This window comes from Platalea leucorodia (assembly GCF_965183815.1).
Source record: "Platalea leucorodia genome assembly, chromosome: 2".
NCBI lineage: Eukaryota > Metazoa > Chordata > Aves > Pelecaniformes > Threskiornithidae > Platalea > Platalea leucorodia.
This window is the reverse complement of record NC_138824.1, coordinates 31,991,440-32,061,350: the sequence shown is the minus strand read 5'-3', so window position 1 is coordinate 32,061,350 and position 69,911 is coordinate 31,991,440. Positions and strand designations below refer to the sequence as shown.

At 45.9% G+C, this 69,911-nt stretch overlaps 1 protein-coding gene across 1 annotated transcript; it reads right to left on the bottom strand.

Annotated features, from left to right (window-relative positions):
- Positions 1-12,811: 12,811 nt before the first annotated feature.
- On the bottom strand, positions 12,812-60,734 carry SIAH3 (siah E3 ubiquitin protein ligase family member 3; the record flags this gene model as incomplete). Its single annotated transcript, XM_082304521.1, has 2 exons — positions 12,812-13,405; positions 60,600-60,734. The coding sequence occupies 2 exons, from the start codon at positions 60,732-60,734 to the stop codon at positions 12,812-12,814; spliced, it is 729 nt and encodes a 242-aa protein (XP_082160647.1).
- Positions 60,735-69,911: the final 9,177 nt, after the last annotated feature.

The following is a 69,911-nucleotide window of genomic DNA, read 5'->3' as shown; positions in this document are numbered from 1 at the left end:
ACAGGCAGGCAGTTGGCTGTCTCTGACAGGAAAAAAAGATATGTTTCATAAACACTTCTAGCTTCCTGCTCTGATTTTCAGCCTGGTTTCCTTCCGAGATGTGGTTTATGCAGCCCTGCGCCATGCGGTGTCTTCATCATGCCTGAACAATTGGGCTATTTTGCCTGGGTGCACCAGAGCTGGGGGCGGCTCGGCCTCACCACCAGCAGCTGTAGCCAAGGCTGAATTTCGATTCTGCTGTGCCCATGCTGCTCACAGATGCAAGAAAACCCCTCCCTCTGCCCCATTTCTCTCCCAGGGTGGTGAGATGTCTCATGCCCAGGGAAAGTCCACGTGTCAGTTGCATGGGCAGCCGAGGAACCAGGTGTCCCACGAAAGCGAGTGTCCCGTGCTAACCTGGAGCTGCCAGGTGGGTTTCAGGAGGAGAGGTGACCAAGCTGAGGACAGGGAGCTCCCAGAAGTGCCTGCAGCGGAGGACAGGCAACATCACATGAGCGCTCCCAGGGGACAGTGTAGAGCCTGGGAAAGGGCCGTGGGGCTGCAGAAGCATCCCAGGCTTGCAGAAAGGTCCAGCTGGAGCCCACATTTCATCTCTTACACAAGCCATGTGTCTAAGCTTTTGGGCTGGAATTAAAAAAGTGTGGATGCTTCAGCCCCCAGCACCGACAAACTGGGGGAAATCAAAGTATTTCTGTGTAAGAAATATCCGGATCCCCCGTCTTGGCCTGTGTGGAAATCCACCTGAAATGTTATGAAAGCCCTCTCTGACCCACTTTGTTTGCTGATCACGTGCGAGCAGCCTCGGGAAAAATAAAGCAGCTCTTGCTTCTAGTCGTTTTCCCCTTTGTCCATTAACATTTCATTTTCCTAAGATTAAGGAGAAAAAATTGAAGACCCAAACAGCCTCATGTTTCTGAACACTTTGCAGCAGCAGAAAGAAACAAAATGAAACAACCCCTTAAATTATTGCATTTTCAAAAAGAATCATCATCTCGTTGTACAGACGGTGTGCACCAGGCCCTCATTAGCATCCTGGGTTATTTTTAGCCCCTGTTCTTGCTGCACATGAAATTTGGCTGTATTAAAGGAAGTACCACACTGCCTTCCCAAACATCATTTCAGTCCTCAAAAAGCACTCTGACTCTCCCTCCCTTGGGACTGAAGGCACAACTGCCTTCTCTGCAAACTAGCCACTGCTCTGCAACCACCAGGGTGTTCATTCACGGGGAAGTGGAGGAAAATCGTCTGCCAGATCTCCCTCTTCCATCATCAGCTCTTTTTTTTTTTTGTCTGCCACGAAGAAACTTGTTAATCCTGAAAGAGGTAGAGTCCTCTTCTTTAGACCTTGTTGAAACAGAGTCTAGGATTGTGCTGGCAGGCCAGAGAAAGTGAGGACAACGGAAATTAAATTCTCCATTTGCTGCTGAACTGGAGACTGATGCTAACCCACAGCCCAGGATGCTTCTTTGGTAACCTTTTGTTATTGCCAGCTGGTAAATGAATGAAATCCTCAGGGAATTTTTGTATACGGCAGGAGTGCAAGGACAAGGCACCCTTCGCTTCTAGCCTGCAGTATTTGGGCTAGCTTTCACTCTGGTTTTCCTGGAGATTTGAGTCCCCAACAAAGAGCGGAGGTTGATGTGAGCAATGCAATGACTTTATTCCTTTCCTCCCAAAGTAGGTGTTTAAACAGCTGAAATGGGTTACATCCTCAAAGTGCCCTACCTACACCCTCTACAAGGATAATTATGGGTCACCTGTGCAGACCCAGGCACTTATCTTCCAGATGTCTAAAATCAGAGGGGACAACATTCATGCTTCATGTCTAAGGGGAGAAGTTGGTTCTTATAGTCCCTTCAAGTCCACTTTCATTTGCACATATGGCAGGGAATTTCAGGTGCCTCCACTCTGGATCAGATATAGTTTTCTTCCACTGTTTTGCTGAATTATTTAACATGAGCATGATGTCCCTCGCAGCTAGGTTCCAGAGGAATGAGTGGTAATGAGGCAGTAATTTGTATGAGAGACAACAGGTCAGCTGAAGGTACCCTGCTCTGAGAAGAGGGTGGAGGTTGCTCCAATAAATCATGAATATTCATCTTGCACATCTGGTCAGTTTTGATCACTCGGGTCTTTTCAAGGCAATTTCTATCAAGCTTCATGAGTGTCTGAAACAGGTTTTGGCAATAAGAAGGCAAAGAAAAAGATTGATGTTAAAAGGAATTGACAGGCAATGGGGTTAGAGATCCTGCCCAATTCTGATCTTGCAAATCACCAACCTGAAATTAAAGAATTAATCTGTGAAGGTCCTTGACAACTAATGGGGTAGTGCTAAAGTCTATTCCCTGTTAATTGTCCAGAAGAAAAAAACCAAACAAACTAAAACCAGCCCCTAAAGCCTGCAAGCAGTGAAGAGCAGCCTCGTGTAGTTTCCATTCAGTCAAATGACACAAAGATTAGAAAATACCAAGAACCCCTGTCTTTGTTTCCCCACATGACCAGCTTTGGGCTAGACACAAGACCAAAACTCTGATTCCCACGTGGGTTTTCAAGCTCCCACCACCAGACACAGGTGGTGCTGAATCCAGCTCACAAGAGCAACTGGGGACAGCCCAAGCCAGGAATACTGGGACCTGTGTTTTGCCTTTGGTGATGGTGACACTTTTCTTTTCAAAATGGTTGTGACTGTAGAAGATTAAAGGTAGGCAATAACGAATTGTAAGGCAAGTTTTGCAGGCAGTGCACTTTGGCAATTGTTCTTTTTTTCCTAATATTTCATTTCTACCCTCTCATGATGCACTACACTTCATAAAAGTAGCCCTCCAACACAAACAGGTGATACAAGCTGAGAATGCCAGTTAGGATTTAATGGCATTTTTCATGGCAGACATTGTTAAATGTTTTACAGATACCAACAGGCGGGTTTATTGCTGCTCTTTCGTGTAATACGTCATGATAAGGATTTCTAGAAAATTATATACATTGGTTCAGATCAAGAAATTCTCTCTGAGGCTTCATTGCATGTTAAAGCAGAGCACTTCATACAATGTAATACAGTAAGTTGATGTCAAATATTTGGGGGGGACAGTGGAATACAAGCACTAACAAATACAAGTATATGACAAAAACCATACGGAAGAAAACACTGCTTAGGATTTGTACAATAAATTTCTTACCTATTCCTATGCCACTTGCTTTACTTAAATTCCAATCTGGCATACCTCACTTGGGTTCAGGCAGGTTATCCATGCTTATCTTTGAGTCTGTGCTTAGTCCTTCCTTGTCCATTGAAATGCTTAAGTATATGCATAGATCTCCTGACTGAAGTCCTAGGAAAAAATTGCTATGCATTGGTCCTTAAATGAAGCAGCTGCTTTAGGAGCTTTGCCATCGTAAGGCTCTCAAGTGGCACGGCCATGTACTGCTCATCCAAAAAGGAACAGTTTCAGTTTCTCAAAGGATTAATTTTCTAGAGGCATTAGCAGAGTGATACAGGTTGAATTTTAAAAGAAAAAATGGGCTTTTGAAGATACTGTCATTGATGCTCACAGATGGACACACCTCAGCATCTCGAAGGTTAAGCTAAGCATTTGGATTAAGTGGCCTGAGCTGTGATTAAATCATGGAGTAGTCACATTCCAGAAACCCCTCTTTTTCTCCATAGTCCTCTGCTGAGCTTCAGGGATGCCCACCTTGCCAGCCCAGCTCCAAGCACTCCTTATTGCACTTCTTGATGCATCTTTCTAGCTAACTGAAACTGGAAGCTTGTCTCACAGTCTCTTGCTGTTTTTCTGCCTGCTGTGCGCTTTGCAATGCCTTGCACTAGTTTGCCTTAGGGTTAAATGTGTCTGTCCTGGGAAATGACACTGTGTTATGACATGTGGCATCTAACATAAGGCTGAAGAGATAGGCAGGATCCCCTAACCCTTTGGGAATATGAAGACTTGTGCAATTATGTTGACAACATAGAGATGGTTTGGGTTCACTTTTTCAGCTGGAAAGTTTTCTTTTTAGAAGAATTAAAGTGAGGGCCTTTAAGCACTGCAAGGGGATGGGATTGCTGCCTATGGAGGAATAAGGATAGTTTTGCAGGGTGTTTGGGCTGGAGGCAAGGCTGCTTGCCAGGGAAGGAGACTGCTCTGGGGTGGCGTGATGAGGGGACAGCCAGCTCTTCTGCCTTGAGGGGTGATGACCCCATACCCCATGACAGTGTTTGAGCTGGAGCTGCAGCCTGAAGGCTGTGGTCCAAGGGACTGAGGACCATTCTCAGGATCATGCGTCACCATGACCATAATCAAAATCTCCCCCAGACAAAGTGATTTGAATGCGAACATCACCACTGAATGAGAAGAGAGCAGTAAGACATAGGCATTTTAGTGACAATGAAAATGCTTCCGAGCATCATCACTGCTATTTTTGCCTTTCCCTAAAGGACCTGAGACCAAACTTTTGTGTAGCTGAGGAGTCAGGAGGACCTCTCCTGATCACAGCCTCTCATGGGAGCTAGCCAAAAGCAGCCTGCAACTACGCAGCCCTTTTCCAACACATTGCTGCTTGACAACAAATAAGTCCCGAAGCCAGCTCAGTTAGTGCTTCTCTGATCAGAGATGACTGCTATTGAGTCTTTTAACATGCAGTTATACTTTGAAAGGTCACTCTGTGAAAATGGTGCCATGAGGCTCCATGTTTATTGACTCTCTTCCCTGGGCGATTTGCTCAGTTTACATGTAACGAATAAATGCTGTTCTTGGCTGCTGCCCAGCCCAACGGGTCTGAAAGTCAAGCCGTGTCAGCTTTCTACCAAGGCATTATCACCAAAACTAAAGGTCGCTCCAGAAAAATCTCTTGACCTGTAGCCTAGGAACGTCTTTTTCCTGTCACATTTGCCTTTGGGCCCTTTGCCGCAATCCTCCTTATCAGCATCCCCATTTCTTCTTGTTTTCAGCTGCTCATGAACTCCACCACTCGTTGTATCTGAGTGAGATTTTGGTGCCATTTTGTCCCACTCTCGATTTTCACCTGCAGCGTAGCTCCTAACTTAGCTGTGATGGTTCAGACCTGTCTCTAGAACTGGCTGTTGTGTCTGCTTAAGGCAATCAGGAGAGGAAAATGGGGTTTGCCATGTTAGGCAGTATACCAGCCTTGTAGATGGCTGCAATCTGTAGGGTTAATTTAGCTCCAGAACAGGCAGCTGACCCACCATGGGCTGAGCAAGTGACCTAACCTGGTAAAGTGGTGGGACTATTATGGCAGGATGGCTTCTGATGTTTGTGCTGGCTCACCTGTAGTCGGATCATGGACCTCACAGCAATGCAGTGTGAACATAACTGCTTTACGTATCTAGGGCTGGAAAGGATTATTCTGATCTTGTGGCTGAATGGTGCAGATGAGGTTTCTGCAGTTAGCCTGCACCTGGGGAACATCATCAAGTCTGGAGAAGAGCTGCACTGTGCCTACACAGAAAAGCAGTCATGTCGGTCACTGAGGAACTGAGAGCCCAAAGCGTGGCCCATTTGACCTGATATCCATTGAGTCTGAATGGGAAGTGCAACCATCTCTGCACAGGGAAACTTCATGGGTCATGGTAGGGCTTTCGCTTAGGTTGCAACTTGAGTGAAGACGAGTGCGTTTTGCAGAAAGAAATCCTCTGTTTCTCTCTGGATGGGAGGATCTCTGAAGTTAAGGCTTATATTCAAAGACTTCTCAGCATTTGGGTCTGTGCTGATTGGAGTTTCTCTCTATGCACAGCAATGGGCCCTCTGGAATGGACACCCCCGTGGTGTTTCTATGCTGGCCTCAGTGGCCTGGACACCCCCATGGCTGGTGACTCAGCTCTGGTTCCTCCAGGTTTCCAGCTGAGAGAAGAAGAGCAATCAGGAGGCACGGGTGAGATGCGATCCAGCACAGACAGTATTACTAAGTGCTTGTGCTCAGTACACTAAGGACATATCTCATGCAGAAGTGTTTTTTCAACATGACTTCTCAGGGTATACATAACCACCAGTCAACACATGTCGGTCCTGCATAACAGGCTATAGGGCGGGTGAGTTTGCCATAACGCGCTGCCTGGCTGTCAACATCAGCCAGCACAGACATACGTTGCTGGAGGGCCCAGGTTTAATCTCCACCAGTTTTCAACATGGGAGTTATCACACGCAATTGCTGTACAACAGCAACAACAATTTACAGGCTGTCAGGAATGCCATCAGTCCTCCTCAGACCTGGGGCTGTCCCTGTCTTTTGCCAATCCAGCAGAGGAGCTGCGTGGAGGCTTACCCAGAGGAGGCTGGATAAATCTCCTTGGCAGCTCTCACACTCGTCACACTGTTCAGTGGATATTTATACTCTTTTTTTGCAGTCCCAGTTAAATATTTCTTTGCAAAAACTCTGGAAGTGACAGAGCAGGGCCTGTGACGTGCCGAAGTTCAACCCTCTCTGCCTACTGAAATCCTTTTCCAAGGACACGTGTCACAAGAAACCTCTGCCCAGAGGCGACAGCAATATATTTCTGCTTCACTCAGGACTCTCTTAGCTAATTTTTTTTATTTCAGCATTTCTTTGAGTAATCAGGGTAGCCCTGAGACTGTCACTCTTCTGGATATCTTCTTTCACATCTCAATAAGGCAAAAGCACAGACATCACCCAAAGCTCATTTTGAGTAATGGTTCCTTTCAGTATCAGCTGCTACTTTTAAAGATGTTATCAGCCCTGAAATGACTCACTGCATTATTATTTTATGTTAGTATATTATACTATTATTCATTTATATTAGAGACCTTTCTGTGGATCAGGACCCTACTGTGGAAGGTGCGGTAGCACCTAGACATGTTTTGTAGCCTACTATCATCATCAGAAGCCAGAGAGGAACCTGTATCCTGAAACAGGAGCCATTTCATGGAGATATGAATGAGTCTAATGTTTCCGTACAAGATCCTGTTTTAATTCTCAAAACTAAGGGAGGGACTCACATTGATTTTGGTTGCTGTTGGACTAAGCATCTCTAGGACTGGCATCCAGTTCTGTGGTCCAGCCATTTGCCACAGTTTATTAGGAGAGACCCAAACTGATCCCTGTAGGTGTATCTAGTGCTCGTGTTGTGAAAGGCAGAGGGAAAGATGTAGGGCTTCCCTGCATCCCACTCAGGCACACACACCGATGAGCCTAGCAGAGCCTCAGTGGAGCCTCGTTGTCTTGTGCCTTAAAACCATCTTGGCCTAAAAGTCAATATTACTAGATTTTTAGAGAACAGTCTTAAAGTCATCAAAGGCTTCAAGCCAGCTGCCTGACAGCTATTATCCTCAATAGTTGAAGCAGGGATTGTAACACGAAGAAAGTGCCTACATAGGTTGTGCTTGCGACTCTGGATTCACCCTGAACAGGTAGGAGATGTGGTGCTCTCCCCCACAGTCTGCTGGCCAGGCAGTCTCGTCTGAAAAGAAAGATCCTTTCCAGATTTGTTTCGTACATGACAGTGTTTGCTTTACTTTTTAAAATGGTCTCCCTTAGTAGAGAAAGGAAGAATATCTGAGTTTCTCTTGAACTCAAGTCAATAGGATCTGACTGGCAGAGAAGTGACTCTTGCTATGCAGACATCCAGTCTGTGGCAATAAGGAAAGTGCTTTTAAGATCAACTGAAAACTCTGCCCCAAATCTCACGTTTGCATTTGAATAAGTTTATTTCTTTGTCTAAAAGCCCTGATTTTTCAGCCTGCACTACATGGATGTTGAAGCAGTTCATCACTGTTGCCATGAAAGTTCAAAGTCATTTATCTTCAATAAGGTTACTTGATGCAATTTCTAACAGCACGAACCCCTCGAACCTGGGGCTTTCTACAAGATTAAGTGATGTATTCAGATAGGCAATGTCTCAGGAGTATTTTCAGTACCTGGAAGATATAAAGCTCATTCTAGTTGAAGGACAGCAGGCTTTGCAATTGGTGTTTCCCATCTACCTCCCACTAAGGTTTGTTAGGCTCTTTTTTGGAGCCTGGCATCCCTTTGTGAAAGTACTGTGAGAACAACCATCTTTGCAGTGAATGGTAGCCCTCATCCTTCTCTTGAAGATGATCACTGCCTGCTAATCCTTCACACACATGTTTTGGAAGGGCAGAGCCCAAAGGGGGATAAAAAAGCTATGCATTAGTCTATTGCCTTTGTGGAGAGAGAAAGAACGAGTGATCATAGTCCTGACCAAGGGTATGAGGTATACGTTTAATTTGATGTTCTGCCAAAGATTTTTGGGTGGTTTTCAGCAAATACTCTCCTACCTTGGTGAGAATCATACAAGTGAAAGACAGCAAAACTGTCAGGTGCCAGGGCTTGGAGGAACCACTAGCAGCTGCAGGTAGCTGGGTACCCCCCAAAACCAGAGAAGCTGTGGGGCAGGAGAGGGGCTGGGTGTCTGCACTCACTATGCAGCGTCAGGGCCATCCGCATGCAGACCCAAGTTTCTTTTCTTTCAAGTTTCCCTTGGGTAATATTTTTGTCTGGAGGTTGAGCTCTGCCCTCAGTTGTATGTGTACACCTCTGGAGCCTGCAGGCACTGCCCTGTGCTACCCTGCTGTGAAACCCCCTCGTTTTCTGCAGGGTCATCTCTGCAGAAATTGAATCATCTTTTTCTGTGAATAGTTTTAGTGATGATACATACGGCAGAGTACAATCTTTGTTTTCCTCCCTTCACCCAGACAGTGTGAGCATGCAGAGTTAATTGGATTAAAAAAAAAAGGGATTAAAACCATGCTTGTGTCTGAACAGTTCACAAGCTGCAGCTCCTCCATGTGAGAAGGTGTTTCTGATCCAGCTGAGCAGGAGTGCATCTCTGTGTCTGTTCTGACGAACCCTTCTCTGATCAAGGTGTTTTTCAGGTGTGGTATGAGCTAGAAAAGCAGACCAATCACCTATACTACAGTACTGTCAATCAGGCTTCATTCCTCTGGTGCCCAAAAGAGAGAGCCATGCAGCGGTGCCTGGCAATTTATTGTAAACCATTCATTTTGTTATAACCCTTTCATTGTCCAGAATTTACCATCCCTCCTTTCTTCAGTAGCTTACTGGCCTGTATTCATAAAGGATGGTATGAAATGTAGTATCCAGTATCAGAGTCCAGTGGGAAGAAAACTACTGCCCTACTTCTCAGCAAGCCCTCTGGCTGGCACTGGCACAGCACGATCCTTTGTCATCTTCAAGATGATGAGATTCGGGATGCTTCAGCTGATTTATAAGGAGTCATAGATATATGATGTGAGCTTAATTCATAATGGGATTGAGCTGAAAGCACTAATGCTGTTTTACTGCAGATCTGACATTAACATTCACACTGTGTCTGATGGATAGTGCAGAAGAACCAAAGTAGGTTTTCTAGTGGGTCTGGTAGCAATCCATCTGGCTCAGCCTGATGAAATTATTGTTGCAATTTACTAATCTAGGCACAAGAAAATCCATCCAGGAACACAGACATGTAAAAACTTTAAAAAAAAAAGAATACTATTTTGTCTATGTAAAAAAAAAAAACAAACCAAAACAAAAAACAAAATAAAGAGGGAACACTGCTCTCAGGTAGGTAGGAAAAGAGAATTTTGCAACACTTGCACAGCAATTTTGCAAGACCTCATTTTCTCCTGCATCAAAATAAGGATACTTCCCTACTTCACAGAGTAAGTTCTTCACATTTTTGAAGGAGTTTGGAGTGACTGGATATAATACACTATAAAGAAGCAAAATATTAGAGTACAATGAAGCCTCAAATTCAGTCCAAATTTGTTAAGCCAAGCTACAACTGCCTTTCAGCCATGAGTAGAGAGCTGTAAAAAGTGCTATATTATGGGCACTGAAAGACTGCATGTAAACTAAATTTCATTGTTGATCCTGCTTGCCAGCATTTTAGGATTTATGTCCCATCATGCGGAATATTTGCTTCACCTTTGCTTTATGGCAGTGAAGGGTTGCTTATAGGCTTTGAATTATGATGGAATTAGAATGCCTTCCATGGTAGAAAGTCCTTAAATATACCCTTAAACATTTGAGTTTTATGTTGAGATGCTTATGAAGGCTGGATTTAGGTACCCACATCTCCTTTCTCCCCAAAATATGTCCTCCTTTTCTGTACTGGGAGTCTTACTGGGCAGACTTTCATCAGTACTCCAATGTAACTGGATTTCTGAAATCTCTGCCAGAGCTGGGGCTTTGCAGCTGTGGAGAGAGCTGAGTGAGGAGGTTTCTTGGTTGGTTGCAAAGAGCAGTGAGAAAGATTTGAGCAATGGCACCCAAGAGGCAGAGCGGGAGGAAGCAAGCAGCGCCATGGGCTCTGCAAGCCTGAGAGGGAAGCCCAGGTTGAGAGCTTGGGAGTGGGCTGAGAAGGGTGGCCACCAGATGAAGACTGGGAAGGAAATGGAAAGGATGAACTTTTGGTGTGGTGATGAGAAAGCTCTGGGAGAAGGACATGCGGGATGTGAGGAGGTCTGTGTCAGGGAGGTCAGATTTCCACTGTGCCTCCTGCCCCATCAAAACCAGAAAACCAGGACGCTGGCGAGGGATGGAGACGCCCATCCTAGAGAACTGCTTCTGTCACACTCATCCTGCCAGAAATACACTGGTCTTTTGGCGAGGGGCATGCCCAAACCTACCAACAGCACATTCTTTATTTCAGTAGATATTTCAAGAACAAAAGGTGCCAACTAGGAAGAAGTAAATAGTCTGAAACTAGTGAATAACCAAGGAATATCCCTCCCCCCAGAACTGGTTGTGATCAGACAACAAAAGCAGCATCACATTAGGTCTCCACCACAGTGTACAAAGAGCTCAGGAAGTTTAAGCTAGAGGAACTGTTTATATTGGGATTTTATTGCTTTTGCTTTGTTTTAATTCAGCAGCAGAATATTTGCTGGAGGAGCTAGAGAAGCCAGTTAGAGTCTACAAAAATGCCAATGATTTATTTATTGCCATCATTTAGGGAAAGGGCAGCAGTTGCTGGTTCTGAATATTTAACATCACAGGAAAAAGGCAAGCCACTCTGAAGCTTGTGTGTTCCAGTGAAGCGCTGCAAACCATCATGCCCCCCGGCCCCCCAAATTCAGAGGTGGGAGAGCCATGAAGGTATACCCCAGTATACTCTTACAGGGACTGAGACTTCTTTAGACCTCAGCTTGCGTGGCCATGAGCAGCCTGTTGAAGGGATCCTGGCCCCTCTCTGAGCAGTGACCTGCTATGAAATCCCAGGTAAGGAGACGAGGTGCATCTGCAACCTGCGTAGCATTCATCTCAGGAAAACTGCAATTCGTTTTACTTCACGCGTCGTTTATAATAATTCCCAGGAGAGCAGCAAGTGGGAGAGATTAGCATCAGAGCTTTTCCCTACCCAAAGCTAGCTACAGCGAGATGCCTTTTGAAATGCTGAAGGACTATCCTTAGCTCACTTCCCCCCTTTCCTTGGTTTACCAAGGGACTCAAGCAAACAGCCTCAGTCTCTCCAGCTGCTCACTGACACAACCCACCAGATGTTTCTCAAAAAAGCATTCAGGAGCATCCAGGCCACAGCCACACATGGGCAGAAGGGAAACAGGAAAAGACAATTTCCCATGCTTCTCGTGTGTCACACTCACTGTAGAGCCCCCTCCTTCAACGCATCATCTGCTGCGGTGGGATTTCGCTGCTGTTGTTGGCTATGGAGGAAACATGCCTGACTGCAGATGGGACTGAGTGTCAGGAGATGGCCAGCACCTGCCTCTGACTCTCCCCAAGGAGCCATCCAAGGGAGAAGCTCTTAGAGAAACCCATTTCTTCTTGTGACCATCAGCATCTGTGAAACACCCTCAGCAGAATGAAAGGGACCATCACCACCCCACCCAAGTGCATGGAAGAAAAAAAAAGGTTATTTTTAAAGGAGAGCGTTTGAAATCTCATAGCCAATTTGCAAACAGATATTCTGGCTGCATTGTTTTAAATCAATATTTAGCAGCACATGTTGGGTCTAAATAGCACAGAATTCAATAGCAAGATCAGTATACAACTTAGGACCTTCCTGATACTTTATTTTCTGAAAATCGCTTTTTGAATGCTTAAGGAAATAGCAGCTAAAAAGGTGAATGCCCCGATGACTAGCTATGGTTATATCCATCCTGGAGCCAGACCATCTAGCAAGCCTCTCACTGCCCATCATGATACAAGAGTGAGATTTAATCATGCTCACAGTGACCATCCACTAGTTGTCAGCCCTGATTTCATGCAGGATGGGGCTCCCCAGGCCCCGGCTCAGCAGAGGTGGTGAATTTTTCTTCTGAAGCTTTCATTGTCTGGGTGGTGAAGGCTGCTTCCTCAGAAGCTGAAGGGAGCTCTGAAACTGCAAGCTCCCCAGGGCTTGGTTGTGAGTGTAAGAGTTAAATCACTATTGCTAGTATGGAAACCTGGGTCCTCTTGTCCCTTAGTGGAATATTTTACCTTTTACCAGGCACAGGGGCCTCCTTAATAGCCGGCAACTCGGCAGACGATGAAGAAAACACATCTGCATAGCATGCTCATACCAAAGGTTTCTGTGAGTCGCCCCAGGGTGCACTTTCCAGGAGAAAGTGTTGTTTCCAGTGTTGCTGGAGGGTGACAATAAATTGATTAGCCTTTTTAAAATTTCTCATAAAATTGTATTAACAAAACAGTAAATACATTACACAGAGACCGTAACCACAGGATGTTTACATAATGCCCACTGTGGATGAGTACTAAATACCATAAAAGACCTGAGACCCCCCCGAAAAGTCCACAAGTTCTGGCTCTCACAAGGCAGCTAGAGCACCATTGTTTCTCCTCTTCTTCCTCTTCCTCCTCACATTTCAGCTTCGGCGTTGTGAACTTTGCTGGTGGTTATTGCAATTCCTATTGCTAGGCTTCCGTTGTCGGAAAAGAGCTGAGCCAGGGAAGTGTTCAGCACAAGACAATCCCCGTCAGAAATGACAGAGTCAACACACTCCAGTACCGACCTGGGGGTCGCCTCCCACTTAAGGCGCCTCTGGTTCCTGTTGAGCTCGAGCCGGTAGGTGAAGTTGTCGGCTTGTGTTGGCGTGCCAATGAGCATCATTGTAGCAAAGAACTGGGGGTGGCCTTCATACTTCTCCTGCTTCCTGAGGACCAGCAAAAACTGGTGGCCAAGGCAAGAGTGCATGATGATCCAGTCCGTGGGTGCGGGCAGGTGCATGTCCGTGGCCAGGAAGACAATCTCTGCTCCCTGAAGGATGTTGATGCGGTGGGTCTGCCTCAGGTGGGACACCACCACCTCCAGGTGCCCTTCCCATGGGCAGGAGAAGAGCGGGCACGTGCAGGGAACCAGCTGGGGGTCGTGTACTGCTTCGTGGTGATGGCAGGGAGGAAGGACACCTTGCTCCGTGGACGTCTGCGCAGCTGCACAGCGGGTCGGTGCATACTACAAGAAGAGAGAAATTACATGTGATAACAGGTGGACCAGGAACCGGTGCAGATACACGAGATGCAGACCCCGCAGACACCAGCCACCTAATACCTCACCTAAAATAGCACTGGTGGGAACACCAGGAATGCAGCACTGTTGAAACCAGCCTGAGATCAGGGGCAATCCAGGCCAGGATCTGCACAGGAAAAGGTGCTGGCAGTTGCCTTGTTCTCCAGGAGAAGAGAGAAATCATTTGAGCCACGATAAGTCACTTCAAATGAAAGTGATGTATGTGTTTAAAGAGCGATTTCATTAGTTTGGGGGGAAAATCTGATTAAAAAAAAAAAGCCCAACAAAGCAAGGACAGCATGGGGCATTTTATATAGTTAAGGCTCTTGCAGCTCAGAACAAGGAAATGAAATATGTATGGCTTTATTATTCTTTAATGAAACACACTGGCAAATACAGGCATTTCTCCTGAAAAAATATGCTTTATAACACCCATAATTTGTGAAATAAAAGTCAGTTTTTATTGTATACTATGCCTTCATTTTTTTTTTTTGTCAATGTATTTGTGTTTAATTGATGCCCTTACCTCCATAAATCTTAAATGGTTCTCAAAGGTGGATGGATGACAAATTAAGGGCATTTTTATACTAAAGGAAATTTGGATTAAGGTAGGGCAGCTAGCTGAAAAGGCAGCAGCTCTTGCAGAATAATTCCATGTGAGGACTAGGAAGCAAACCGCTCTGCCTCTGTCAAGCAGATGTTGTTGAAGAGAAATGAGTAAGTCTTATTCAACCAAAACTGTATCCACATGTAATGCTATTCAGGAAGAGTAATGGATCTCCGCAATAACTCTATGCGTAGACAAACCCTAAGGCACAGGCACGCCAGTCATGATTCATCCTACCCAATTTTAAGCATTTACTTCGGCCACCTGAGACGGAAACCTAGTTACCTTGGACTGCCTCTGCAGAGGGAGGCAGCCCTTCCCAGTGGCAGGTTCAGATCTGGGCTGGAGTAATTCACCTCCTAAAGGTGGCACCGGCTGCCGCCAGAGTGACTAAGGCTGAGATCCAATCTGTCTAGTTGTACCTAAATTTTAGATGCTTAAACATAGGAGGACAATATCTCCCTCTGAACTCCTTTGGAGATGCTTATAAGGAGTGTAAGAATTAAGAGTACATATATATATATATATGTACATTTTATTTTAACATATGTTTTAGGAAGATTCATGTAATTCCCTGGATACTGCCCCACATCTGCTCATTTTAACATGTGTAGCCAAAATTACAGAAACAAGAGTATGGTTCTAAGATCTAACAGTTTTTCTCCTCCATGCCACATCCACCTCATAGCGGATTTGGGCTTTATTCAGCTATTTTTGAGCAGAGGTCTTTTTTAACCGGGGACAAGCATAGTCCCATCTAATAGGTGCCAGATATGTTGCAAATGGTGCATTATCTCCTCTCTCTATGGATACTGTGATGCCTTTCATCATTACAGCCTTGACGTGAGAGTAAGCGTTCTTACTGCATAAAGTCTTTCTCCACAGAACTTGCACTTTTGCTTTCGAGGATGTTTTGGAAGGCAATCTCTTGGGTCAACTGTCCCAAATCTCAGATGACCAGGGCTCCCTTGCCAACCAGGATGACAAAGTCCTGGATGTCTGTTCAGGATTCCTATTTTGTCAGTAGCTGCCAAGGGATGCGATGGGCAGAGTAGGGTTGTGATGGCTGCTGTTGTGTTCTTCCCAAGACACTGGGTATCAAAGGGAGATGTTTCTTCTTCCTCTGACATTTGATATGAAGAATAATTGACTATTTAAGCCCTATTATTGAACCTTGCAGCTTTTTCCTGGGAGAATTATTACTTCAATAGTACTGTTCTGCTTTTTCCTTCCTCATTTTTTATTTGTTTTGCTGTATAAAATTCAAGAATATAAACTTTCCAAGAAGATAATGAATTGAGGTCAGATAAATGACTATCATTGTCTGGGAAATAAAACAGGTCATTATAAACTAATCGGAGTTTGTGGCTTTAGCTGCCTGCTTATCATGGTGGGGTTGCTGGAGAGGACTGGTTCACACTTAATTCTACATTAATTTTTGCATTCCATTAGGATGAAAGTTATGGTTAATTTAAACTCTTTTGGTGAAGGAGGCTAGTGCAATGGCAGATCGTAAAAGCCTTTTAAAAAATCCCTGAAATGCTAATTGCCTCATAAAATGAATTCTAATCTCCCAATCTAATACAGTGGGTGTGAGCAATTACTTTCTCTCACCAAACTGTTAATGCAACATTAGTGATTATACTAATTAAAACTAATGAACTCATTCTCACATGCTGATAAACCTCTCAACCACTCGACAAGTTCCAGCCTTCTATCAGTTTTATTTAACTCCTCTTTAGGAAGATGAATCTTAAATTAACCTCTTGAATAACATTCAAAATTAGGTTTTGAAATGTGAAGCTTTATAGACTGTGTATAATTCCTCTCCAAAGATTACCAGAGTCAGAGAAACCATTTCCACTGAGGATGTAATTGAATTTAGAAATGCATTCTCCTAATTTGATAAGCATGGAGAGCAATGGTAGCTCATCCATCTAAACTGTATCCAAGGTAAGAAAATAAAAGAAAAGAAAATATCTCCAAAAATCGCTTTATGACAAGCATGTTGCTATGGCTCAGGAACGGGAAAAAGAAACTACAACAAGAAGTTTATTTGATGTATCTTTCTTCTTTCCTTCATTTGTGATTTTTTTTGTCTGTGTGTTCAAATAATTGAGAATGCCCTTTCACACCTCATATTTTTGAAACATTTCCATGAATCACTTCAGCAAAGGATTTTTGGTCTGACTTTGTGCAGTTCAGGTTTATTGAAAATTCTGAAAATCCAGCACAAACCACATGATCTATTTTTATTCTGTGACTAGGTGAGAATCATCTTCAAAATCTGGTTTCTGAATTATTCAACATTCTTTTTTCTAAATTCTAAATTTTGTAATATTCTGAAAGAAACATTTAAAAATTCCCTGTCTCTGTGGAAAAAAGTCTCGCAGAAAACTATTATTTTACTTTTACTTTTGAGGTATGAGTGTAATTATTGGGGTGTCTGTGCCCTTGTTGGTCTTTCATATGACTGTGAACAGAATCTCTAAAATTGAAATGCAAAATGGGCATAAAATGGTCACCTTGAGTGCATTTAAATGCTTGAATAAATATTTATGAACATTTTTTCCCATGTTTAATCTGCTCCAGTATTTACTTTCCATCATTTATGGCCCGATTACCTAATAAAATTAGATTTATTATATTGTTGTGCCAGTCCAGTATTATTCTCAATTATCTTTTAGCCTGTTGGCCAATTTCAGCCAAATTTAACTGTGTGATAGAAGTCTTAAAAGCTTTAATTTTCAACCGGTTTTGTGAGAAGAGGCAGCAAGGTAGAGAAGCATGACCCTTTTTTGTCTCCAGGGAGGAACAGCTTGCCACGTGGGCAATAATACATTGTCAGATAGGAGAGAACCTAAACAACTGCAGTTTGATCCCAAATGTATTATAGGCACCAGACAACCCACATGAGACAATGTCTTTATGAACAGGAGAAAAGGCTTTAGCCAGAGTGCATTAGATGTGAGATAATCCCACCACGAGACACCAAACCGCAGGAAACCAGGCTCTGCTGCTCACAGAAAAATTTCTTTTTAATGATGCAGCTTATTACAGTGTAATTCTCTTTAAGAACAAGTCATTTGGCAAAGAGCAATTTATAAACACAGAGTACTTTTCTTATGAAAAAAAAATGTTATATTCGGACCCAGGACACAGGGCTTCTGGGTCCTGCCCCAGACTTTCTACAGACTTTCTGCTAAAAATGCAACAAATGGCTCTAGGTGTGACTCATCTGTTCTAACTTTGACGTCTGAGGAGTAGGTGGCTAACTCTGAAGAACATCTGCTCCTTTTACAGCCCATGCAGAGCCCCAGAGTGCAATTTGCTTCATCTCAGGAGATGCCGAAGGAACATCCTCCAGGACACCGCTCTCTACATGCAGCCGGGGCCAAACCCATCCTCAGGGCAGATCCACAGAGGTTTTACAGGTTTCTAGTTGAGGAGCAGAAGGGCACCCCTATTTCAGTCAGGAGAGAGTTATACCACTACGGGCTTCTGCTGCACTGGAAACAACATAGTCCGTGGGGAGAGAAATGGATGCCTGTTCACATGAGGGTGTAAATCCGTGGCTCCCTACCACCATTACACCTCCAGTCACCAGTGACTTGACAGAAAATCCAGGGGAAGGTCGAAGGGTAGATCCAAGAGGTGGAGATCTCCAAGATCTCCAAGAGGTGGAGAAGACACAAGCATATCTCTGAGTCTGCAGCTGCAAAGCTGAGGCACCCACCCAGGACAGTGGGCTTTGGTATTGCTCCTCATGTTCTGGGGGGTCTTTTGTATTTTAACTAGCAAAGGCTTTAGGTCAACTATGGTGAAAATAGTGGAAACAGGGGCAATAACCCACACTGCAACTCTGCTCACTGAGCTCCAGGTCCTGTGGGGTGCAGACACCAACTACATGGCGATCCCTCAAGCCCTACTTCTCTGCTGCACGTTGGCACAGCTTCAAACAGGAGAGCAAGGGTGGCTGCTGCCCTGAGCAATCAAATGCCTTGCAATTAAAGTCCTGACTTGCAAATGGGGAACTTGCATGCTGCAAACCCCTCCGGGTGAAGGAGGGTTGAATCCAGTCCTCCCACCCCATGAGAGAGGACCCAGACCCTGATGATCTGGAGTAAAAGAAGGGTGAGCAGCACTGCTGCATAGTAGAATAAACCCTGCTCAGGTCTTCAGAGTGAAGGTTAAATGTCACCTTTCTGCACTTTCCAGTGTTACCCGGTTTTATACTGGGAGCCTGGATGCCTCATTCATACTTTTACTTACAGTAATGCACATAATGTGCAAAAAAATCAGTCTTTTACATGCCCATGAACAGTGCAGTGTGCTCTGAGGAGAACATCCCAAGGAGTGAGGACAAGGACTTGTTTGCTGCCCAGTCAATAAGGGTTTCTGACAGCAAAGCAGATGCTGTGAATAATCACCCTTTTCCAGACACTTTGGATCTATGCAACTGCATTTTATCCAGTGATCACACACAACTTTGTAAACGCTCATTAATTCGCCCATGGGTTGGGCTATTTGCTTGGGGGAGTCAATGTCATAGTCTGACAGCTGTGACAGTAGCGCTTCTGAGCAGGGTCACACGGAAAATGGCAGAGATGAAAATAAAGCCATTGGACATGCCAGCCAGCCTTAACTAGCAGAGAGTGCTCCTTCTTTACCCTGGCCCAGCTTTAGCACACCCTGAGACACTGCAACCTAATCCTCCTCCCGAGAGGGAACCTGTATCTCCTCTTTCGGTGGATCCAAACTCTTTCCTCCTCAGCCACAGCTTTCTCGGATGGATTACAGGAGACTTGGTAGGAGCCGTGCATGTTCACGGCAGCTGTGACCTTTGGTGGGAGCCTGGGGTTGAGAGGGGCTGTGCTCACACCCCCTGTTACAAACCCACCACCTGTGCTAATGCTGCCTCCTGCTACGGCTGACCCCATTCTGAGATCCAGTTTCCTATCATGTGTTACTCTGTAAAACTTGCGTTGTTTGGGATAACACTTGATTCAGGCTGGCTTTAAAATATATAGTAAATTATATATGCACTCATGCAAACACACACATATTTATATATAGACTCATAACACTTGCAGGTCTATTTAAAATGTTTCTGAGTGGGAAAAAAATGTAGTGGGGAAAACCACATCATTTTGTCCATCTTAAACCATTCTGGTACCTTTTTTATTTTAAAAAGTTCTCTGTGGGTGAGACTTGGGGAATGGAAGCCCATGCATTTTGACTATGAGCTTATTTTTGCTATCCTTGTGAAAATAGTCCCAAATTTGAGACTGCATATTTTTTTAAAAACTATCTCTAGGAGTTCATTTTATCATGTATTTTTTCTTCTATTTTTTCTTTATTGCTGTGGCTGTGGCTGTTTGTCTGTGCGTCGCAGGCGTCTGTCAGCTGATACCTATGATGCCGAACTAAGGTACAACGGCAGTATTATTTCCCAGTTTAGGGTCAAGGAATTTAGGCACAGAGAGATTAGTGATCTAAGTGTATTGACCATATTTTGTTGCCCAGCTTATATCACACAACACCTGATTTTTTTATAGTAGAATTGCCTCATAGAGCACTTGATATTTTCAAAATCCAGCCTCCATTAACCTCAGATGCAGCTACAAGTGATCATACTATCCGCAAATCAGGTCTAAGGCTTTAGGTTGAGTAACTCGGGAGCAGAGATCATCTGACTAGAAGCTATCCATGAACACCTTGCTGTAAGTGACTCGCCAGCAGGACTTTCCAGGCAGAGGCATGAATGGAGTCAAGCTCTCCAGGGCAATGTGGTCTTCCTCCCAGCTACAGGACCTCCTTGCATCTCCATCACCCTACGTGTGACAAGGAACAACAAGGGATGCAGTCACCCTGTAGGTAGGTGAGCAACCTGGAAACATGCCATGAGAACTTGGTGGATTTTTGGCTTTGACCTAAAGATTTCTGCAGGCAAGGAGGGACCCAGGCCTGCATCTTTGGGATGTTTTGAGTGAGAGCTCCGTGGTGACTTTCAAGGTTTCTGTTGAAACAAATCTCCTTCTTCTTTGCCAGTGAAATGTGCCTTTTATTCAGTTTTCTTACTGTCTTCCTCCTCTTCCCTGGCTTCTCAGGGTCTGATTGCTTCTTCTCATCTGTATGGAAACTGCCTCCAATAATTTTCTAATTCTCAGCTTCTTTCTGCCTCATAAAAGCTTTGCCACCCACTAACACCCACCTCCACGTTACTTACACCCACCACACAGGGACAGATGCTCAAAAGAACTATAAAGGTGACATGAAGAAACTAGTGAGTCTTTTAATCCTGGTCTTCATTTAATTTCTCTTCTGCTATTTTTTAGTATGCTAATGAGATTTTATAAATCTCTCAGATGAAAGAAAAGAGAAGGAAGGAAAAAACCCCCCTCAACCTATTTTGTCAAAAGCTGTACTTCCATATCTGAAATTAAGAAGTCCAAGCCAGGGCTTATGTTGGGGATTTATTTAAAATTTTAATTACACAAAATCCTATTCATTATGAATGCATCAGTTGAATTTCTTAAGTACTGAATATTAGGTGCAGCTTTGGCAGTGGAAGGATTTGTTTTCCCTACTATCAAACGGCAGCGAGAGGACAACTTCAAGCTCATTTTGCTAATCTCACTTTGCAACATAATCAGGCATGACTTGGTGACACAGCGCAGGGGATGTGTTAATGGCTGTCCTCATGCTAATTACACACCTCTGAATGTGCAGAGAAAATGCCGCTTTAATACATGTCCGCACTGTAGCACCGTACCTCTCTGTATCAGAGGATCCTGAATTTTAGATGAAGCAACATATTTTTAGAGGTTTTTTGGAAAAAAGAAATTTGTTTTTGTAGTAGATGTAGCAAAAATATGTTACAGCATTTTAAATGTATCCCAGATGGAAAGAAAGACATTATTCTCAAATTAAAACTCCTTGCTTGCTTTTCCAAAATCAGCGTTTTCAACATAAACTGTCATGCAGTCTTGAAGTGTAAGCAAAAAATATCAAGAAACTTGACATTCTTCAATATACTGAAAACAATGTAATTATAATGAAATAGAAACAGGATCCATACTAAAGCATTTCAGTCTCATAGATGTTTTCTGGGAGAAATCTAGGCATAGACACTGGCAGGGTGGAGCAAGGTCATGCTCTCCAGCTCTACTGCTTTAAAACCAAATTTGATGAACCACTCCCAGCCCATGTGTGAGGACATCGAAACTTCCCATGTTTCAGGCTGAAGGGAGATGCACCACCTCGCTGACCCTCAGCCAAAGCTGCAAATGTGTCATGGACAGCCAGGCAAATGATCCCGCTTTAGCTGCTATGTTTGCTGAATCTTACTCTGTGGCTAAGCTGAGATCACTTTCTGTGCTTTCTTTGAGGAATAAAATGCATTGACTAGATACAAGCAAAACCATGCACACAGGCAACTCTTGTGGAGCATCTGGCACAGTTATTTGCTAGCCAAAATAAATGAAAAACAGGGAGGTGAAATGGATGAAATGGAAGCACCTGGACCTGCAGAGGTCTGGCGGGTTGGCAAGTTGATCACCTGCTCTGGGGTAATCTTCCTGTGCCTGCTCCAAGGGCTTAAGCAAGGATGAATCTTAGCTTTAAGATTTGTAACAACAGAAAAAAGGCATCCTGGCTTTGAGTGAAGACAGTATGAGACCATGACTGTGGGAATGCATAGGACCAGACACGCTCGTAGTGTCCGGAGCATCCTTGCTCAGTGCAGGTTTATCCTCCACCCATGCTCACTACTCTCATCCATGTTGCCTTTCTGCTCTCTGTTCCTTGGGTTTGGAACCCCCTGACAGAAATATTGGCTTCCTGGAAATTTTGAAGGGCTTTTAAAACTAAGGGGAACAATAGAAGACAATGAACAGCTCCTGTTTCTCAAGGAGAAGCCCAAAAGGATGCTCTTGCCAGTACCATTTAAGCCCTTTGCAGAGGCACTGAAGCAAGGAGATGAATTGAGGCTGTTTTGATTGTGCAGGAGCCGGTGTCCCTACTGTCACCGTGGAGGGAGCAGAAACAGACTCTGCCTCCACCACGGGGAGCTTCCCTGAAGTGCAGACAGCTACTGGGGACAAATCCAGACCCCAGATCCTGAGTTACAGCTACCATCAGCAACAGGGAGGGAAAGGGTGGGCAGCTGCAGGTCAGAAACTTGGGCTTCCCCCTATGCTGGTAGTTTAGAGATAATCTGATCATTTCCCTCTCCATTTCAGTTCTGGGGGACCCTGAACCTCCTCCTGGCAGACTGCCCAGCCTTGCAGAGGGGCTGTAGCCACTATGCATATAGAAGAAGCCAGGCTGGACAGTGGGACGTGCCCCCAGGACCTGATTTGCTACTTGAATTCCCTTTGCTGCATTTTAGGACTGCACAAAATGCAGTGACAACAAACCATAGTACAGAGTATTTGATGTTGCATTGCAACTGCTGAGGCACTGGGGCATGGAGAAGTTTACCTTCTTCTCCTTGGAGTAGAAGAAGATTTTATACCTTGTTTAAGCAAGGGTGATGCCTCTAAACACCACCCTCTTTGGCCACACAGGGAAAGTATTGGAAGCCAAGGCACACGCTGTCAGCTCTTGCTCCAGAAGGGCAGTGTGTAACCACTGTTTATCACCAAATAAACATGAGGCAATGCTGGTTGTGGCTCTGGGTGATGTAGTGAATGGCCTGAATATGTAAAACGAGATAATCCAAAATGTATAATTATCTGAAGATTCACTTCATCCTTTACTCACTTTGTATTTTGTATAAAGCCTGTTAACAAAGTGCAAAACCATTATAGGCTTTAATTAAAAGCAAAGTGACAAAGTAGTTCCAGGCTGCATCTGTTCTGTCTGATAGGGGAGGCAGAGTTCACAGAAGCCCTATATCTGACCTGTTGATTTTATGTTTTACATTCACACTGAGGAAGAAATTAATATGGAAAAGAAAAAAAAAAAAAGCAGAAATTACTGCCCATTGTGCTCATAAACTTTCCAGTTCAGACTGGCTCTAATAACTCATCATCCAATATTCATTTACAAGTTACTACAGTAACAGCATGTCTCCAAGAGGAGCAGATTTGCCAGTGTCATCTGAGATAATTAGACCAAATCCACCTCGAGACAATCAAAATGCTTCCCTTCCAGCAGGCAACCTCCAGCTATCACAATTACATGACATTTAAATTTACTAACTGCTCTTTCAGGAACACACACCGGGAGTGCCAAAGGATGGCACAAACATTACTGCTCTGCTGGAAGGAGAGAAGGGATGAGGTGGTGATCGATGAGCAAGACCGTAACCTCTCTTGGTAGGACCCGTGTTTCCAATCCCATCCACACACACCTCCTGGACAAGGATTTGCTCTATGGTCTATGCCACATTGCTCTTGCAACTGGCATGGGAAAGTGAGCAATTAAGCCTAGGCCAGGCAGGTCACAGCTGAGTTCAGATCCTGGGCTGGGGCTGTGTAGGTGGAGCAGGGAGGGAGCACAGGGCACCTAATGCTGCTGACACTGGCTCCCTGTCCTGTCTCACAGTCTGTGCCCGTACCTACACCTCTGTAACAATCACTGAGCAATGATTCATCCATAAGATACCTCTCATTTTTGGTTAGGACTTTCTCCTGAGAACTGTGTCTGGGGGAATGCAAGAGTGGCTTAAAATCATGTCTACCTCCCTCCTGCTGAGGCACTGCTGGTACCGGTGAGTGACGGGCATCTCAAACCCATCCACAATGGCCTGGTGTGGTGGAGGTCATGCTCAGGTTTCAGGAGCATTAGGAAGAGAAGAGGGGAAAACAAATTGTGCCGGGCTCAGAATAACTCTCCTTTCCCCTACACATCCCTGTCCCTTCTCCACTGGTTACCTAGCCCTGAGCTTTCAGCTTGCCCTTGCTCTGGGTACCTGCAACATGAGTGCGGCGTTGAATGAAAAAAGTCTCTCACTTACAAGACAACACAAAATTCATCACTCTTCCACTGTCAGCTGAAAGTGTGGCTTGAGTTTGTACAGTCGGTCTTAAGAAAGGAAAAAAAATCACAAAACAATCCAGAAAACCAATGCGAGCCATTAGCTTTGGGCATGAAAAACAAACTGCAAGTCTGGGGAAATTTCTTTTAGTTTGTATAATGTATGCTCCTGCTTCATTGATATATTCTTTGCAGTAAGGAAAGGGACATTTCTATGGGAACATTTGGCTTGTGTCAAATGATTTTGTGCAAATCATAGCCTGTTCCTTCTTCCTCCCCCTCAAATGCTCAAAGAATAGTTCTTCTAGAAGTTTTCTTCACATGGGGAGGATGCAGGTGGAAAGAAAGAACAGAAAGGGAGGTTCAGCTTAACCAGAGAAGACAATGTTCCACCTACAGCAAGAAAATTATCTGTTAATAGAGTGAAAATTTAAAGGGTTTTGTTGGAAAAAAAAAAAACAAAACCAACAAGAAACCTTCTAAGTTAACATTCATGGTTATGGAAAGGTACTGTATTGATGACCCCCCAAGTTTGCAGTGCTCTGCCTGCAGAAGGAGCAGAGCACAGAGAACAAAAGTGTTCATTTTTTCCCCAGCCTGCCCTGTCAAAATGCCTCAGATCTGAAAAAAAGAAGAGGAGAGGTCAAGTCACTCTCTACGCTGCCCCTCCTGCAGCATTGCCCTTTTGGGGAGGGAATCCCCTGGTACCCCTTAGCCTGCCAGCACCTCTGCTCTGACCTCATGTGCTACCACCAAGAGGGATCATAGAATCACAGAATGGTTGGGTTGGAAGGGACTTTTAAAGGTCATCTAGTCCAACCCCCTGTCATGGGCAGGGACATTGTCACTAGATCAGGTTGCTCAAAGCCCCATCCAACCTGACCTTGAATATGTCCAACGGTGAGGCATCCATAAGTTCTCTGGGCAACCTGTGTCATTGTTTCATCATCCTCATTGTAAAAAATTTCTTCCTTGTGTCCAATCTAAACCTACCCTCTTTCAGTTTAAAACCATTGCCCCTTTTCCTGTCACTACAGGCCCTGGTAAAAAATCTGTCTCCATCTTTCTTCTAATCCCCGTTTATATATTGAAAGGCCACAATAAGATCTCCCCAGAGCCTTCTCTTCTCCAGGCTGAATAACCCCACCTCTCTCAGCCTTTACTCATAGGAGAGGTGTTCCATCCCTCTGACCATTTTCGTGGCCCTCCTCTGGACCCGCTCCAACAGGTCTGTGTCTGTTTTGTGCTGAGGGTTCCAGAGCTGGACCCAGGTGGGGTCTCACCAGAATGGAGTAGAGGAGGAGTATCACCTCCCTCAACCTGCTGGCCACACTTCTTTTGATGCAGCCCAGGATATGGTTGGCTTTCTGGGCTGTGAATGCACATTACCAGCTCAGGTCCAATTTTTCATCCACCAGGATCCCCAAGTCCTTCTTTGTAGGGCTGCTCTCAACCCATTCATCCCCCAGTCTGTACTGATACTGGGGATTGCCCTGACCCAGGTGCAGGACCTTGCACTTCACCTTGTTGAACTTCATGAGGTTCACATTGACCCACTTCTCAAGCCTACCAAGGTCCTTCTGGGTGGCCTCCCTTCCCTCTAGCAAATCAACTGCACTGCTCATCTTGGTGTCATCAGTAAACGTGCTGAGGGTGCACTCGATTCCACTATCATCTATGTCACTGATGAAGATATTAAATAGTTTTAGTCCCAGTACGGACCATTGGGGGACACCACTGGTTACCCGTTTCCATTTGGATATTGAGCCATTGACTGTAGCTCTTTGGATGTTGCCATCTAGTCAATTCCTTATCCGTCAAACCCATCTCTCTCCAATTTAGGGGTAAGAATGTTGTTGGGCTATCAAAGGCCTTACAGAAGTCCACGTAGATGAAATCTGTAGCTCTTCCCTTGTCCTCTGATGCAATCACTCCATTGTAGGAGGCCACTGAATTAGTTAGGCATGATTTGTCCTTGGTGAAGCCATGTTGGCTGTCTCTAATCAGATCCCTGACTTCCATATGTTTCAATATCTTCCAGGAGGATCTGCTCCATGATCTTACCAGGCACTTGAGGCTGACTCGTCAGATGTCACCAGGGGATGACAATGTTGTTCATGGTTTCCCCATGAACAATCCAGAGGCTAGAGACCCATCACCCAGCACAGCCACAGCTCCTGGAGTCTAGTTATTTTTAAAGTCGGGGAGGCTCTTGCTGGAAATCCATTAGCATAGGCTGTGCAGCTCTGGCCGCAGCATCACAGGGTCTTTCTATTGGGTCCGGTCCCTCTGTCTCTCCATTCTAAAATTTCCTATTTCAGTGCAAGTATAGCATTGGAGAAGAGGGGCAGAGGTGCCACATTTCTTATTCAAAGCCATTCTTGCACTTTAATGTCCCCACTCACACCTTCACTTGTCTTGTGGGAAGGTTTTATGTTTTAACTTCAGCCAGGTCCTCCCCATGCAGACAGCTTAAGACTTATTCTTATAAACTTGTCTGGCTGTACAATACTCCATACCTTGCACATCATAAAAGTGAATAATTGTACAACTATTCTGATACACTTATGGGTTTTGAAGATTTGAGAATGGCGTCGGTTTCTTTTTTTTTTTTTATTTTCAGCTTTCTATAGTGAGCTTTTCACAGAGTTTTCTGTGTGACATGTTATTGAACAAGATGACAGACCACTCATTTCATCACATCAAAGATGTTTCAGCCTTTCTTTCCCAGGACAAACCTCTCTCCTTCTGAAAGGGCTGCCAGGACTGGAGGGAGGAAGTGCAGTGGCTCAAGGGTGGGATACCGAAAGAAGGTCTGCTCCCCATCTCTCATGCTGCAGTATTGCCTACGTCCTCCCTGGGTCAGTGTGCATGTGTGCAAGAGAGGGCACAGCTGCACTGTCGAGGGCTCAAGCCACTGAGGTCTTGGCTGCAGTCCCGGGTCCCTGTCAGGTTGTGACCTTGGGGTGAACAACATGGCTTTGCTGCAAGGAACTGCATGCCCCTGTGACAACCTGAGTCAGTTGGGATGCACGTTACGTCCACTTCTGGTTTTGTATAGGGCTCGGGGAGCTCTGGGCAGACCTCTGGGACCAGGCTTAACAAGCAAGAATGGCTGTGTGGTGTTTTGTGCAGCCTGTCAGGCCAAAGGCATGAATCCCATGTGTAGTTACTGCAAGAGAGACACCCACACTCCCAGGAGGAGCCACTCAAGTGTTTCTGAGACTTCACAGGCAGCTACTTGCTCAGTGAAGGCTGTTAGGCACCTTCATTCTCCTATCAACATAGCTTCCATCTGTCTTTAAAACCCTTCATTTCCCTCCTTTCCACCCTATGAGCATGCAGTGATGGCTCACCCTGCAATTTCCAGATCCACAGAGAGTCCATGATAAGTTGGAATAACATCTTTTAGACCCATGGGGCTTGCAAAGCCTTCAAGGAGAAGGGTATCATTACTTAGCAGAAGAAACACCTGTGACAAACAACCAGATAAATTTTGGGTGGGATTTGTCTCACCTAAATGTGTATGTCTAAAAGATAGACATGTTCAAATTTGGGCTACTCACCTGAAGCTCCCTTAATAATGGAAGTAAGATGTACCTCCACAGCGCAATTCATCATCCCTATCTTGAACATCCCCATCTTCAGGGAAAGATGAAATTACTGTGCAGCACCTACAGAAAATGTTCACTTCTCTTCCGTGGCTAGAAGTGGAGCTGGGGTCACTGGCCCAGAATTGGACATTAGATTTGAAAAGTTTCACCACATTCAGTGCAGCAGAAGAGTCATGACTTGGAGTAGCAAAGGGTGTCAGGAGACAGCCACTGTGAGTGTTTAATGGGTGATTATGAGCTGCCTATTTGCCTAATGCAGAAAATCCCTTGAGCTGACACATTTTCTTCCCAGCTAAGGGCTGGTTATCGTAATTTTCAGGCCTCTAGATTTAACAGTGAAATAAAACTAATTTACAGCTCTTGCCATTAGGAGGACAAATTTTCATCTCCGTCCTTCAGGTGAGAGGCACTATAACAAATGAATGATTACTGACCCATGATACCTATTAGAGATTGCAGTTGGGTCATCTCATTTGTTGTTTTAACACAAGAAATTAAGAGCCCTAGCAGGACTGTCACAAAAATTGAATTGATAATGAGATGAACACTGCCTTTACCAGAGGCTCTTTCTAGAATTACATGCGGGAAAAGCTCAGTGATGAAAGGACCTTGGGCCGTGGGCCTGAATCGTGGAGCCCAGCAGGGCTTTCAGCTTGCACTGGCTTCCTCCCATTGCTACCTGGAAGTGCAATCTAGCTGCCGCACATCGGACTTCATACAGACAAAGGAGCAGTTAGCCACGTACGTGCTTCACCCTTTTGCCTCCATCGCTGCCCGCAGCTAAATTGCCCACCAAAGAGGTTTTGAATCAAAGGGGGGGTCAGTGGACAGGACAGTTTGCTTCCAACTGCAGTTGCTCTGGCAGACTTGCGTGCACTTAGCCTGATGCTGCTTGCAGACCAGTCCCTGCTGCCAGGTAACAAAGCTGGTCTCCTTCAAAAGCATCCTCAGTGCTGGGAAACAAAGAGCTTTCAAGTTTTAGGGGAAATACTGAACAATGTCATGGATAACCTGACTCTGAGCTGTGTGAAGGCAAAATTAGACCCTAGCATTTCTGCAGAGTCTCGAGCTCAAGATATACATACTTGGCTTTTGCTCAGACCCTCCTGCCCCTAGAGCAAGGGGGCTGTACATCATGCACGTGTGGCTCAGCACCACAGTGTCTGTCCCAGTCTGAGACTGTGCTCCAGCTGCACCCTGGACCCTCGGATCTGCCAACTGGCTCTGATCTAGCAGTGTTGCTCCTCCCTGCAACCTACACTGACACACCAGCTATTTCCCATTGCTCGATGCAGTGCCCTGGCATTGTCTCATGTCTTGAAGGAAAGAAAATTGTGAGAATTGATTGTCACTTAACTAGCTAGTCATTAGTTGACTAGTTTTTCCTTTTTCCAGTCTAACACAAGATGGAACACTGACCCATTGCCCTTAGTCCATAGAGGTCTATTTAGTGCATCCATGGGCAGAGAAAGTACTCAGAGCAGTATCCTACCCTTACTTTGTAGAGCTGGGTTATATCTTCCCTCTCCACATCAGGGTTTCAGCTTAGCACTGGATTGAAGTAAATCAGAGCTATAACTCTTTCTTCTACAGCAGAGCAGCAGAGCTGACTGTCATGTTTTCATGGGCTCAGGGAAGCACAAACAGGAGACTCTGCAAGGTTGTGGTGTGAAGCTATATGGCAAGACCCGCTTCAGATTTAGACCATAACACAGAAGTTAAATGATCAATGAAGGACTTAATATCTTCACTGCTTTCCTCCATCCATAGCCACCTAGGCCAGTGCACTCCAGCACAACACAGGGCTGTATGAACACAGCTCCTCCACCACTGCAAACCAGAACAGACCTGGTACTCACCAGCTCAGAATGCAGATGATTAACCTCATCCATGCTTGGAGTCCTGTCAGCACTGGTGAAAGCAGCTAACTTCAGGGCAGGCAATGGAGAACTTTTTTCCACAGAAAGTGCTGATGCAGTTACAGTGGGAAACCTCCCACTCCCTTTCCATTGCTGCAGTCCCAACTCATTCATAAAATGCTCTTTCCCCAGAGCTGCTTTGTCTCTCTGGTGGACTTTAGGTTGCGAGGTCAGTGTTGTAAAGTCAGACCTGCAAGTCACATCTCCATTTTGCTTCCCACGTGAGCTTTCTCCTCATTTATTCCTGCTGCCTGCTTTACATGAAGATCTGCTTTAGCTTTTGGGCTTGCTCCAGCACCGTTCGCTAAAATTATATCAAGTATTGATTGGTAACAATTATATTACACAGGCAATGCTATTGAGGATACATTAAGTAAATGGAGGAGCAGGCCCATGCTGCTTTCTTCCTTTTACTCTGTTGCTGTTTATCAGAATGGCAAGCAGCAGCAGCAGGGATGTACAGGATCTGAATCAGCCACAGCTTAAACTGGTAAGAGATCATCCAAATTAATAGGTTATGGAGAAGATTTGGTGGGCCTGGTACTGCCTGTAGTTACACAGTAGTTACATGGATGATCTTGTGAAATGAGAATGGTTCAAGGAAAAAAACTTTGTGATTCAAGAACCTCAACATTGTAGTGGTCTGCCATAGTGCTCCTTGTTTCATTTTCACTTATTATCACTCAATATTTTATTTCTTTCTGTACTTAGAAAGGTGCCAAGCACTGGTGACAGTGGTGGCTGGCTAGTATTTTTCAAGCCATGCAACCCAGGCAGTGAAGTAGAAGGGAGAGTAAGAGAACAGGAAAGGGGAAACACAGTCACAACTCCAGCTGATAGACATCAAGGTGACACTGGCAGAAGATGAGAGGAAAGCGAATATTTCAGGATGAGAAACTGAGGTAAAAAAAGAGTTTTAAGCAGCAAATTTACACTAACATATGGAGCAAGGTAAACTACAACTCTTTCTTAACAGGCATATGTGAAAATGAGCATCAGTAACACCAGTATCAACTTAAACTGGCTTGCAAATGCCCTTTTGCTGGAGTTTCTTACTACTGGCCTTACACAGGTGACTGTAGTTGAAGGAATGCAGGATGAAAAATTAGAGAAACCTGTATATGAAATAACATTATTAAGTTATTTTAAGTTATTAAGTTATAAGATTAAGTTAAACCATCTGAAGCTGTAGAGCGGCAGAGTTATAGCTAAACTTCCTTCCCAGTTCAGTCTGTCATTGTCCTGATTCTGGCATCACTTAGCTATTTCTCTGTCCACTGCCTGTAAAGGGAGTTGAGGGTGAACAAGCTGAGCTCAGATGCAGACATCTGTTTTTCAGCTCCTACACTCAGCTGAGACAAATCCCCCCCTGCTCCTGCCTTGGCTCCTGAGCTTCCTGGTCACCCTCAGCCCTTTGATTCTGTCTCTTCCTGATCCATCTTCCTGGCCCTGCACTGGCTTGTCCCCATGTTGTCTCAAACATGGCCCTCTTGTTGGCCTCATGTCCTTCTTCAGATGAGTAATTTTATGAATTTAGGCTCTACTAATAACATCTCTGCTCTTCCCTGAACTCTGCACTAATTGAGCCATGAGACAGGATTACCAACATCCCACTCTAACCCTAGACTGCTTTCAGGATCTCAGGTAGCCAGCTGGAATACCTCCATGCCTTTTCTTTTCCATGTGAAGACGTACCCTGGTACTGACCGTCTAGCTGAAAAACTCTGTAATGCCTGGTCCCTCGTGTGAAGGACTCCATGTGGCAGAGCAAGCATCCCTGTTTTCACTATGGCTTGCAGCCTTTAAAGGACAATGATGCACAGGTCTTATACGCAAGGCCTAAACTGTCAAATAAAGGAGGTCTAGGGACAGATGTCTGGTCCCAAGCTCAGGTGGCACAACCCAGCTTAGAAACAGACCTTCACTGAAGGGAGACAGGGCAGCCTGAACCCATGCCAAGGAAAAAGTGGTGCAGGTGGTCAAGGCCCAGACCTCAAACCCAGACCTCATCTCTAATTTATCAGCCTTTATACAGGTCAATAAAACAGGCCAGGAGCCGTTCCCTGGCCCTGAAGACAAGTGGCACAGCTTGTGTCCATGTGGTTCAACTCGCCTCTCACACAGGGTGGCCTCTGCGTTGTGCCTGGTGGGAACAGTCCCTGGTCCCTCCAAGCCCATCAAGGAGAGAGCTTGCTGGCACAGAGCAAATCCAGGGAGAGTGCTGGCCGTCACACAGCATGGATGATTGCACGTTGGTGCTGTGGCCTTGGCCTGCTGCGGCTTGGTGGATACAGCCATACCCAAATTTCCTACACCCAGAGGTGGCTCAGCTCACGCACACAGGAGGCAGAAATTCACATTAGGGGAGTTCATGTGCTGCTTCCCAAGCCCTTGAAGGTTAATGGTTGCACAGAGACTGTCAGCCTTCAGGGACATATTTTGGCACCTTTCCTAAGCACTCGGTCATGTGGAAGGGAAAATAATAAGCGTTTTCGCATGGAAGGCTTTTTCTTTTGGCATCTTATGTCAAGATGTAGCTACATGTCAGGTACGTGTTTGTTTTCATAAGGCACTATGTAAAAAACATCTCTTCCTTCAAGCACACATTGTGTCAGTAGCTCTTTTGGACCAATTTCACCTCCTCAGCCGTACTGCATCTCTTCTGTGGCTAGAAGAGGGCATTCAGGCTTTACCTTCCCTGTCAGCTGAAGAGTCACACCACTCTGCAAACTGCCCTTGAAATCAATGTGGTTGGTCTATTAGAAATACTTAGCACATAAATTGTAGGACATGGAGGCAGTGCATGTTACAAGGCATGATAAGTGTGCAGTGAACCTGCTGTACAAGCTCATTTCAAAATCTAGCACAGATTCCTTGCTCTCCCACCTGCTTGGTTCAGAGCTTTAAGGGAGGGTGTGCTTGGGAGGGTATGCAGCTAACCCCATCCAAACTCCAGTCAGCCAGAAATGGGGCTGAGCTTTCTCACACATATTGTTTAATGCTGATATGCCCACACTGCATGTTTGATGGTAAAATGAGTTTTCCCACATAATTTGTGCACTTTCACCTGAATCTGAGGATGTTACTGGGTGAGCAGTGGTTAAAGAACAATAAAACAGGAACAGAAGTGGCATACCCACATTTCAGTAGGTGCCTCCGCAGGGCTTGATCATGTACACACTGATAAATAATTATAGATGGTCACCTTATCTTGGAATAGTGAGACAGCAAGGGAAAGAATGGGAACTATCTATCTGTGCAAGTTTTCAAGCGCACGGGCATTTGAAAGCCAAGGAGACCATGGTAAGGATCCATCCAGAAGGTGTTTTTGTTTCCAAACCCACCAAGGAGAACTATATCTATGCATGTAACTATTAAAGGCATATCTTCCGTGTTCGCAAACCCGAGCCTATAAAAAGACAAGCTCGTTTACCAGGGGAAGTCTTTCCCTGTGAAAAACCTAAAGGCTCTTTAGATGTGCCAAATTGATTTCTTTGTCTTCAAGCACGAATATCAATTAAGCTGAGGTTATGTCCTAGCTTAAAAGCAGGCTGAGATTTATGTGAACAATCAGTTTCAGTTACAGGGAATTAATCTTAAGTGTATAGTACAGGCATGGGAGTGCATTACTTTCCTTTTATGTCATTTGTTTCCTGATACTGGCACTCTGGAGCAAGGGTATCTCAAGTAAATTTGGCTTCTCATTATACATCCAAATCCCATCAGCACAGCTACAGACACTTGGCAAAGGGTCACATTCAGTTGAACATGCTCAGCTGTGTACAGGTGACATCATGTTTCAGTGGAGGCATCTCAAGGTTTTGTAGACATTGCTGGTAGAGACGCCATGGCTCCAGGGAGAAGAGCAGATGCTGAGCAGCCAGAACAGGTCTCACTTGCGCTGGAGCGGTGCATTTCTCACTTGGCTGCTTTACTGTACTACCACCCTCATTATTTCTGCTATTATTATTTCTCTAGCACTGAGCATAACAGGTACCTTGAAAAAGGACCGTACAGAAAGGGTGAATGGCTATAAACCCAGATTCTTAGCTGAACAAAGCCAGCACAGCTCCACTGCAGCCATTGCACCTCTGCTACGAAGCTGCACTGCTAGGAGCAGGGAGACACGGGGACAGCAGAGGCTTTCACAGTTTGCGTGCTGACGTGAGGCAAGATAAATTTAGGATGCAGTCCTAGTTTTTGTGGATTGTGTTTTGCAGGAGACAGTCAGTAGCTAAAAGAAACCAGGCTGCAGTTCACTGTTTCCACAAGAGATGTGGGTATGGAATCATATTTCTTCTAGCCCAAGACGCTTGTGGTTTTGACTGCATGATGACCTCGCTTCAACAGAAACAGTGGAGGGTGATCCTTGCCCTAATCCCTTCCACCATTAGGGCACTCCTGTGGGAAGTAGGAGATGCTGTTCCCACTCCACGGGAGAGACTTCTCACTTCTAGGCTGCCCTGCAAGCAGTGAATGAAATGTAGACTGAAAGCTGCTGCCAGGGAGTTGTGTCTTCTCCCGCCCTCCATGCTGTCACTCTGTGCTGGGTACACTCACAAATTAAATACAGGATCTAGTCCGTTGGGGAGCATGGGACTGCCTGATTTTGCACCCAGAGAGGTGCAAGTGGGAGGTGCTGAGCTCCAATATGGTGTCCTAAGATGTCAGCCCTTTGGGGGCGAGGAGGCACACTAGGAACACTGACACATTTTCAGTGTCAGCTTTGGTGTACAGGGGCTCTTACAGTGCCTAAGTGATCAGGTGAGTCTTTTGGAGTTAGAGACCAAACAGTATCTAATTGTATTTTAGGAGCTGGATCTTGCCTTGGGTCCCCAAGAGGTCATGTTCATGGACAGGTAAAGAAAATATCACAGTTTTCCCCTACACTGGCTAAGGCACTGTCCATCATGAGAACTTATCCATGCCCTATATACTGGGAGACCACTGAAAACCTTGGGTATCTCAGTCTATTCACTGCAGAAGAGTTTCTGTGCTCTGTGACACCACATTCAAGCTTGCACCAAACATGTCTCATACAGCTAGCTGAGAAAAGGGGGACACCTTGAATGAAGATATTGGGAAAATGCATTCAAAAGGAGGGGCCAGGTACTGGAGGCCTCTGCTCTGCCAATGGGGGCTGAGTCTGGTGGTGGATGTGGCTGCAGAAGAGGGTGGGAAGAATGCAACTAGGCTCAACCAGATCAGGGGTTCAGTCTTAAATGCTTGCATGGGGGTTCCCTAGAGGTGGGGCACACAATATCGGTGGCATGCAAGCCTGGCCTGGTGTCAGGACCTATCAGTCCTATTCATCCTCACCAGCACTGCTGATCTTGGTGCCTGGCAAAAAATCGCTTGTAGATCTGCACATCCATAAATCGCTTATGCCCTGACACACTTGCAACCTCCTCTCTTCCTAGAAATGTAGTTCTCTGTGATCCAGGAATCGAGTGCCTGGCTCTGTTTCAGCCCAGCTACATAGCCTTGGCTCAGACCGCTGAGGAAGAGCTGGGAGAAAATCTGTAGAGCAGTGACTCATGAGATGAGAAAGGTAAAAAGGCAAACAGAGGTGGGATTGCTGAGATGGGGATAGGGAACAACTCAAAGATTCAAGAAGAAAAACACCAGCATGGGAAGATATAAAATCCTAGATGGCAACACAGAGAATTGGAAACGGCAAACTCAGCAGCACTGAGGACCTGTCGCAAGTGCAGTGGAAACCAACCCTTCCCCACCTAACGGCTGACTGCCGGGCCAGCAGGGACTCTTCAGGTGTCTTATCAGGGACACTGAGCATACTGGTGCTTGGCCTGGTAGCGCATTAAATCCCAGCTATCTCTTGTCTGTGTCAACCACTAAATAACTGTGTTATAATTCAAAGCTGTGTATATCCTTATAGAATCTCTTTGTGCATAGCAAAAGGTGCCTGAACAAAGTGACCTAGAAAAGAAGGGTTACAGTTTCCTATCTCCAGCATAGAAAGCCAGCACGACCAATAGAAGAAAATCCAGTTTCTTTGTTCTTGTTCTCCCTTTTAATCTTCGTTGTCCCTCTGGCTAATGAAAACGAAACACTTTCATTGTGATTTGTTAGTGTTGGGGGTTACCACAAAGGCATAGGGGTAAAAAACACAGCCAGAGTTGTATTTCTGTTTGTACACAAGTGGAAAGTGATGTAAGTAGTATGTTATGGTGTTGACTCTTTTTAAGGCCAAAAATTCAGATTTTAGTAGGAGTCATAGAACAAAATACCTTTGAAGATGTGGACCATTTAGGTAGTGGAAGGTGACAGTCTGCTAGGCTAGAGTATCTACAATCTCAAACAGAGAAATCTGATTAAAGTTTTATGCTCTGTGTTTCAAAGTTTTGAGATCACTGGAAGGTTTCAAAAACAGCTCAAAGAAAAAGTGTGATTCATCTTACCTAACCTCACAGGTTCACAGGCATCTGCATATGATCTGGTCAACACAGGCTCTCCTAACAGTCAAAGTAAATAGCATAGTCCTCTGGGCTCACCTCCTGATCTGCTTTTGCATCGACCTTAGGCATGCCTATTTCCCTCCACTGGGTAAAATAGGACCCTCCATTTAGTCAGGCATCTTCTGTATTTGGCAGCAGAAAGGAGCACTGTGCATGAAGGGAGGAGTCACTGAGGGTGTGAAGTGAAATCAAAATAAGGAGCACTGGATCGGGCTGGGGTGGAGTTAACTGTCTTCACAGCAGCCCATATGGTGCTGGACTTTGGATCTGTGACCAGAGCAGCATTGATAACATACGGATGCTTTAGTTATTGCTAAGCAGTACTTGCTCAGCATCAAGGTCTCTGTTTCTCACTCTGCCCCTCCAGCAAGTTGACTGGTGGTGAGTGAGAGGTTTGGAGGGGACATAGCTGGGACAGATGACCCCCAGCCAATCAAAGGGATATTCCACAATGTCATGCTCAGCAATAAATTGGGGGAGATAGTCTTCCCAAAGTAGTCTTTGCTTGGAGACCAGCTGGACATTGGTCTGCTGGTGGGAGTTGGCAAGTGACTACATTTGCATCACTTGTTCTTTGTTTTCTCTCTTTCCTTCACTTATTAAACTGTCTTTATCTTGAGTCCGGAGTTTTTCTCACTTATTGCTCCTCTGATTCTTTCCCTCATCCTGCTGGTGGGGAGTAAGTGAGCAGCTAGTCGGTGCTTAGTTGCTGGATGGGGTTAACCCACCACAAAGGGCAAAAGGCCAAGAAATGTTACTGAAGATCGAAAGGAAAGGAAACCAGAAAACGGACGTTTGCATGAAATAAACCAAACTCTCTACTGCCCTGGCAGCATTGCTGAAATGTGAAGGAAATGGGAACGACACTTCCAGGGCTCCGGTGCCACAAAACAGGCAAGGAGCCACAGCCTGAAAGTAGCCATTTTACTGGAAGTTTCTAACATCTGGTTGCATCAGACTTGAAGAAACGTTCCCACTTTCTATAAGGTCTCAGCAATATTACTACTGTAATCCTGAAAATCCTGTTTGAACTATGCCAGCTGCGGGGGCACCAACACTTAATGAAAGAGCAGTTTTGCAAACAAAGGTGAAACATGACCCAAAGCTAAGACTGAAAAAGCAGGAAGTGAAAAAATTTGAAATACTGAGAAAGACACATTTGGAAACAAACTTGTGATTGTGCCATTTATGGAAAAGATAGTCCACAATGCTGAGCAACCTCTGCACTCAATCCAGTAGCGTGGAAAGACCTTGCAATACAATGCTGCGACAAGGCAGAAGTGACAAACATCAAATGAGCTGGTCCTTCCATCCACCGCCATGACACAGAGAAAACACAAGGTGTGCAAAGAGCCCAAATGACAGCAGCAACCTCAGACCTATGCTAGAAACACCTATAGGGAAAAGATTGTAGGAAACATTCAACCGTGCAGTTTGAAGAGCCAATGCACACCACACACCGCTTGTCTCCAGTGGAGAAACCACATGAGCAGCAAGCAATATGGTGCATAGAGAGCTGGAATTGCCAGGGTAATTTTATGATTTGCATCAGGATGACCAGAAAATAAGTGAATAAGGAATGAGAGGTCAGGGCAGCAAGTTGGCATGAGGCCAAGACCAGCACGCTAGCTTTGTCAGAGGTGCTCCTGAAGGAAATGGGCTGAACCAGTAGTGAAGCTGGTAAAGGGTCTAGAGCACAAGTCTTCTAAGGAGGGGCTGAGGGAGCTGGGGTTGTTTAGCCTGGAGAAGAGGAGGCTCAGGGGAGACCTTATCGCTCTCTACAACTACCTGAAAGGAGGTTGTAGTGAGGTGGGAGTTGGTCTCTTCTCCCAAGTAACAAGTGATAGGACATGAGGAAGTGGCCTCAAGTTGCGCCAAGGGAGGTTTAGATTGGATACTACGAAAAATTTCTTCACCGAAAGGGTTGTCAAGCATTGGAACAGGCTGCCAGGGAAGTGGTTGAGTCTGCATCCCTGGAGGTATTTAAAAGACAGGTAGATGTGGTGCTTAAGGACATGGTTTGGTGGTGGACTTGGCAGTTCTAGGTTAATGATTGGACTCAATGATCTTAAAGGCCTTTTCCAACCTAGACGATTCCATGATTCTATGATTATATATATGTAGTCTTCAGCCCCTGCAGATGAAGGTTAACTCGAGCTGTGGTAGCCTCACATTTCAGGTGTGATGGTGAAGGCAGTGGCTGAGCAGCCATCGGGGTGAAGAAGAGGACTGTAGGCATAGGGTAACACCATCTTTTTAAAATCAGTTCTTTCTTGACCTCTGATGGAGAACTACAGTGGAGGGAAGTAGTAATTAACACCCTGTGGCCAGACAAGAGTGCCCACATGAAAGCTTGGTGGTGTTTCTCTCCATCCAGACGTGCTCTATGTGAATGCAGAAGAGAAGTGATCTTCTATTTAACCTTTCCATACACCTCTTTGGTGTGAGGCCATCCCAAAATGCAGCACAGATGTGGCCTGACTGCAGGCACATTCAGCATCACTTATATCATGTGTCTCTCCTCTGATGGGCTTCATCCTACAGCTCTGCCCTTCCTTCCCTGCTGCTCCTGCCCCACTCTGGTGGCACATAGCTCTCAAACTAGTGTGACACCCACAGCCCACCCCAGCCCTCCAGTCTGCAACTTGCTGCCCGTGATGTTCTCCATGCTGATAGCCAAATCGTGGCCCACCGGTCAACACTGCAGCAACATGTCTTTAGGGTTTCCTCTCTGTCTCAGTTACTATTATTATTTCACAAGAGCTCCTGATAGTTTGGGAACATCCTTGTAGTTTCTGACCTTAAGCTAAACTTCCTTATGACTGCATTAACTTCTCCTTGTCTGATTGTGTATGATATGAAATACTTAGGAGGTCTGGCAGCCAAATGTGTTGTGTCAACACTTTGGCAGCTTGATGCCCGATGCACTGGGTTTCTTGTGGTCCTCCACCGCACTGAGGTGAAGCTGTGTGATAAATCAGATTTGATGAACCCAGCCTGATCCGGTGCAACCACAGCAACCAGGTTTTGGAGCCTCTTTTTGTATAAAGTGCACTTGTGGAAACGTGACAGCCCATTGCTTCCAGATAAATGCAAATAAAGAAGGAATAACTAAAGTGGGTTGCTCTCCCCTGCCTTTGGATATGATGAAGAACAACACATTAACAAGTTTCCTAGCTGCCACGATAACATTTCTGAGCGTGGAGCCAGCACTGGCACCCTCAGTGTCTCCTTTCCCTGCCTCCTCCGAGACAAATTGACCCTGCCTAAGTAAGAAAGGACTTTCCTAATCACATTAGGATCAGCTTAGATGGCAGAGAGGGTAACAAAATTAGAGCTTTTAAACCATTATCTCTTCATCATGAACATCTGTGTTGATACAAGCCAGCTATGGCTGATCTCATTACAGCTTTAAAAAACAAAATATGTGATGGAGAGCTGGTCCATGGCTGTAAGAAAACCATCAGTCTTTTTGCGAGAGGCAAGAAAGCTGAGTGGTTATATTCTGATTCTTGATTTGCAAAATAAAATTATCTCCAATTCCTCAAATCATTTCCTAGGCCCCATATGCAAACTAATATATACACGTATACCTAGTCAGGTAGTGTGCCTATAATTTCATATTATATGTGTCATGCCATAGTGTTTTAAACCTGCTGTCTGCATCCTGTCTGATGTAATAATTTATTGTAATATTTTACATAACCAGAGTTGATATATTGTATGGAGAAGCCAGGGAGCGTGTCTGATCTCCTTGCTATGACAGCAACAGCTGAAGTGATATGGTTATTGTACTCGGAGAGAAACATGAACGCTGCAGAAAAACTGGACTGGATGAAATATGGGTTAGGACTGGATTTTGGCTAATGTAAAGTAGACACCTATATGGCAGATGATACAGTGGTCAGGAGTTTTACTGTGCAACATGTTTTTCTTAAAAATACTAAATAGAAGCTATTAACATATTTCTTAACATAAATAAGGAAAAAATAGGAATTCCTGTTGACTTCTTCAAAGTATAACTTACTGGTAAAAAAAACCCCTCCTTTTGTTTATATATTTACATACATAAATAAAACTAAGAAGGTAAAAAATCAAACCAAAATATTCTGAATTTGATTACATCAGACAGATGGGCTGAAAACACAAAGCCGGTATCTGGAGCTGGATATGTTCGTTCAGTGCAGAGGGATATACGGCTATGTCCAGCAAAAGAAGATCAAGTAGTGAACCCAAGCACTGGACTCCTGATCATCCACATACCCAAATTATCAGCTCACTCCCTGTCTCTGTTTGCACCATTCCAGCTGCATCTCTCTAAGGTGAAATTGCTACAGCGAGAGATAACCCTAACCAGTTGAAGAAATCATTGGCATTTAGCTTCAGACAAGAGATTGCTTCCCGTCCCTCTTTCCTTTAGCAGTATAGACATAACCTGCCAATCTTGGACTTTCATACTGTACTTTCTCTGTGCAAACATCTCTTCTGCAATGCGTGTATACTGATGTGTATAAATGCACATGTGCATGCATGCACACACATACGTCTTCTTCGTTGCTCCAATTTGGCAGAAACCTGAGCCTAATTTTGAAATGTCACAGCTCAAATATAATCCCCCAAAAGAGTTTGCAATGCAGATCACTTCAGCAATCTGGTTCACAGCACATCCCCAAAAATGGTAATATTGGTAACAGACTGAGATAAGAGAGCAGAAACTTTTTAAGCCAACCTCATGACTGAGGTCTATTATGAAACTACCCTCTCCATCTACAGACATTTAATTGCTACCTGGCTTTTGGCCTCATTAAATTCCAGATAATTAATCCCCAAGTACTAGATTTTCACTCTGCCCCAAGACACTTCAACAGGTTTTCTTAGCAGTGGCCCTGAAATGATCATTCCCTGCTCTCAGTGCTGAACATGCTGTGCCAAGCAGTTTAACGCATGTCCATTAATAGTGGACCACTCAGCTATGTTAAAGGGAAGAAAAAGACAGGAGAAAAGTACAAGCCCTGCACTATCATCAGTTTCGTAGTGAATTCAAGTGATCAGAAAAATGCAGGTTCGACCACTCGAGGGACAATTACCCCGTTGCTCTCCAAGGAGCTTGGTTTGCAGAACGGCCAAAGAGCCACGCTGAGCTTCAGAGCTGCTGCTGCCAGAGCTCCGTCGTGCACCTCTCCTGGCCCAGGGCCGTCACCTGCCCTGTGGGGAGATGACCATACCCGTCCAAAGGGAAGGGACCAAAACCTAGTCCCCCTTTTTTGGCATTGAAACTACCTCCCACTTCCATTCTCCATTCTCCAGTTCTGGTTCAAAGGTGGATAAGATCTCAAGGAAACAAGTGCAATGCACTCCCTGTTATGAAATAGGGACATAAAACTTAGCTGTAATTTAGTCCTAAGTGAATTCTACCACAGATTTAATTCAATCAAAACTTCCTTGTTCCTCTTAAATAATCAGCAGAAGACATTTGCTGTAGGTCTCCCCTCCGTGACCGTCACCAGGAGAGGCATAGCTGGAAGGCAGCATCCTGTGGGTGCTGCCCAGGTGCTCCCCTCAGGGACAAACAGAAGGCATCTTGCATGAAATTTGCACTCTTGCCCCTGGAAACCAAACAGTGGCTTCATTTTTTCTATGGTTTTGATAACAAATTTAATGTAATCTTGAGACGATGAAGCACAGACTTGGAAGTAACTTTCTTAATTTATTTTCTAGACTGTTGGGGCTGGCACAACAGCCCTATCAGGAGCTGAAATGTCCTCACAAAGCTCCTGGTTCATGTACTTTGAGGTGAGATAGAGAATAGTGTCTGTCCTTCAACGGGCACCTTTTCTGGACTATCAATGCTATCAGCTTACATTTACTTTTCTTTTTTTTTTTTTTAGCACTGTATTTCTGTTTGTTGTATGTGGCAGGTGCCGAGACTGATTATCTCTGAAAACAGCATAATTAATGGCTTTCTCTGACTTCAAAATCAAATGTATTTTGATCAGCTTCAGAAAAAGCCCCTTCTTTCTGCTGATGGGAGGTGTGAACCTGCAAGTGCTGAGCCCCTGAGACTTTCCCTGACTTCAGAAGAGGTTTCGTCTCTCATTTCACAGAATTACTGAGATCATCTCCTTCATGAAAAGACAGGAGACTGGGACTTTCTCCTTTCTGCATCGCAGACCTTGCTTTCACCTCAGAAAGGCCTTGTTTTTTCCAGTTCTAAAATGTAGGTGCTGGTATTTATAAGCAGATTGGGAGTTTCTACCTGAGGAACATTTTATAAAAGCCTGGCTATTTGCCAAAGACAAGCATAATATTTTCCAGACCAATGAGCCATGGACTTTACCGCAGTGAAAAAAAAAAAAAAAAAAAAGTAGTACAAGAAGATGCAGTCCTCTGAAAGAGGAGTTTCGATATTTAATTAGAACAGAAGTGGGGCATTAAGGCATTATAACACTGCCAGGCTGGTACCCCCAAGGTGGAGGGAGCAGAAAGCCCACAGCTGATCTCCCTGATATGGGATGGCCAGGGCTGCTTCAGGAGCAGATGCTCTGCAGGGAGAGTGCTGTCTGTCCACTCCTGGATGGGGAAACCAGCTGAATAGATCATGATGGGACTGAGGGAAAAGTAAAGGAGCAATTTGGCAAAATGAGGCAGGGGGAGCATGCTGCAGCTACTGTGGGAAAGCAGTGGAGAGAGCTGGGACTCTGCTGCAGGGACTAAGCGGTGTGTGCAGACATCGCTGGCTTTTACAGAGTGCTGAAGCACCAGTCAGTGGTTTTGCAAGCTGGGGTGACTTTCACGAAGCCTCAGAGGGCATGAAGTGCTGATCCAGCAGTCGAGGTGAGCTGTAACCGCACCTGCAAAAGCTGGGAGAGACAGGAACACAGGGGAAAGCCGCCGTGGAGGGACCAGGCTGATGCTGTGAGCACTGAGGCAATGTAAGGCTGTTGCAAAACTATCCCAAGGAAGGGGAGTCTCACTGAATCGATACAAACCTCTATTGTCAATCAGCTGTAATTGATTTTTCTGGGGTTATTTCATTGCTTCCCCTCCAACCCCCAGCAAAGTTACTCTGTTTTTTTACAACAGACACAGTGTTTCTGTGGGGATATCAAAGTTCTCCCAAGCAAGAGGGAGGGAATACTTAATTTCCAGGCTTTGCTGTGGGATCTCAAGTTGCTGCTATTTTGTTAACATTCAGGAAGAAGAAAACACTGAACAGCCCCTTCCCAGCTTCTCCAAAGCCCTTCTGAGGTAATCAAATGTAGCCTTTTTTTCCATTTCTGTCATTTCTGAAAATATCATATATTGCCCATATACATGTGATCTCTATTGATGAAAGTCATTGTGTCCAAACTAGAGGTCTTTCTAAAAGACATCAGGGAGCTGAAGTTCCAGCCTTAAGCTCCTGAGAAAGGATCTTGGCTTTGGATTTGTGCAGCTGGCGTGGTTAGGTTACCATAAGAGATTCTTCTAGCTTTAAAGGATGTGAATTTATATCTGGGAGGCAAGAAAATTTCACTGTACCTTCACTAAAGCTTCACCCTGTGTTATGTCAGTGTAGTTTCAAAACGGCATCCCTCCTTTCCCCTGCCCCTGCCTCCAGCTTCGCAGGCTCCCTCCAGATGCTTGTCCTCAGTGGCGGATGAACGTGCTGTGAGTACGCAAAGTCAGTGACGAGCAGTGGAAGATCCTCAACCTTGCGACTCACACTTCATTGAGGCCAAAGAAGACACAAACGTGATGTCCTGTGGTTCCTGGGGCTGGTGGCTAAGAGGCAGCTCAGTGATCCCGGGGGATGGTGGTATGACCCACACTTGAGGGACCAGCACTGCACTTCCCAGGAGGACTATATCCGTGAGCACGATGCAGAAATGGAAGACCCATTTAACTTGTGCAATTCCCATCTTGTCCAGGGAGCTACAGCAGAAGGAACCCTTGAAGGACTGCACTGTTACTAGGTCCTGACAGACACAAATTCCCTTCCCAATTAATATTTGTTAGTGTGTATATATTACTTAACCCAGATCTGATGCACAGAAATGTGTTGTTCATGGTAACAGTCTCTTCTCCTTTGATCATGGCAGGACAGGAGTTTTATGAAAGTCTTTGGTACGTGCTGTGTCTACAGAAGGGTTGATTTATGGTTCATTTAATTAACGCTGTTCTATTGCATATTGATTTTCTGCGCGGTTAATAGCTTAACTTAAAAATGATGTGAAGGCCATAACTACTTTAAGCCTGTATGAACACCAAAGCACCCCGACATAATAAAGCAAAAAATTGTTGCTGACCTGCAGCTGGTGCATCCTCTCCCTGAGAATCTGCTTGAGCATCATAGCTAACACATTCTCTGAAATAATTTTTCTCAGAGGTGAGCTCATAAGCAAGCTAATTAAATACCAAATTGGTTATTGTGGGTGCATTTACTGGGCATGAAGAAGTGATGCATCTCTGACATTTCCCTCTGTAAATACACTTTAAATAAGTCGTTGGTAGTTAATTACCATACTGTAAAATTAAGGCAAATAGATGTATTTTGGATGCTACAAGGCAGCTGCTTTATGATAATTAAATAACATCAGTGGATTATGCTTAGATAAAAATTCTGGAAGTTCAGAAGCCTCACATCATGGTATGGCATTTATTGCTTCCCCAGGCATAGCTTCTGGATTAGAGGAGGCACAGAGGACATGTTCACATTAGCGATGAGGGCAGCACAGAGCAGGAATGAGGGGGCTGATCTGCAGCAAGCTGTGATATTTCAAGGATGACCTGTCCACACCCCCTCTTTCCTGGCCATGAAGTTTAACGCAGCTGCCAATGCTGTGTGTACGCCACAGATCTCTTCCCACCAGGGTAGGGCCCATGAGTGAGTCGCAGGGCACAGCTCCAGGCTTGGGACCTCGGGGAGCCCTGCACCCCTGCTGCTCTGGTCCCGAGAAGTATTTACCCCTTTGAGCACATGCATTTCTCTCCTTATTCAGCTTTGGGACTGGGTTTGACAGGCAAGCCCACCAGAAAGGCAGGCTTCCTGCTCTTGCTCCTCTCTTTGCTTTGCAACAAAAGCAGCTGCCCAGGGTTGATGGGATTTGCACCTTTTTTGAGATTTGGCCATGACACTGTATTGCATCCAAGATGCAATTTTGTGGGTCCTATAGCCTGGACAGCACATGAGTGGCCTCAACCTTATCTCATACACTGGAAGTGAAGATAATACACACACATAAAAAATCACCATGACAGCCTCAATACTCATTTCCTACGGTGACAGGTATGTGGAAAATTAAGTTCCCTGGCAGGACAAAGGAACACCTTGCCTTTGACCACATAGTACCTGTACATCTACTATTGCCTGACATGTCTCTCCATTCTTGTTTTACCCTAGCCTCAGGCAGTGCACAGTACCCCCTTGAATCTTCTGCCAGTTAAGAACCTCCTGAAGATCACTGAGCTGACAAGTTTTTTTATTTGCCACATGACATTAGGACAATTTCTACAAGAATTAAACCCCCCCTCAAATTAAACCTCCGAGACTGGGTGACTGTACTGCAGATACTGCAATTTCTGCCTCTGCTTCAGCTCTGGGAACTCATTGTGCTTGGGACTGAGCGAGGCACAGTCTAATTGTTGTTGTTGTGCATGGGGAACCACCAAGAAAACCCAAAGTGTTGAAAAGCATTTTTGTTTATCAGTGAAGATAAAACTGGCAAATACTCCCACACTTTTTTTTTTTTTTATTGGGTCATTGGTGTGGTGAAGCCTAGATAATTTATGATTGACCTCCCAAGGGTTTTGCCTTTGCTAGAAAAAAGCACAGAGGTTGCTGCACTGACACACACCTTTCCAAAGCAGTACCTTCAACCTTGACCTAGGTAGCTGAATTTTACTTTGGTTGGAAGCTGAAAGTAAAAGGTGCCTACTTTGCTGTCTTTGTTAGGGAAAAAGCCAAGATATTAGTGCAGATCTGCCCCAAAACCCCAATGCATGATGACAAGGGAGGTTAGGGGGGCTGCACATGCCTTGTGGTGCCTACCTCAGACCATTGCCTTCTGTCCACCTCCACCTCCTCCAGAGGTCCCAGGTGGAGAGGGCCTCCTCTGCTTCCCTCCTGAAGGCAGGAGGGGATAGCATGCTGCGTAATGCTGAGGCGGCATGATTGCTTCATTCCCTCTCAGTGGTGGCTGCATATTAACTGTGGATTAATGAGCCCTCTAAGTATTACTTAACGCTCCTAAAATGCTTTATATTTTCTACTTACAGTATAATCATCATTAAGGGATTAAAGTAAAAAAATAATAAACCTAGGTAGCTACAATTAAGCTGCAGCATCCTCATTTTGGGTCTTAGATATTTACAGCCCGACTGTGAGACCAGAAGAGCATATCCCCCCAGCCTCATTGACACGAAAAGGATTGGTGGCTTCACAGTGTTCATGGCAACAGGACCAGTTTTGCAGATGGGTACCTCACACACATACAGCAGCTTAACCTACAGCAGGAGATTTGACTATTTTGGCCTCCATCCCAAACCACCTAACTGATGTCAGAGCATGTTGTCCCCAACCTCATTTACAGAAAGAGAAACCAAAGGCATAGGTACCTGCAAAGCATCCCAGCTAGCTGATCCCCCCCCTGTGGCTCCAGTGGCGTGATGGACCACTGCAGCACGTGGATGTGCCTATCAGCTTTGGAGGCAGATGAACCACGATGCCTTGGCAGGATGCTGCAGTGAACAGATCCTGTCTCCTGCAGGGCTTATTAGCTCAGGCACACCACCCTCCTAATGCAGCTATTTATCCGCTAGGCTCAGCCTGGCTCTTATCCAGCCTCTGCTGCATCTCCACTCCGTCCTTTCTCACATCCCAGCTCCTGGGGCGAGCAGGGCAGGAGACGGGCAGCCTGCCAGTGCTGTTGGTGAGCTCTAAGGCTGTGTTTGTACATGGAGGGGAAAACCAGTTTTGGGCACAGAGGTAAGCACAGCAAACTCTGTCACCATTAGCTGTAGCCTGGGCTCAGAGCATTGGGTCAGTCATCACTGAGTGCTCTCCAGTGAGCTCAGCCTGATTTTGCCCGTGAACTCAGGAACAGATGCTCACTGGATGGGTCTTGGGGAAGTCCAGTGATACCCACCAAGAGGTAGGGTTGTTCCCCACCAGGGAAACGAATTATCCACAAAACTGGACTTAGGCTATAGGACTTCTCGACTGCAGAGGGCTGGTCTAGGTTCATGCTCATCTCTCAACTCTCAGCTATTCACAAACAGCAAGTGGCACAGGTCTTACTGGAGTGCCTGAGCTGTAATTATGGGTCAGCCAGGACTGGAGCTGGCTGCAATCCACTGCGTGACTTGCCTGTAGAGAGCATCAAGGTCCATTTCCATGAAAAACAACTCAGAAGCTACTCAATCTGCAAGTTTCTTCTATGTTGTAGAAGTCAAGAAGCAGAAGTTACTCTTACAAAAAATGCTGAAAGGCAGCTTTCAGCATCAATTAATTTTCCCTTTGAGTGAGTAAAGAAAAGGTCTTCCTTTCCCCAACATCTGCTTCATCAGACTGAGTTCTGTTGCTATAGGCTGTTGATTGGCCTCTGGCAAATTAAAGTCGCTTTAGTTAAAGCAGCAAATAGGCAAAATATCCTGGCGCAGTCTGAATTTATCTGTGAACTGGGATGTTGTTTTCTAGTCACTGGTTTATTATTAAAAAATCATTAAAAGCTTAAAAATTATTAAGAGATACCTCACCAGTAAGCTCATGTTTAGCTGCAACACTAAATTATCTCCAGCTGCCTTGTGAAGCTCCTGGAGATTAAGCTGGCCTCAGATCTGTTTTCTGATAGTGCCTTCATCTTTTACCAACAGCCTGAAAGAAAATTCAGTCTTTATAATCAGTTATTTACAAACCAGTGGTTACGTTTGTGCAACCTTGCATGACCCTAACATTTTTGAGTCTCTTTTTTGAAATATTTTCTATGGCAGAAGAAATGTAGTAAAAGTTTTGTTTTCTTTTTAAAGCTGTGTTATTACCCATATGATTTAGACCCTCGAGATTCCAGGCAGGAATTGTAATTGGACAAAAGATTCCCATTTGATTGTAAGGGGGAAACCAGATGAAGCGACGGTGAATAACTGCAAGCATTTGCGTCTGTTTTCCTGCCACATTTTAAATCTTGACCTGGGCATAACCATGAATTGTCTGCAAGTAAACACAGCCCTGTTTGTAAGGAACGTGCTCCTGCTGCATTGCTGCCTTCTTTGAGTTTGCATTCTGCCAAAGTTGGCACGTGGCTGTGGAAAACGTGTCTTTTCACTCACTCCCAAAAGCACAGATGATGAGAGGTGTAAACCTGGGTACATGTCTTGAGGCAAATATTTCTATGGGATACTGCTTGACTCAACAGGGTTAAAGAAGTCCCCAAAAAATATTTGCCAGAATGATGGCAGAGAGGAAACTAAATGAGCCAGACAAGTCCCTGACCACATCACAACTATTTTGTAGGAATGCAAGGAGAGAAAATGAAACACGAACATCTCCCCCAAGCCAACAAACCTTAAACACCAGCAAAACATTTTTCAAGGACCGATGCCTCAGGCTCCTATCAGATATCCTCCGGTGAAGCTTGCTCCGGTGGCCTAGGACATTCCTGATCCCAGTGCCTGCACGGCCACTGCTGGGAGTCACGTTCCCGCAGCCAAGGCAGCAAAGGGGAACACGTGCCTGCGTTTCAGCTGCCCCTTCAGTCTGACATACTAATGCAAACTTTTTTAATAAACCCACAAAGGCCTGTGAAATGGGTTAGGGGTGGCATGAGGACCAAGCTTTATCTTCCCCTCTGCTGCCCCTGCACCACGGAAATGACAGCTTTTAAGGGACCAACAAAGTCATGTGGGATGGCAATATTTTAAGCTGCTCCGACAAAATACAGGTCACCCACAGACTTCCATACTGCAAACCGTGAGCTGGCCTAAAAAGGCTGGGTAAATCAGCATTTTCTCACCTCTGGTGATGCTATCTCACCCTAAGTCACCAAAATCTGTGTAAGCTACCTCTGGCTTTCACTGATCAAAGCTAAACAGAAAGAGACTCCATCGAGCCTGGGAGCAGACCCAGAATCCAGGCAGAGAACAGAAACGACACTACCTAAGTAGCCTCTCTGCTTTGTACCTCTTTGCACAGCTAATTAACACAGCTTGCACGCCAAAAAGCGGGTCTGAAGCATTAGGGATCGTGCCGTAGGGGGAAAGTAATCACGAAGCAGTTAATTGAATAAACCCAGGGAAAGTTTGTTCTGCTGGCAGTCATCCCATAAGGAGAATGAAAGGCAGATTTGTCCAAGCGGATTACTTGCTCCACATGACTTGCTCCATGTTATTTGCTCCACTCAGCAGTCTTCAGGAACATGTTTACCTTTGTGCCATGGTGCAAAGTCTTTTCCAATAGATGATGAACAATCTGTCCTCTCCCCTTCAGAGTTTATTTCATATTGCTTGTAATTACCAATAAGGGTGCCTACCCCAAAGCATATTTTGAAGTATGTCTTGCTCTCTTTTGCCATCCCTCACCTGCCACAGTGACCTCTTTTTCAATCCAGACTGATTTCATTAGCTGGTAATATCCCTGGGTTTTGGACTACCATAAGGCTTTGGACTACCATAAGGATTTGCACTTCTGATGAGTTTAAATTACCAGATACTTGTGTAACTGGTATAGCTCCATACTTTTTCACTGGTGTCAGTCTCCTGTGCTGATCCTTGGATTCCCAAGTGTGTCCCACATGTCTGTCTGTCTACCTTCTTCACTCTTTTCAGATATGTCTTTCAGATATGACTTTGGCTTGGTCATTGTTGATGCAAACGTTCGATGATTGCTCTTGAGACCCTTATACTGCTGCACCCCTCCTTGCACACCAAGCTCTGCTTTTATGTAGGATTGCAGGGTCAGAACAATTCAGGCGACAAAGGACCTCTGGGCATCGTGTTGTCCAACCCCTGCTCAAAGGACAGTCAACTGCAAAGATAGGTCAGGTTGCTCAGGGTCCCATCAAGTTTTCAAAATCTCCAAGGATGCAGATGGCAGAACCTCTCTGGGCAGCCTGTGCTAGTGCCTCACCACTCTCATAAGAAGGACTTTTTGCCTCATATCTAGTCAAAATATTCCTCGTTTTGGCTTATGTCTGGTCCTTCCTATTCTTCTGGTGTGTGTCTCTGGGAGGACTCTGGCTCTGTTTTCTCTATATAGTCCCATTAGTTAATTGTAGGCAGCAATTCCCTTCTCTTCTCCAGGCCGAGCAAGCACAGACAGCCCTCTGCCTCTCCTCCTCCAGCCTCTGCTGCAGCCTCCTGACCAGATGGTGACCCTCACTGGGCTTGCTCCTCTGTGTCCTCTGAGCATTTCTTGTGGTGGGAAGGCCCAAATGGGACTCATTACTCTGGATGTTGTCTCACAAGTGACGAGTTGAGGCTAATAATCATTCGCCTAGGCCTGCCAATTACACTCCTGCTAACACAGTCCAGGATGAAGTTGTGCTTTGCCACAAAGGCACGTTGCTGGCTCACTTTCAGCTTGTCTACCAGGACCCCAAAAGCTTTTTCTGCAAAGCTTCTTGCTATCCACTCAGCCTCCAGTCTGCACTGTTACATAGGTTTATTCTGTCCCTGATACATGACCCTACCTTTACCTTTGTCCTTCTGTTTTGCCTGGCAATGGGGACAGAATCCATGGTCTACTTGCTTGCTTCACCTGAAATTCAATGTTGTCAATTAGTCCAAAAAGTTATTCCCTACTTTTTTCTTGATGGGAAGTTCCTTCTAGTAGAAATAAATTGAAAGCTCTCATCCTGCAGTTATGTTGCCAGACCTTTTTTGCTGTATCTGAAATCTCTCTCAAAACTTGCTTTTGGGGACTGGAAAGAAGATTGTCTTACCTGAACCTGTGTAAAAGAGCAGTGAATATAATATTTGGTGTTACAGTGCCCAGATTTTCTGGATTTATCTTAAGGAGACAATTATCCTGATTGGGTTTTCTCTTGTATAAGTCAAAGGAACTGTAGGGTATCAGTGGAGTCTGTTTCATCTAACTTCAGCTTTATGAAAATCACATATCCATCCAAGCTGGTCTTCTGGCTTCCTTGATTGTCAGTGGCAAGAAAGCCAGTCTTCCTTTGAGGACAATTCATCTCATTGATCCTGGACTCCAAAAGATGTTGCATCTCAGAGATGTCCTCAGCTCTCAGGTAGTACAAGTAGGAAACTGAGAGTACTGGCCCACAAGCAAAGCCTGGCCCCACTGGTCTGTAATGTGCCTTTTCATACTATGGGTGTCCAATCAGCAGAGGTAACACATCCCTGCATGCAACCAAGCATCTGAGCAGATCTTGCAATGCAGCAGTGAGACATCCAGGCTTGCTTCACTATTAAAGAGGAAGATGTCTTCAATCCACCCTGCACTCTTCAAAAGAGACGGATAAGTTTGCTGGACTCCAGCAGGTCTTTCATATGGTCTTTTGGTGGATTGGGTTTGATAATTTTTGGAATAAGTATGTCTGAATAAGGGTCTGATCCTGCAAAAGATACATATTTTGAACCTGTGCACATGCTTGACACTGAACGCCTGAGTGGTCTTTCTGAGTTCAGGGCACTACCATGATCACCGCACTTGCTGCCGTTGTGCTGTTTCCATTTCGGCCTCTCATTCTTCCAAAGCCTGAAGGTGACCTTAACCGTCCCCTTACCCCAGCTGCCCTACATAATCCTTGTGTGGTGGTTATTTACTCCATTTTCACACTTATTACTTTGCTTATTTTCCACATGGCAGACCCCAAGAGTGGAAGAACATTTTCATCCTCTGCTGATCTGGTTTTCTGCTCCGTAGCAGCCGCCTCCTTGCTCATCTATAGTGTTTGTTTTCTGCACAAGGGGACGTTACTAATTTCATCTTTTTCTGTCTCATTTATGCTCCATTTCTCTGTTTCTCTTTCCATTTCAGCTGGCACTTGATGTGAAAGAGTGTGTGATATTGTGTTTAAGATATTCACAAGGACCTGTGTGTCTTCTCCACCACATATTTCCCAGGGGTTGATGGGCAATTTGCCAAGCACTCTGGAGCTTAATATTTCCATGCGTAAAATACCGGTAACATCACTAAAGCTGTGCAGATGATTTATTTTTTACTTGGAGGCCAATCTGGAAGTAAAAGGGATTTCAGTTTGGATCAGGTCAGAATGAAATTGCTGTAGAAGAAAAGACTAGAACCAAAAGCGCTACATCTGGTATGGAAATAACTGATAATTTCTTTCCAAATTTGTTTCTAACATTTCTACCTTTTAAAAAAAGTGCACCAAAATAAACATGTAAAGTACTCAGAGGTCTCTGCCACTCTCCCCCAGTGACGCTTTCATGTTGCTGTTGAGACTAAAGGGGAGAGCTAAAGATAAATCCATTAATATTATATAAGATGCTCAGAAATTCCTGTAAATAAATCAAAAAGTGCTTCAAATTGTACACTGCATGTGTGTCGGGCAATTCATCGCCAGTGCCAGGACACTCTTCCCTCTTTGGAGGAGAACGCTGTGGGAGAGCCAAGCAAGAGTATTGCAGGTGGCTATTAGCAGCAGGTCACCCAGAGCAATTTTCAGGAGATCTCCATGCATCACTGAAATTTTGCCATTCGGCACAGCCCTCAATAATCCCTAGAGGTAAGAGCTTTGTGGGAGGTTGTGAAAACCAGCTGAGGCCACTGCCCTGCCCAGCTGCTTGCTCCTGCAGCGTGGAAGCAGAAGGGATACATGCCTACTTCGGCAGTGCACACACCAGATCGCCAGCTTAAATTCCTGCTGAAAGTGAATTTCCACCGCCACACCGAAGCAGAGGGAAGATATTCTCTCTTACCAGCACTGGTGAATGGATTATGATCGTAGCTCACTGCGCTGGGTGGAAAACAGGCATCCATGGCACCTCCAGCCAGACCTGCCAGCTAGAGCCCTGATCCAGTGCATGATGGCAATTAGGTTTTGCAGGCATGTAAGGCACTTGGCTTCCTTGCCAGCTGCATCAACGAGTGGTGACAGCAACATTTCACTGCTTTTTGTAGCTCTCCTCTTCTTGCTGGCAATCATTTTAAAGGAGGACTTCATCTGTCAATAGGTAAATTGATGGCACCGAACAAGCTGAGGATTGAATGATTGTGATTTCTTCTGAAAGAACTTACAGGAAAATAAGACATCCAAAGTTGCAGTGACATTAGTGATGCTTTCCTTTCAGCGGGAGTAAAAACAGGCCAAATTTGAGTTATTGAATGATAGATGAGGAGAATCTTTTGTTTTAAAACTTTGGTATAGCAGAGAATCGGCAGGATGAGGAGGAACAATAGCACAGAAGAAAAGGTACTTAACAAAAAGAGACAAGTTATGGAAAGACAGAAAAATAACGTAGTCCGATAAGGTGTTTAATGTCTCAACATTCATGCTTTCCATTTCTAAATAAAGCATGTACATTTGTGGGCTGGGAAGTTGCTCCCACTTCCAGAAGAACCCGAGAGCTCAGCACCAGGCTCTCCCCAGATCCATCAGAAGCTGGACCCGGATCGGCCGAATGTGGTGGCTCAGCTCTGCTTGCCTTTGTTACAAAAATCACACCAAAAGCAGGCCCAGCATATTACCTAAATCTTGTTCCGCTCTCTAAAGCAATTCTCTCCTTTTTGGTGGCACGTGCACCTCCTGGCACTCACCTGCAGCAAGGAGGACCACAGCTCTGCACTGTGCCATGCCACGCCATGTGTGCCAGTGCCAAGGCCACTGAGAAGTGCTGAGGGCAGCCCATCATGGTCACTGCTCCCATGGTCATCGCTCCCATGGTCATCGCTCCCACCACACCAGAGGAGTAGTGGTCCTTGCCACCCCAGCCTCCTGCAGCCAGAAGAGCGTGGCCGTGGCTCCCATGCTCCCATGCTCCTCGCTACCTTGTTCAGTGCCCAGTAAAGCTGGGTAAAGACTGTCTCCCCCACACTCCCCCCCATGACATTATTTCAGGATTCACAGTTTTTCCCTCTTCTGCACCCGGCTGAGAGATGCTGATTGCCCATCATGATAGGAAGGCTCTGGGGGTGCTAGGGGCAACACCCACAGTCTCAGCTCTGAGCCAGGCAGGACAAGGATTATGGTCTTTCTACGGTGTAGGAAGTGCTGAAGCCCTGGGGAGACAGGGCATATCCAGAGCAGCTCCTTTCCCTTGCTTTACTGGAGCTCTCGGGATCTGCTGTCCTTCCTTTAGACTTGGTTTCTTGAATTACTTAAGAACATTAGATTGTCTCTGAGAAAAAAAAGGAAGTTTCTAAGTGCCCCCACCTAGGTGTGCTGGGAAATCTTTGATACTGGGAGATCATCTTAACGATGAAACAAGAATTTATACTCTGTAAATTCTGACTTTGAGGCAAAATTCACAATGCTTGGGAACCTGTCCTGGGACTTTTTAACATCTGAGCCTTGCAGGACCACGCTCAGTGCTTGGCTTCTCTACTGAGGCAAGCAGTAACCTGTGCTAATTAATGCCGGTTGTGGGAATGTCCGCGTGTGACTTGCATCTGCTGGGAAGCAGACTGAGACCTCACCACTCGTTTCACATAAGCAAGGCTTATATTAAAACATTCCTCTTTCCTCTGCACCCCATGTGTTAGCCACAGCAATGGCTTTGGGGCAATATTTCTCCTGAGGGAGGTATCTGGGCCATTATGTCTAACCCGAAGGGCTGCACTGAGAAATTCTTGATATACTGAGCTGTATCAGAGTGGGTGGATTAGAAAGCGATATGTGGCGGTGTCTGATGGCTACTCCTCACCCCTGCTGTCAAATGCCCTGTCAAGGGGAGAGGCATTTCTCTAATATTATAATAATGGCACCATCTCCCATGGATAACATTTGACTTGAAACGTCCTTCAACCAGGTTGGATTTATTATTGAAATTCACCCTCAAAATCAAAAGTAGGTAGGAAAGGACTTGATGCTTACCCACTCTATCCCATCTCCGGAGCTGTAGCATGACAGGCAGCGCCAGTTAACAGCGGTAATTAATTTTCCGCAGTGGGTTTGGGGTGGGAGAGGGGGAGAAGGAAGCCAGAGTGTATTAACACGGAAAATTCTGAGACAGCGGCTCTTCCCCTCCCTATCCCTCTGCTGAGGAGACATCGTAGTTGTTATTCTGGGAGACCACGCCAGAGCTCACTGCTGCCCTGCTTTGCAGTGCACTTGGAGCAAAGCCCATGCCACCATGCTTGCCCGTGCTGTGGTCCCGTGGGTTGCGCATGTGCATGGGTCTGCAAGCTCAAGGTTGATGGGTTATGGGAGAGGAGAGCTCCTGGGACCAGGCAGCGGCAGTGGTGGATGGAGAGCCCCCAGGGAGAGCTGCGGGAGCATGCTCTGCCTCGCCTCTGCAGAGCACCATTACGGTCACGTCTGCAGATGGCTGTCGACACATGGACAGAGGCTCCTAGGGTGCTCGTGGTCCACTTGGTTTCCAGTTTTGCCCACTGAAACCCCTTCAAACAGAAGCAGGGATGAAGGAGGGGTGGCAAAGCAGCGCTGCCTGCTGCCATCCACATCCCTACAAAAGGATTTGAAGGTCTGAGGTGCCCAGTGTTCACGCAGCCCTGGCCCAGGGCTGGGATGGGACCCAGGTGCCTTGCCAAGAAACTGGGTTTACAGGCAGCAGGGGGTTTGCAGCCCCTTTCACCATGGCTGTCACGATCCTGCTAGACATTGGGACCAAACACCACTTGGGCTCCCCAGATCACAACCCTGCATAGGAGATTTGAGGGCGTCTGGGCTGAACCGGTGACAGAGGATGTCTGGGGGTTGTTAGCAGTGGGTTTCAGAGTCCCTCTCCTCCCTTGTACCAAATAAATAAATAAATCTCATAGGGGTGTAATGCACCATAGCATTTTAATCCTACTGGGGATGAAGTGGATTACAATGCTATTTGGCTGGCCGTTGTGCCCAGAGGAAAACCATTATAACAGGATTCAAATCCTTTCCCTAACTCAGTGCAGATTTGCTTCTTGCTTTAAAAAATAGCTAGAAGACAGCTTGGCCCCATAAAATGTGCTACAACCCTTTTTTAATATAAGATTGAACTATTTATGCCCTCCTTTAAATATGCTTCTTTTTGTAATTCGAGTTCTTTGAAGTCCTACAGAGATGGAGATGGGTGGTTTTTACAAGAACATTGTAAACACACTTTTTTACTCTTTACAAGAACATTTTTCACACTCTTCAAAGAGTTAAAGTTGCGTGTAAAAAGCTAGTAACTCCTTGAATGAAGAAGATCTGTTTTACCCAGCCATATACAGCACCTTGCAAGGCACCGGCTCCTGGCTGGGCTGTGATTGCATTGCAGTCCTCTGCTATGTATGGCTGGTTTTTGGGGCAGGGACTGATGCCAGCTAAGGAACGAGGTCACAGCCACCCACCTTCTCCTTCTCCCCGGGGTGCAATTAGCAGTGTTGGGGGGATTGCTATTAACAGGGGGAAAATGCAGAGGAATTCCCTGAGCCTTGTATCCTTAGGGACCAGCAAACCCTGCCCATTTCTTCCACGCACACAGAGCACCTTAAAACTTTTCCTGCATGCTGGGGCCTGCAGCCAGCACCATGAGTGCTGCTCCTCTAATTAATATGTCCTTGGAGGGAGCAACCACTTAGCTGGGGAGCTCTGTTGCCTGGCTGTGCCTCTCCAAGGGGAGACGTCAGGGCAACCATACGCTTGAAGGAAGACAGGTTACAAGGTAATGCATATAATATGATCGAGAACGAAGGTGACCTATAGAAGTGCAGTAAATATGTGATTTTTCTCTGCTCAGCAAGCGAATTTTGATCCCAGCATAACACCACATCGTAAGGTGCTGCTGCCATGCCTGGGAAAGCTCGTGGGGAGGACAAAGAGCAGAAAGCAGAAAGAAGGACAAAGAGGCTCCAAAACAACCCCCCCCCCCATTCATACCCCTGCCAAACAGGCAAAACGGAGGGTGACGATTGCAAAATTTTCTTTCCTTGTTTAGAGCTGCCTATGTCAGCCTGTCGTGCACAGGGAAAATAGCAGCAGATCAATAGAGGTGTCTGCACTGACACTCTTAGCATCTTCTCCTTTAAGATACACTGAAATGCTCATCAGCCTTCCCAGTTAATGAGCCTTTCACTGGGATGAAAGACAGGGGTTTCTTCCTAAACATGTGTTTTTCTGCCAACCTCTGGACCTCTCCTAAAGGAAGAGGTAAGTGATGGGCTCTGGTCACGGTCAGAGGTCCGGGTTGTGATTGCGGTGGCAGTGTGCTGATATGACTTTACTGGAGACCCCTCTTGGTCTAGCTATGGTTCTGTGACAGTAGAACCTGGTGCAACCTTTCCCTGGAAGGTACCAGGGCTTCCTTGACCTCTGCCACTCACCAAGTGCTTTACGTGATGCCAAATCTCTGACACACATATGTGATCACCAACCATGGGTCCTCAGGGTGGGCTGGATCCCACCACCACCCCTGAGCACTCCCCTGGATGGAAGGAATGAGAATGGAGGTCCTGCTGCAATTTGACTTTAATGGAGTTATGCGCATTGGCTCTGATTGAGGACCTGACCTATGTGAGGGATGTCAACGTGAGTAATCACACCATAATATGATGCCTGTCATTTATCATTTGCACCAGTCACCCAGGAGCCCCCTCGCCTGGGTGCTGTAGAGATAGATACAAAATAAAATAATCCCTTTGCAAAGAGCTTACAATTTTGGAGTAAGCACAAACACTTAAGCCTTGAAGGGAAGGGAGACAAATGACATTGCTCCTAGCCCTTGTTTCCTAAGCAGGCTTGTAGTCATCGACTGTGAACCTTAATACAGTTTTCACTCTACTTGTCAATTGTTAAGATAGATTTGGGGGCTGTCAACAAAATGTTACAGTTGAAATGACCCAGCTAGAAATAATAGACTATGAAACATCAAAGTAGTGATAATACTGTAAACCACCACAGAGGAATATTTTCAGCCCTTTCATTTTTGATGGTCCCTCAGGTGTCGTTTGATGTATGGGACAGTTTGGGAGGGATTTCCCTGTCCCAGCTTCAGACGTCTCTCCACCAGGTTGCTGGAGGGAGCAACCACAACCTCCCTGTGCATACCCAGGGGAAAAACGGGCACCCCGAGAAGCAGGTTCATCTGGCTTGTCTTTGATGCCAGTTTTTGGACAAGGCGCCTTGCCAGCTGGAGGTGACGACCTCTCCACTGCCAGGTAAGAGCAGGTGGGGTGAGGTGTCTTGCTTGGAGACCCGCAGGCTCCTACCGCCCACTGGCGCTGGTGGGTGGGCGCCAGTAGTGCCGTGCTGGACACAAGGGGGTCTGACCCACCCGTCTCTTCTGGGTGCTGGCGCAAAGCGGTGGTCTTCCTTACAGAGCTGGTAGGAAACCAAACTGAACACCTTGAGAGTGGATCAGGGCTAAAGCCCGCTGTATTTACCCAGCTGGATGTGAGCTGGGTAACTCAGGAGCAGCCTCAAAGCATATTTCACTTTACAGGCAGAGGGGTTTTTTCAGAACAGGGAGGTTTCTTGTCAGCTTGTCCCATCTTCCTGGTGTCTTAACAAGCCTGTGTGGGGAAACATGTGCCATTGGGTTCCCACTGCAATCCTGTTATGGGAGCAATTCCCACCCAGGTCAAGACGATTTTCACTGGGGTTTCACTGACACATCAGACCTTTTCCTAGAGGCTCCTGTTTGTTTCCAAGAGAGTTTTGCATCCAATGTCTACTTTCAAGAGCTGCCAAGGCAGTACTGAGATTGCTTGTGTCTATGCTAGGCTTTGGGTCTGACCAGTGAAGAACCTGGCCATGGGGGATTTTAATACACTAAAATGCCCTATGGGTTTAACAGATAGGAACGGAAGCATCAACTTTTTCTGGTATGCTCAAAGGTAAAATGCTGCAGCTCCTACAACAGCAAATCTGCAACTTGAGACAACCTGAACTGATAAATTCAGGTCTAGTCCTAGATATCAGTGGAGCAGTCTATGGACACCCCTCTGTGTGCTTATGGGACCTCATCAGACAGTGCCATTGGCACTGAAATTGTATTATGACCTTCAATAACCTTTTTTCTGCTCAGTTGTTTTTTTAATAATTAAAATTATAGATTAAAGTAGCAGGAGACAGCCACATAAAAGGGGGTTGAGCATAGAAGCATTTACTTACAAAATCTCCCCATGCACTTAGGAGCGCCGCAATTTTTTTTATCCATTCGAACAGCCAGATCCTTTCAGATAATGACAGGGCTGCAGGTTTTTTAAATAGCTTGTGTCGGCAGAGGAGCGTGATGCTGGGAGAGGCGAGCCCGCACCCGAGCAGTCCGTCCCCTGGGAGCGCCTGCCCCGGCCGGCAGTGTTCGCCGGGCTGAGCACAGCCTTGCGGGGAAATCCTCCGGGAGCTGGCGCCCTGCTAGAAACAACCTCTCCCTGACTAAGTGCAGCCTGAGACTGGGAATATAACTCTGGGAAATCTGCCTTTTTCTGGGGGGGAGATGCTGCTCTGAAGAGGGATTTACTCCGTTAACAGACCTCCTGGGAGCCCACGGTTCAGCAAAGATGCTCCCTGCAACTACTCTGAGTTCCTCACGGGAACCCCAGCAGAGCCGAAGATAAGTTGTCCTGAATTAATTTCATTTCTGAGCTTGTGTCAGGCTAGCGAAGCAGCATCACAAGTCAGGTCTGCAAGGACTTCCCGCAAAACAGGAGTCACTTCATTGAAGTTGGTCATTCACTACTCTGATAAAGTAATTAAAGCCTCCCAGTTGCTTTCTCCCCCTGCTGCTCCTTCTCTACGCACAAACATCAGGGCTCTGGCATAGACGGAGCTGTTGACACTTTGTCAGTGAAAATCTAGAACCGCGCAAGTAAGAGAAATATTTTATGGGGGCTATAAATAGTTTTGCATTAAAGCAAATGTATTCTCCTGCCTAAAATAGATTCACCTTGCAAACAGCTTAAGGACACTCTCAGCACCAGAGGAATGCCTTCAGACTCCCCTCAGGAGACAGAAACAGTCTTTTTCCCCAAAAAAGCAAACAAGACCAGCAGCTGGAGACCCCTGCGCTGCCACCCCTGCCTCTCCCCGCTCCCCGCTGCTGGGCAGCAGCCGGCTGTGCTCGGGTGTCAGCCTGGGAGACCGCCCTGCATCCTTCCACCGAAAAGCGAGGTTAATTCATCCAACTAACTTTTCCAATCTTTTTCTCCAGAGGCTTGCAACATGCGTGCTCATTACACGGGTGAAAGGGATGAGGAAACTTTGGGGAGGGGGAGCAGCGACTTCCCACGGTCGCTTGGAGCAGCGGGTTGCATCCCCTTCGCTCCGAAGGGAACCATGCAGCCAGACAATGCAAACATCCTCTCTGCCAGGGCTGCAATGTGTTAACAGCACTCTCCCCTTGCTGCCACAGCATCATTTCATTCCCTGTGGAGAAACGCCGGCGGTGGAGGGGGGAGGACGAGAAGATGTCAGATGAGAAAAAATATTTTTAACTCACCTTTAGGCTGTGCGTTGGGTTGACGACGCAGACAAGTTGCCCGGCAGCTGAGAAAACCCTCTTTGCCTTGTAGTGCTGAAACCGCAGGTGAATAAGATCTAACACAGCCCCAAAGCACTGGGTGAAGAAAAGCATCACAACTTTTGGCGTTGCTGCTGCTGCTGCTGCTGCTGCTGCTGGCGGTGGGCAAGGGAAGCAGCGAGGGAGCCCCTGAGTCCTTGAGCCCGGGGAGGGAGTGCAGTCGGCGAGAGCTACGCTCTGGCACGGCTTAGCATGCCTTCATATTCATCATCAAAATAAGACGGGAAGAGGCTTGCAGCAGCGGGGCGGCCAATGGAAAGGACAGAAATGTTATCCTTGAGGTCCGGAGACAGCCAATAACGAATGCCTCCCCTCCAGAAACTCCCTGATGAATTGAGCCTGGTGGAGAATGTATTATTGAACATTACCATACATCAGCACATTGCATTTATCTTGTGATTACAGCCAGTCATACGTAAGGCTGTGGAGATACGCAGGCAAAATTGATTGCTTAATGTCTCCATTTATTAATTGCCTTAATTTAACAAAAGAGCGCTCGGATACCAAAGCTAAATATAAGGCATAGGGAAGAAGCCCACCAGCGAAACTGTTAGAAAGTAACAAAAATAGATTAAGTAGACTATGTTTTACTGCGGGAGAAAAATCAAATATGCAAAGAGAATTACAGTTCCTTGCAGGGGTTAAGCAGAAGTAGAGCTTGCTATATAAATAGATTCACGTCTGTGCATTTGCAGGCTTTGATTTGGATTTTCACCGCTCTGAAGTTTTCTAAATTTTATATTCTGCTACTTCACAAGGGTCCCAGCACACAAATAACATTTCCCCCCACCACTAAAAATAGGACAGGTCAGGTCTCAGGTCTGGTGTAACTTGGAATAACTCCATTTAAAGTCAGCGATGTTTTCCTGATTTACACTCGCCAGTGGATCAGGTCCATTGAACACAAAACGTGGTAATTACTGGATGCTGGAACTAAGAGAGCATAAAAAGGCATAGAGCATGCTTCTAAAAATAATGAAATACATGATGCATGAGAGCACACAGAGAGAGAAACTTGCACTGAGGGAAAAGTGGCTTCTAAATCAACAGAATAATTAAACATGCAGAAGGCTTTTGCTTGTCATTCATCTGCATATCGGTGGGCAGGAAATTACCAATTAGCCATTAGATCGTCCTGGGCATTAAAAAGGAATTAGGGAAGTGCAAGGAAAATAACATGCTTTTGTGTATTATTACCAGTGCGTATCTCTGTCGGTGGGCAGAGATTCTTTTCGAGCCATTGAGTCTCATTAAACTTGAGTCCCCATAACCGGGTTTTCTGGGAGGTGACTGCACTGAAGCAGCCGAGGGAATCAGAAAGCACATTCATTTCATGGGACAATCCTGTGTGATATGTTGCTCTGCTTGTTAGTAAATCAAAGAGGGTTAATTTAATTAGCTCTCTGCCAGAACTTCCTATCAGGGTACTATTTAGGCTTGCTAGCTAAGTACTCAGATGGCTTATTTAGCCTTGGTAATCCTTTTTCCCTTCAAAGCAGAACAGATAAATGTAGCTTTTCTTTCTTTTTTTTTGCTTCTTTTTAAACGTGAGGCCCCGCGCTGGCGGTGAGGCTGCTGCTTCTGGACAGAGCAGCCCCCGTACAGCGTGGGCTTCAGCCTGGGACTGGATTGTCACAACTGCCTCTTCCTAAAGCAATGCTGCAATACTGGCTCTGCCAGACTGCAGAGAGCCTGTGAGTAAAAAAAAATAAAAAAGGAGGCCTGAGTAGATAAATAAGTGGGAAATTGTGCATGCTGGAACAGCTGACGACACAACCCCCCAAAAAAAACATTAAAGACGGGAGGAATATGTATCTCTCAGTTCTTAACATTTGCTTGTAAATGAGAACAGGAGATAATTTTTGCAGCGCTGAGAGACACTTTGAGAATATTTTCAGACAGACTTGAGGACAAGTGAGTGAATTGATTTGCTTAAATGTATCCTTTTCTCCGTTCCCAAAGTAACTGTGAGCATCCAGCTATTTATTATTTATTTCTTCCTGATTTGTAGTTGGTAGGTGCACAGACACTTTATACCAGCAAATTTCAGTCTGCAAGTTATCAGTGCAAGTATTCGGCCATCAAAGCCTTAAACAAGCAAAAGGTCCTTGCTATTTACATTGGTTATTGCCACCCAAATCCCCCGGGATTATTTCTGTTTGATTGACTTAACTCAATGCCTAGGCTTGGTGGGCATGACCACATCTGTGGGCAGCAGAGAACGCACCCCTCATCCTTGCCATCCAGCCCCCCTGAGACCCAGCTGCCTTCCTGGGGGGGCAGGAGAGGTGTGCCTGATCCCACAGGCTCACAGGGACATTTTCAACCTAAATATACATCCTGGCCACCAGGCTGCTGTACAAAAAGGGCTGTTGTACTTGCAAAGAAAAGACCACCTTCAAGGGCAGGTGAGGGACTTTTGCAGTGCCCAAATCCCCATAGGCATCTGTACCCATCTCACTTTCTACACATGACCTTCTGAGGAGCATCTCCCCGCCCCAATATTCGTGAAAAAGGACGAAAATGAGCTCTCAGTGTGTCTGAAGGTAACTCCTGCTCAGTGTGTGAGTTTGCTTTCATGGTGGCACTTTTGGAAAATATTTTATTGCCCATATTTTTCGTGTCTCGAGACCCACAAGCAGCATCTACGTACTGCATTTCAATGCATGACTTAGCACCGGCTTGACAAGGGACCTTACATCTGCCAAGCCACAGCAGCTGGCCATGCATGCAGCTTCACTTGCAAGCAAAAGCTCAGCAGTGTGGTCTGGTGTGAGGGTGTGGATCCAGGTCTTTCTTCTGCTTTGACACACAGGGGCTCTCAACCAGCATAACTCCATTAATTTGAGTTCGTGGTGGTCTCATCCATGCTTGGGGATGCAAGGTCTGCTGCCCTACCTGGCCTCAAACCATGTCCTCAACAGTGTTATTTAGCTCCATGCATGCAGCCAGAGAGAGGAGGAACAAGTCCACATGCAAGGGACACTTGATGAATCCCATTTAACTGCTGGTTGCAAATTTCTGGTGACTGTAGCCATTATTTCCAATATAGTTAATTCTGTAACATGCAAGTGTGACCTGGCAAGAGGCCATAGGCTAAATCTTCATTAGGATCCAGATTTTGCCAAATTAGCAGCTCTAGTGGCATCACTGTAACGCGCATGGGATTATAATGCTGTAACAGCTCAGCTGCTGGTGTGGCTGCATCAGGTTAGCACAATAATAGGCTCAGCTAGACATAAAAACTGGCCACAGCGGCGCTAGATTTCCAGTTTGTCCGCTTTGCTTTTGGTCTGAGCTGCCGAAGTGAAAGGGAAACGCTCGTGGGAAACCACGGGTGTCCAGGCACCGTGCGACTTGGCAGGACGACAGCCTGGGCGATGCATCGCTCAGTCCAAACCTAATGTTAAATTGCGGGGCTTGGGTTTCAGTGGGATTTCTTTATCTTTCTGACTGGGCACTTTGGGGGATGACCTTCTTACATGCTACTCTCTTTGCTTTCCTGCCCCACCAGATGCCCCAGTGAACCCAAGTCTCTTCTCATCCCTACTTGTATAAACCTGGGTGAGCACCTCTCGCTGACATCCACAAGATGACTCCTGTGCAGATGGCACCAGGCTGCCCCCCATTACCGGCAGCTGTAGGCAAAACCTAGCCTGCCTCGGACACCACCAGCACTAGTCTTTATCCCCAGGATGGGAGAGGCAGATGCTGTTCAGGGCGTCATTAGTATCTGTTCAGGCAGCTTACCAGCCTGCTTGCGCAGCCCCGTTGCTGACTGCTGGTAGGATTTCTGGCAGTGCTGGCTGATGTGGGACGTACTCTTGTCTCTGCTAATTATATTTCCCTGTACCCTGGGACAGGGAAAGGCCCCTTTTACACCCTCAGCCCTGCCTTTTAGGGATGTTAGTTGGCTATTTAAACAGGACCCTGCCACCTTCTAGCCAAGGTGTGAGTCCATTTTCTGCCTGGCTAGGGGCTGGAGGAGCAGGATCCATGCCAACTAGGTACCTCACATGTGAATGTCTACATCTCAGTGTATCAGCCCAACTCCTTTTACAGTCTTGGGGGGAATGGGGCGCTCCGAGGATGCATTTCCCCTGACCTGGCTGGGACATCAGGCAGTTTTCTACATCCTTTGGATGCAAACTTAATATATGAAGCTTTATCTGCTTTCCTGGGTCTCACAGCAGGTTTTGAGGAGAGGTGTTTGTATTGTTAGTTATCATTTTTCTCTGTTGTCCACCAGACCTTTTAAGCAAGAATGTAAGAAACGTCTCACTAGCTCAGTGCAATGGTCCTTCCAGCCCACGACCCTGTCCCCGGGTGACTACAGGAGATGGCATTTCAAGTCAGCTCATAGGCAGCGGCCACCATCTGCTCTCCATTCTCCTGGTATTCCCTCAGCACCTATAATTGTCATATTGGGGCACTGGAGGGCACATCCCTAGGGAAGCAGAGTCAGCAATTTTTCAAACTGGGAGGAGAGTTGTAGCCCTCCATCCTGCCCCCTGTAAAGCACATGTCACTTCATACCAACTGCTTTGTGCTTTGGTTGGAGCCCATCCTTTCCAAAAAGACTGGCTTTGAAGCTTCCCATGAAGGAGACCAGTGGCACCTCCTGGTAAGTTCTTCCAAAGGTTATTTATCTTCACCACTAGCATTTTTTATCATATTTCCAGTCTGAATTATTTTTCTGCATAAGCTTCTGCCTGCAGGAAGACATTGTGCTTTCCCTTGCTGAGCTGGGGCAGCCTCTGCCATCAGAGACCTTCTCCATGTGAAGACACAGTTTTTGCCTAAAACCTCCTTCAGCAAACCCAATAGACAGTGTTTCCTTTGCAAAGCACCTTTCTTGCCCAAGATCAGGTCACTCTTGCAGCTTCTCTATGTATTTTCTCTACCTCCTCCTCATCTCTTCTTGAGCCTGACCTGCTCCTCATTGCTGACGAGTGCAGAAGCAGAATGACCCATTTGGCCCACAGCATCACGGTGCACTGGTTAGAGGCGTGACACGTCCACTCCTTTGGGTCCCCATTCCCACACCTCCTCTTCACTTGCAGGGCAGATTTCACATCACTTCAGCACAGCCACGTGGGAGCCAGAGCTGCCTGTGGGCAGAAGGGAGAACCGCAAACTTCCCTGGAAAACGCATAGAGGTACTCCCTCCTCTCATCTTCTCTGGTGCCTACAGTGATGAGCAGTGAGAACATCAGCGAATCTTTTTCCTCATTTAAAAAATAATCTATTTTTTCAAAAATAAAGCGCTATCAAAAGTTGTTGTCTTTACCAAAGTTCTTTATTTGTGGTGAATTATTTTGCCAAATGTGTTTTCAAAAATCCAGTTTGACTCCACACAGCGATATAAGCGATAGCTGCACTGGAATCATACAGATGCTTTAAGCAGAAACTGATCTTAATTTTCTCAATAATTTTCATTTTCTCAAAAGGACAGCTTTCATTGGGCAAGAACTATCAAAAGCAGTCTTTAAAGCAGTTAAATAACATGCCAATTAAGATACCAGTGATAAATGCCACAGATAATGTTACAAAACTAGGGAGAAAACAGAATTTGCTGAACTGGAACCTATTTCACAATTCTGAGGCTCTTCCCGACATTTCCTCAGCGCTGCCTTCCTCCTCCCTCTGGGCAGCTCGCCTTCAACCATGCATGGTCATCGCCCTCAGAGCTACTTTGCAATGCTACACATCCAACATCATCACCGGAATAACCGGGGATGCACGTGGCCATCGTTCACATGCTTGGGCCATGTCTCCCCCATCTGTCACAGGGCAAAAGTCATTTCTGCACCCCCTGGCCACCTGCAGAGCGTCGTCGATGCACAGCTGCTGAGCTGGGCTTTTCCTGCTAATCTTCCTTCAGCAGAAACTTACATTTCCCTCTGGTATTGAAGGACACTAATAAGGCAAGAGGCGTTTTTCTTTTATTCCTTTCAAAGCCATCCTTCCTACAGTATTATTAGCAGTACACGAGTTTTCTAGTCGCTGGGTCAAGAGGGGAATTCTTCATTTCTCCTTGGGGGATGTTTGCTGCCTAGGGAAAAAGGTTGCTGCCTCCACCGTCCTAATTTTGTCCCTTCACACCACTGCATTTGGCATGCTCTCCCTTCCTCTGCTCACTTATTAACGGGGAGAGTTTATGGCAATATCTCACGCCACTTCTCTCTGCAAATGTTATACCCAAGAGAGCATCTCCTTTAACTCTCACCAGCAAGCCAGCAGCTCAATAAAGACACTTTACATTTTCATGCTGTTATTAGATAAAGTAACTGCCATCATTTCCTATTCATAGTGGCTGCCTGGTGCCCACATTACCATAAGGATGTATTACTTTCAATTGCCAGTCTAACGCAATGCCCAGCAGAGAGTCCTGCTGCCCCAGGCCATACCAGCACAGGGGGGCAGATGAACTGTAGCTGCCTCGGTTGCCTTGTGTTGGAGAGAAAAAGCACCAGGAGCCAGTAGTGATGGATGGAGGAGGTTCATTTTCCTGCCATCAGCCCAGGCAAAGGCTTGTTCAGAGGTAGCCTCTAATTCTGAGCAGGTTTTAGGGGCCAGAGAGTTTCTTACTTGCCAGGGAGCCTGCCTGTCTATGGTCACGTTCTGCAGGCTGGTGTTTCGCTCCCAGACCTGCACTGAGCTGGGGGAAGCAGCAGTCAGCAACGCAGACTGGCAGCAGCGCTGGTGTCACCCTTTAATCTCCTTAGTGTGCTCTCAGCTCCAGCACTGATTTGTAATCGGGATGCTGGGGGCCTCCCTAGGAGCCTGCCAGAGTCACAACGGGCTTTATTTCGGTCCAACTGCTTTCAAAGAGACGCAGAGACACATGCACAGAGATGTGCGAAGGACAGGCAGGTAGCAGGGATGAGACAGACTTGCTGTGCTCACATCAAAGTGTGAGTATCTTCTGGGAGTGCAGACGAGCCCTGCTGAACCAGGTCGTGCTGCTCCTGTCTCCCCTGCAGAGGAGGAGGTCCTGGGCAACGAAGAGGCGGAGGGCTGTATCCAAATGACCCAGCAAGACAGACTGAAGTCCCTGCTCTTCTGAGTCACAAGAATGATAAATAATTCAGGCTTGCTTCAGAGCTTTGGATCCTACATCCACATTTTCCTGGACTTGAACTTTTCTGTGTTCAAAATCTGGTCAAGGCAGATTTAGGAGACGTTCATGGACGATTTTCCAGCCATCGGAGGTGGCACACATCTTCCTCTAGCAGATGCCTATGCCTGAGTTAGCCAGCCATGCATCCTGAGACAGTGGGGAGAAGCAGGTCTGGGGCACCTCAGGTTAAAGGAGATACCTAAAATGGGTTAGATGACTCACCACCTAGAAGTACCAAATCGCCTCCACTGACCGTACACCCACGACTCCCACAAACATAGAACCACTCTCCTCCATAATCAGGTGAGATGAATCCCAAGCCCAGCAAGCTGGGCATTACCACGCAAGCAGCGGCTCCAGTACGTGGCATCCTGCAACCCCACAGAAGCCCCTGCACATCCCACCCGGACAGTGGGTGCCATGGCAGGGGCTGCTTCAGTGAGGACCTGCTTGTCACTGGCACTGCTTGGCCAGCACTGCAGGAAGGCCAGCCCTGGCCATGACCAGGGGAGTAGTCTCTGCAAGGGGACCTGCCTGCTGTAAGGGTATGTGCACAGTCCACGCTGCTCTCCCTGGCTGCAGCATACCCCTGGCCTGGCCCTAGTGAAGGTTTCAGAGCCCAGGTAACCCCAAATTAAGTGGTTGAGTCTCCGTCCCTGGAGGTATTTAAAAGATGGGTAGATGTGGTGTTTGAGGACATGGTTTAGTGGTGGACGTGGCAGTGATAGGTTAGCGGTTGGACTTGATGATCTTAAGGGTCTTTTCCAACCTTAACAATTCTATGATTCTATGATTCTGTAAAATTAGTGTGGGTACACAGCAGTGCAAAAGCCTCTGTGTCCCCTCTGGTCCCCATCCTGCTTTGGGCAGTGGAGCTCCCCATTGCCAGGCATACCCCTTGCCAACACAGACATGGGCTGGGGATGTTTGGACAAGTGCCAACTAGGTCTAAATTTCAGACCCGTTTTCTAAATTTCTAAATCCTTTTCATGAGAGTCTCTGGGACAGAGTCCAGCAATAGCTTCCCATGTGGTCCTGCGGAGCCCTGGGGCCACCACCACTATCTGAAGGTCTCACCAGCTCCTGTCATCGAAAGTCTCGCAGATCCCGCTGATGACCACTGGCCAGGCAGGACACGTAGCCTTTCCAAACCTGTATTTACTCATTTGAAAAACATGCCTGCCAATGTCAGTGTTGCTGAGGTATTGCTGCAAAGCTCAATTAGCTAATGGCACAGAGATTCAGAGAGCGACGTGGATGCGAGGCAGTACTCAGTGCCAAGTGCTGTTAAGATGATTACCACATCCCAGTGTGTCACCAGAGGCATCCATTCCTCATGAGCTGCACCTAGTAACAGCTTGCCTGGACGCTGTCCTTTCACATCTGTACAAGCACCAAAGGCATCCTGGCAGTCGGTGGCATTTTTTCAGCCCACCTGGGCTGAGTGCACCTAAGTCAGAGTTGGTACAGGGACCCCTCTGCCCAGAAGGTGTGCACAAAAAAGGATGTTCAACAAGAAGGGCCTCACCTGGAGCACCAAATCCTCTTCCCATGTTCACACGTGGTGCTCCCATGACACTAGTGGCATTTGTGGACAGGTATATCTGATGGCAGAATTTCACTCTTAGACTATTTATTTCACCTTCAGGATCTTCCAAGGAGGAAAACCCAGAGGTGGCTAGTCCTCAGTGAAATGAATTTTTGGGCTGTCCTTCAGCTTAATATACCCTTGCAATTATGCTGATGTCAGCAGAGATGAAGCAGACCCATGCCTGCCATCACTAGCTGGCCAGCACAGTGAAAGTTACCCAGCTCCCTCCGGGCTACATCCTGCAGTGATAGTTTCTTTCTCTGGATCTGGACTAGCATCTCGTGAGCTAGAGACAGGCTGTGATGTCCAGGACCCACATCACATCGTCTTGCCTTGACTGACATGGCAAATACCAAGGCGAGAAACGCTGGGAAGGGTTGTTAAAGTATGACCTCTTTTTACCTCCTCTTTGCGTCACAGGTGGACAAGTGATGCTGTGCCACGCTTCAGACATGGCTGGAGTCACGGACAGGGCAGAGGATATTGGTAGAGCAGTGGAGAAGGGCAGGGGGAGAGG